The following is a 72,089-nucleotide window of genomic DNA, read 5'->3' as shown; positions in this document are numbered from 1 at the left end:
TCCAGAATGCAACAGTGTATTGATAGCATACTTTAATTCCCTCCCAAAAGCAAATTGTTCCCATCAGGCTCAAGAGAACTAAAACTCATAACCTTATATATTTGAACAGCTGCTGTAAGATCTGAAATTCTTTGCCTCATTAACTTTTGAGAATGTGCTATTCCAAAAGGAACGGCAAGGCAAGGAATGGGAAATATTTTCCAATGGTTACCTATATTGTGTCAGCTAGAATTTTCAGGACTTCCTGAGTACCTCCACTATGTACTTAGAAAAAAAAAAAAAAAACCTATGCAAGACAAACTTCACATTCCAAGTTTTCAGTGAGGGAATGCTAAGTTAGATTAAAAAATCTGAGACTTCATTAAACAAAACAAATGAGACATTTTGCAGATGCACAGTTTCAGAATATGTTTTGTGATTTGACAATACTTTTTTATTGACTAAAATATATTCAACATAGAAAAGGACATCAGGTTCCATGTATAAAACAATACTTATCTCCGTGTTTTATGGAACTTCTAAAGTCACAAGAATGTTCCTACATTTTTCTTTTTCAGAATCAAATAGTAACTGCAGTACTTCAAGTGCAGCCATTCATATTCACACTTCCAAGTATCACTAAAACTTCTGAAAATAGTCCAAGAAAAAGTAATAGTCTGAATAATGGTTAAAAGCACGATCAATTATAATGTTTAATGCAAAAAATCAGAATAACTTGAACTTTAAACTATAAGGCTCTATACTTAGTCTTCCAAGGAAAAAAACCCCACAATTATCTCATGTTCATGTTGAAAGAAATTCAGTTTTCTGAAGTAATTCCTGGTCGTCTAGTCTTCTTTAAGTTGCGTTTCTGAAATTATATAATTAACATTTGACAGCTGAAATCTGTCCATGACTCTTGGAATTAACCATTGTAATTGTTATTCTCCAGATAAAACTATGCAGATAAATTTCACTCTTCTCCAAATGTTGAAATATCTTGAACTCATTTGTGCAGTTTAGTAGATATTACATTATATGAGGAGAAAATTTCTAGTCATCAAGATGAGTAATTTTTCTATATAAGTCTGGTCTTATTTATAATGGCTTTTATTCTTTTAACTTCAATTGGACATGGCAAAATAAATTGTAAGCTACTGGTTAAAATTTTTGAAAGACCATTTCATCCTTAGTGAGGTTTTCTTTAAAAATTATTTTTAACTAAAAATGAAACAATCTTATTTGGTAAAAAGACACTTTCCATAAATGATCGTTTTATTTGAACAAAATCAAATATCTGTCTTGATTGTGTGTTCTAAATTATTAATTTTAAAATGTAAAAAGCTAAAATTTCTTATTCTAACCAAAAGAATATGCATTTAACTATGGATCAGCATTACTGATGTAATTGATCACAGAAAAACCTTATTCCTATGTTAAATATTTTACTCAGGGCATCAGCCTTAGCTTGTCAATGCACTATAAATGATAGCAGTTTTTAAATTGAAACAGCCAATTGTGTATCTTTGGCTATTCGGTAGAAGTTTAATCATAATTTTCATTTAGCCTCTTTAGCATTTGTTTACTTCTCTATTGTCTCAGTATCAATGTGTATAGAGATCTTCATTTCTGCCAGAGCAGTAATAACCCATAACGTGAATGCTACAGTTCAGAGGTTTTCTCTTTAGAATTACTGGAATGAAAAATGAAGAAGTTGGCATCTAATGCACTAGCTAGAGATTAAGTTATACATGCTACCATCAATCCACAATAATGATAATTTTGGAGGGAAATTCCTCCCATCTAACTTCAGTAATCTATTATGTAGATGGGTACAGCTTAGGTGATATCTTTAGGCTTCTGTCAGAGCTGCAGAAGAGGAATAGGCATATTTAGGTATATATCCACAATGTTGAATGTATGTGTGAGAATAAAATAGATGATACCTCATAAGTAATCCTTTCTCTTCATTAACGATAAAATGAGCCTTAGGTATCTATTTGAGGTTCATACATCTGTTATATTTCCGAAGTTCAAAAAAAATATGTTGCTTGCTAAATGTCAGTAAGACATTTTAAGAAATCAGCATAGCTTCAGAAAAATACCACTGGTAATATTCCATCTTCACTGTCTATTGATTCACTACTAAAATAATTCTGTTTATATTTCTGTTTCTTTCATTTCAATTTTTGTTAGTGCCAAGATTAAAATGAGACCTGGAGTTTTAGCATTCTTGCTCTAATTCCAGGAGAAAGTTTGAGGAGAAAGGGGATTTGCTGTGACTCCAGTGTTGCTTCAAACTGCAATTATAAATATCTCAATGTAGGTGTCTTCTTGTGAGTTTCACAGAACTTAAGTGAATCAAGGATTTCCATTTAAGTTGCCAAATATGTCCTTGGTTTCTAGGAGCTGTCCAAGAGAAAGTGGGTCTTCTATATTTCTTTTGCCCTGTCTTCAGCCCTGTGAAATGTCTCAGTCATTCTAATAAAGCTCAGATGACAACAGGTACCTAGAGGAATATGACTGTTTTGAGTCAAGATAAAGGCAGGGAGATTGCTTACCACTTACCATCAGAGGGAAACCAGACCTGACTTTGGAAAAATTAATGTAATTTATTGCTAATTGAGATGGGCAGTGAGAAGCAAAGACAAAAACACACCATCCTGCCATCCTCTTCTCCTTTTTTTTTCCGGGCTCAACTTCACTCTCACTCCTGACTCTTCTACCTTCCACCATATCAACAGCACTTGTTAATGTGGAATGGGAGCTGAAGTCAGGCTGTAAAAGTTCCTCTCTGCTACTCCTTTCTCCTCATACTTGTGCCGTTCCTGGTTGTCCACAGGCTGCAGTATATCTGTTCTTGTGTGGTCCTATCAACAGGTTGCAGGGGTATCTCCTTCCCTCCTTTTTCTCTCACCTTGCTGTCTGCAGTGCAGTGTGAGATAGCACCACTGTGAGATACACATTCCTCACTTGTTCTTCTGAAACTGCCACGTAGTATTTTTAAAAAGTTTTTAAAATATGGTTTAAAATATGTTTTCCTAAATACACTTCTCCCAAAGTCCCTCCACCTTGACTGTGGGGCTCAGACATGCCCTGAGATGGACTGTTCAGTGCCAGTGTCATGTCCCAGAGCAGGGCAGCCCAGACCACTCCTCACAGAGTTGCTTGATATCCCTGCTGCCAGCACCAGGGCATCGGATCTCTAAACATTAGAGGTGAAAAGCCAGTAGTATTTTGGTGTTTTTTGGAAAACTGTGATTTTGGAAGCCTGACTCACTATTATAGTAGTCAAAATATCCCTGTAATGTAGGTGATGCCTAATAAGCCTAAAAACCTATTGTTATGGACATCTGAGTGGAAATACTTTGGTATGCTACTCACAAGATTTCCCAATGCAATATTTTCAAATACATGCTGTACGCTTTTATCTGTTTAGATTTGTCTGAAAAGTGGTGACAACAGGTGGGGACAGCTTGTGAAACACATTGGAAGAATCATGGATTTGAAAAGTAGAGAAGAAGTATCAGGCAGAAAATTGTTAACATCATATGTTCCAAATTATTCTCCAAATTATTCTTTGCCTTAAGTAATTGAAGCTTCTGTGTTTGAATGAAGTGTCCTAGCATTTTAAGATTTTTTAGGAGTTGTGGAGGTTTCTTTTCTTTTTTTTTTCATGGAAGAGTGATATAATCATTTTTTACTGGAGCTGAAGCTTCAGGTAGGAGAATAAGCATGTATCCATCAACAATTAAAAAGTGTGGCACTTCTCTTTAACTATAGAAAAATTTAAGTGATTTCTTATTTCAGCAGAGAAATGTCCAAGTTTTCAGCACATATAAATTTGGCATATATGTGATATAAATATCACAGCTAACTATAAATGATGAACAACTAAAACATCCCCAGAAAGTGACTGGCTGAGATGTATTAAAGCAGCACTATATTGACCTTCTTAATGTCTGAACATCATGATAAAATGTTTGCAGCAAATGAGAAGGTAAGAGCGATGTATCGAAAATTCAATACATGAGAAATGAAAATGACAAAATGTTCCCAAAACAGGATGTGTAAATGCTGAAGTATAGGCAGAACTCAGGGGCAAATTTGCATTGAGTGGAAGTGATGTTGCCATTTTGACTGTGCGTGCTGTATAGCAGGTGATTACTTCATGGCAGAGAAGAATGATCCTTCTATCTCTCATCTCTCTTAGGTAGTTACATAGCTGTCATCACTTCAGTACATGAATGTAGTTTTCTCTTCCTTTATTTATACAACACATCATTTATCTACTTTATGTACACCATTTAGAACTACTTGCAGGAGGTCTCTGTGGCAACCTTTGGTTGCAGTTACATTCTGTCAAGTTAATTTCAGAAGTTATAAATCATCTAAGTTTCTCTTGCATTTTATCAAAACCCGTTCCCCTTAGGATACTAAGATGATCTTATAGAAAAATACTAGCTCAATATTCACTCATCTGAAGCTATCAATTGTAGCTTTCTTCAACAAAACAGAAAATTCTTAAATGGATAGTTAGAAGATGTAAAATTGTTGTCGTTGACAGATCTTTACTGTTTCATTTTGCAAGTGAGTCACATAAACAAAAATTATTACGTTAAGAATTTTAACATTTTTTACAATAAGAACTTTCAAAAGTCAGTCACAATTGTAATGCACTGATACAAAGGCAAAGAAAAAGGTAATAATAATCATAACCATTTTCTGTTTCTGAACTAATTTAGGTCATACTAGTCAGTCTTGACAAAAAAGTAACTACAATGTAGTATGATTTACCATGTATTAAAGGATTCCATGGTTTTAATGTTACACAATATTTTATGACCCTTTTTCAGATCCTATGTCAATTTCTTCCCCACTCCCCACCCCGGTGAAAGGCCACAGATTTCAAGAAAGTTTTATAACTTGTCAGAACCTAATGTACAGAATGTTCCATTTGAACATGAGGAAGAACTTCTTCACTGGGACGGTGATCACATGCTGGAACAGTGAAGTTGTGGAGCCTCCTTCACTGCAGATATTCAAGAACCATTTGGATTCAATCCCATGCCATGTGCTCTAGGATGACCCTGTTTGAGCAGAGATTTTGGATGAGGTGACCACTGCAGTCCCTTCTAACCTCATGCATTCCGTGATTCTGTGATTAAGAGAAAAATCATGACAATACCTAAGGCATCCCTTCTTAGGCACCACTCCTTACAGTTTCAATACTTTTAAAACTCAATGCCTCCAATTTTATTGTTATTTAATAAATTGCAATTATGCTTTCATTTGAGTGATCCCCTAAATTTTCCTACAATGGTATGAATCTTTATTTAACATAATTTTCTCATTCTTATTAAATTTTACTGCCTACTCATGTCAGGCAAAGTTACAGGATGGAGTAATTAAATTTTGCTTCACATTCAGGTTCTGTTGTTTATCTACCCAGGTAACAAAATAAAGTTGATCCAAGTGTGAACAGATAATTTGTCAACAACTAGAAGCAGCATTCTTTGTATAAATTAAAATGTTTGTTCAGTGATTTTTTAAAGCTTCTACTACTCTAGCAATTATTCCTCTCTTCAGCTTTGTTGAAACCATAGTAGCTATCATTGTTTCATCCAAGTTTCCTGCAAGATTTCTTTTCCTTTAATTACTAAACATTAGTTTATGCATTCTTTTAAGATCCTAGATCTTTAAACATTAATTATGTTTTTCCAATTAAAACAACCACAAGAGTATATATATATATATATATACATACACACCTATATTTGCATTGTTTGTATTTCTGACATTCAGTAAAACTCATGAATATTAAAAAAAACATAGAATTTGTCACCAGACTAATGAGCAAAAAAGACACCTCTTAAAATGTATTGTATTATTAAGAACACTAAGAACTACTTTTCCATTAAACCACAGTAATTTACAAAACCTAGGTATGCCGGACCCAGGAGGTGAACAGCCTTCTGTTTTCATGTATTGTGCCTTTCCACTATTAAACTGTACACAAATTTGCAGCTGCCAAGTGTCAGGTCATTGATTTTCCTTCCTACTAGGCAACAGCTGCTCTTCTCACTCTTCAGAAATCTTCCTCTCCAGATGACATTGGGAGTGTAAGAAGAGACTGCATTACTGATGAAATAAAGCCTTGGACTATTCCAAGAAAATGATCTAAACCTCCCCAAATTTTAGTAGAAATGTGTAAATGAATTGCAGAAGAGATTGGTGGGAACAAATGTGATACTTATCTGGAGTCAAATCATACAAATATCAATTTTGCCATATACTCTCTATTATACAAAAATTTACTTTGTTTGCTAGTAAAATAAAGTGAGACTCTTCAGCTGTTTTGCTTACTCTTTTATTAAATTATTAAACAATATTGCTGTCCCCTATGATATGAAATGATGATTTTATCAATGAAGCATTAAAAAAAAAAGTGAATGTTGACAACAGCTCTAACAAGTAGACCCTCTTGCATTTAAAAAAGCTATGTTATCTGGTCAAAATTTCTCTTTCATTTTCCATTTACATCAAAAATATAAAAGATAAATTTGGAAATTATTAGAAAATGAATTAAGAAGAGAATGGAACACATAGTCATGCAAACTGCATGATGCACATATAAATTTAACAATACATGCACTCCTGGTCACACTATTTGATAAAAGGCATGGGAAAATGAATACTCAAAGAGAGAGCAGCACAAGTATAAATCACAGAATAACAAAAGCACCCTGAATAGAATCTTTTCAAAGAAAGTTTTCATTTCTGTGGAACAGTTTCCATGTCTCTTATTTATCAGATCTGCACTACCCTTGGTGGAAAACGATCAAGTCAGAGTATGCTTAGACAAACAGGACATAGAGAAGTCCTTCAGTTCTCGTGGGATACACTCACAAGTACTGATGTAACTTCAGAGCTGCTTTCAGTAATGTTTTAGTAGTCATTCTGAGTGGAAGAGGTTCCCAAAGGTTGGAGAGAAAAAAAGTCACTTTTATCTTTATGGGGGCGAGAAAGAAGAATCAAGAACCTACAGATCAGTTAGCTACACTTTGATCCTCATAAAGCTAATGAAAGAACTAACTTGGAAGTTCCTTCCAGGCTCACAAAGGACAGGAATGTGATTGGGAGCAGTCAGCATGGATTCATCAAGGGGAATTCATGCTTGAGCAATGTGATAAACTTCAATGATGAAATGCCTGGCCTAGTAGATGCAGGGAGTGCAGTGGATATTGTCTAATTACTTAAATAAATCTTTTGACACTTTCATTCATAAGGTATTCATGGAAAAGTTAATGAAATATGGGGTGGCCAACCAGACCCTAAGGTGGAATGAAAGTTGTCTGAGTGACCAGAGCCAGAATGTGTCACAAAGATGTAGTTAAAGGTCAGTAACTTGAAGTGTGCCCCAGGGATCAATAGTCTGATGCTGTTCAAAAATTTCATTAATGCAAGAGTACTAGCTTGTTGTTGAACACTGAGAACTTAAAGAATATTGTTGGGGTTTGGTTTAGACTTTTTTCCCTATGAGAAAACTCCCAGAACTATAACGCATTTGTTACCAGTTAAAAAATCTTTCATTACCTTTCTGTGCAGGAATCCAACAATCAGTTTCACCTCAGTCAGTTTTAAACACCACTCAATTCTAGATTCAGTTTGCTCATTAAAATCAGCAGAGAGAAATACATATATCCCAGAGAGTAATTTCTTTAATCTGTTGAAAGTGTTTACATGAGGAGATGATCTGTATAGTGAAAGTGTTCCTTTCTCTTTACTGATTATGGAGAGAGGCAAAGGAATACAGTTCAGATGGCTGTACCAAGAAGCCCCTATCTCTGGTGAGGGAACATCAATCAAAATATCTAAGCACTTAAGTATTTTCTTTGGCAACTCATACAGATTCATTATTTACTATGCAATAAATAGGTTTCAAAAAAAGTAATTTTCATGAGCTAAAAATAAAATGTATAAAAATGAAAATATGTACGCTCTAGATTAACTGTCATTACTTTTACCATGCCATATGATACATATCACTCATAGGTTGTAAAAACAGCCAGAAGAATAAACAAAAATTTACTTCTCACGTGCATGTATTAGCATTAAAAATTATTAATGAGATAATGAATTTAATATGCCTTTTAAAATTTTTAGTTTCAATTTTGATATAGTCAGTTTTCAAAGTTTAAAAAAATCACAGTACAAAATTTTCAAATTAAAATTGCAACCCCAAGACTTATTATCCTCTAAAAGACTTTTAATTTCTACCAAAATGAGACATATATATATATATATTAAAAAAAAGCCAACAACCCATTAGGAATTAATATATTTTCATGATTGATGCGCAATACAGATTAATAAGCAGCAAATCTTCTGAAATTTGCTTGATCTGGGTTCAGATAAAAGTGGAAATTAGGAAAGGCAGATGAAATATACCCTTGAAAAAGAATAGTACATGTATCAGAAGAAATATTACATGAAAATTATTTGTAATTACCCCACACATTAAAACTAGTTCACAGATTGAAAGCTGTTTGAGGAACAGAAAATGAAGGAGAACTAAACACAGCAGTATGTAAAACATGGATATGCAGTGCAAAATTAACAGCTATTAAAGTTTGTAAGAGGCAGTAAGATGCTAATTAATATCTACAAATAATTTTAAAGTGGAAAACACTGCAAATTATAAATAGAGGCTAGAAAGAGAATATGTTGTCAGCTAATGAGAGGGAATATGTTGTCAGCTAACAAATTTAGTGTGCCTCCCCCCCGCCAAAAAAGGACAGACTATTTCAGACAGGTGGAATATATAATTTAAGGTGTTGTTTTAAGAAAGCAGTTAGACTGTAAAGCCCCAGAGGTACCACTGATTGAGAATTATTGTATTACCTTCAGATGGACAACAAATAAATAAATGAAAGACCCAGAACAGACTTGCTAGTGCTTAGTTACAGAAACAAAATTACAGAATCTAAGTTACCCTGTAGGAAAAGGATACAGTCCCATTCTCCGTATGTCTATTGTGACAGATCCAAATAAAATGCAGTTACGGGCAGTGAAGGATTTTTCTTAGTCCAAAATAGACATTTTGAGTTTTGCCTTCTGAGATGAGAAAGGCAGTATGGATTACCAGTAATTTGAGTGATAAATTTATAATTCATTCCAGGAAAGAAATCAATTATATATTTATCAAGATGAACTCTGGCTAGAGTATCAAACACAGGTTATGTTGGACAGTCATATATTTCTCTGAACTGAAAACAAAATGTAAATGTTATTCTTTATCCAAAACTCACTAAAAGAGAGGTAGGGACTAACTAAACCTGAGCCCTCAAACATCAACAGATCTCCCATCAATATAAAACTCGAAATCTCCAGAAGACACTGAAGTTTATATAATTCTGACATGGGCTTGACCTTTGTATTGAGCTCAGTCCCAAGTATCGAAATCTTTGTTCTATTCTTTCAAATTTCCAATTAATTAATGGTTACTTAACAATTACTTCTGGATCTAAACTGCATGTGTATCTGTACCCTGAATGAAACCATATTTAAAAAAAAAAAAAGAATCTCCAGAGAAAGATTCTAATAATGAGCGAGCAAATCAAGGGGACACTCAACAAGTATTTGGTTTACATATTTTACCTTCAGAAAAAAAAAAAAAAAAGAGCATCTCTTTTCTCCCATATTTCATGAGCAAATACATCTTTTTAGCTAGATCTGGCAATAAAGGGTTGTGCAAAAGCCCCACTGAGAGATGATTTCCCTAAGAAGTTTATTACATGCAGTTAGACTGCAAACTTAAACAGAAAAGCCATGTAAGACAAGACCACAATCTGACTCCTCTTCCTTCTCACTAAACTATCCATATTGAACACAGAGTTTTTAAAAGGTCCAGAAATCAGAGATATCAAGTGTCATTCTTATAAAATAAGAGAAGAATATTTTCCATGTACTTCAGTAGAATTTGGATTCTAATTCTGAAACAATTCCAGTTCTTATTAGACCATCTCAGGAAGGCTTAACTTCCATTCCTTATTTTCCACTTAAAAATTGTCACTTACATTATAGTCAGTTTAAATCCAGTGAGTGGACAAGAATATTTGTGTTTGAAGCCTTCCCTTAGCTTCTATCATTTGCAAAAGCATTCAAAGCTTAGATGAAAAAATTTTGCCCTTTTGGCTCAATGCTTCTTAAAAAAAAAAAAAAAAAAAAAAAAAGTAAGTTAAATGAAAAGTTGTAGTCCTCTACATAACCTCTCCAAATAGAAAGCAGTAATAGGTTTACTTGAGTGATACCCTGAAATAAATACATTCAGAGAGATCTCATTAGATACAGACTTTCTTTGCCTTTAGTCCAGTCATGTACCTATAATTTTCCTTCAAGGTCAAACTGTAGGATGTTCGATCTGAAGTAAAATCACGGCATTTCTTTCCACTAAATCCTGGTTTCCTGTAGCTCTGAAGTGCGATGTAAACACCATGAGCTACATCATACGTTCTGTGTTCATTTATGAGTCCAATTTAATGTCAGATTCTATCCTTGCAATGTTTAGCTTTAAGAATTTTACTGGTATTAGACAGTTGCCTGAGAGATTAGATGGTATCACATGGTAATAATGTGAAAAAAACAAAATCATTTTTAAATTAGGCTACTATAAATCTAGATAACAGATTTAGTAACGGCTAATACTATGATAAGAGAACTTAGGGCTATGTTGTAAATGTAATCTAAAACCATAATATATAGCATCAGCTAAAGTTGTTACTAAATTTTCTATACAGCTTCAGTGTCAATATTCTGCTAATGGAATGAGTAGATGCTTTCTAACCTTACAATTTCCCTGGAAAGATTTTCTTCAGTTATAGCCAGCTGTGAAACATCATTATTTGGAGCCACCTGAAAATGCTGCAAGCATTAGCCTCTGATAAAAGCCAAACCTGAAAATGTGTAATCTTTGAGTGTGATTAACATACCCTTACACAAGCTCTAGAAATCAGCAGTGATGTCAGCAAATGTATCTATTACATCTAAATAAGTGGAAACTCAGTGTTCAGACATGACCTATACCCATATTTTCATTACATTCCCTCAAGATTTATGAACATAGAGACAATTAAAAAGGATTTTTGAGTAGCTTACTTCTTTTCTACAAGAGAGCTTCTGAAACTTGAGAGAATAATATATCCCCTAACAAAACCCTATCTAGCTCTATATAAGGATACTAATTTAGGTTATGACTTGGTTTTGAATTGTATGTCACAACCATTTTGGAAGAACTTTGTTGTATTAATATAAGCAGAAATATTTAAATTTTGAGTTACTGTGTTAGAAATTACTAGTAGAAGATTTCTTCATTCACAAAGTTTTAAGTTAAAGCAATAGTGTCAGAACAGCATATTTACATTTAGTCTTGGTTGTCCCAAACCTTTCTCTGAAAATTTCAAAATTCCAATACTAAGAAATAAATATTGGAGGAAAAGGAAAACTGTTCATTGGTTCATATAGTCTGTGCATGGCATATACTGCTTTGAAGTCAAAATTCACACTGCAGTGTTTGAGAACCACTTTTATTTTAATCACATTGCATTGCAAATTGCTATAGATATATTTTAATATTATATTTTAACATAATATTAAAATTAAAAGCTCCACATATTATTATAGATAACATCTGTAGAGGGAAAAAAAGTCTAAGATTTACTTTTCTAGGAATTCCTTTCTTTTTCAGTTTTTAAGCTTGATTATGTTACACAAGCATATTTTTTAACATTCTAGATGTTCACTATCAAATTATATTATTTTTACAACCAAAAAGTGCTTACAATCTGTCTCCAAACCATGGAGTAATTTACAGAGATTCATGCTGGAAAAGGACTCATATTCTTGCCCAGCATGAATTCTCTTTCCAAGATACATTCAATTAATCATACGTTGCCTTTTTTTATACCCTTGAACTGAATATTTTCATCTTAACATGATTTGAAAATAGAGTTTTAGAGATTTCAGAGCAACAGATGCAGAATGTTTAATGTAGAATACTTTTTTTTTTTTTTTTTTGCATTCTTTGAACAGTTTTTCCAGAGATCTAGAAGCTTACAAGGATTAAAATCCTGTTTAAATTTAATTTAATTTCTGAAAGGTTTTGCTTCTCTGAAGATTTAGAATTAATCATAATAAATAATGAAAGAACACATAACCTTTAGTAATTAGAGTAGATTAAACAACATTTTTAATTAATAAGCATTACCTCATTATTAAATGCCATCATGGATGACTGTTTTATAGTCGTATTAACATTGATGGAAAACGTTAAAGTATCTAAATGTCAAGACATTTTCCTTAGGTTTCAACCATTCTTCCATTCTAATACATAACAAATTGGTCAAGCTACAGCACTTAAATAGCAGAAAGATTATTGAAGCACCAGCCTGATCCCATTCTAACCTATTGCTTACCGGGGTCAAATATTCCTGATGTTAAAAAAAGTTGCAAGGCTACTATTCAGCTATAAATAGCATATCTGAGATACTATAGATACTATAGCTGAGAACAGATTGTATAAATGCTTCTGGAGTATTCGTGCAGACAATTGTCATCTCCACTAAAAAAAAATCAGTTTACTATTAAAATTCAAATGAAATGTAATGTTATAGAAGCTACTCATAGTTACATTAAGTCTCTTGTAACTGTATGTTGAGGAGATATGAAATAATTTCTTCTTTCAAACCAAGAACAATTACTGTAAAAAAAAAAAGAAGACAATTTCCCTAAACTTTATAATTAGTCATATGATTCTCGATTTTTTATCTGATTGGTAACGTTCCTTAAATGTTCAAAAAAATAGATAGTACAACCTATCAACTGGATGTATTTTTTCATCCATTACATTCTGGCACAAAGCATAATCCACTCAGCTTTTAAAGATCCTTAAAATTATCATTTATGTAGACTTATTAATACAGGATATGATAATCACTTCAAAAGCCATTTCCTCCAGCCTGTCATTCTTTTCCAGGCAGCATCGTTATGACAGACTAGTATCCATCAAACCTCAGTGAACTTTAAGTAAATTAAATCTCCTATTGAGATTATCAGATTCTGGCACATCTCCAATTTAACAGAACCAAATGCATTTAAGGTAAAATGACACCACAAATAGATGCATTTAAAGAGCACATATATTTCTTGTCTACTATGAATAAGCTTACAGAAAGAATTTGATAAAGTATTCCTAGATATGAATATGATTTTTTTTTTTAAAGCTAAAAGTTTACAAATTTAAGGTGAAATGGTCAGAGCACCAGCCTGCCATTGTTCAAGCACTGTTTGGACAGGCATATGGTGTGACCCTTGGGGATGGTTCTGTGCAGGACAAGGAGTTGGACTTGATCATTGTGGGTCCCTTCCAACTCAGTGTATTCTGTGATTCTATGAGATCTGGGAATTTAACACAGTTGCAGTTCAGTATAGATATTTTTGACAGATTAAATGTTTCCTAGTGAAGATAAAAGTGTAGAACTTGAAGTGAAACAGACTCCATGTTTGGTATACAAAATTGCTCCTTTTTTGAAGTTATTTCATCTTTATATTTTAAGTAAATACAATAATAAAAGAGGAACTGGTTTGCTGGAAAGCATCCATACAAGTCTACTGAGTACCTGTATTCTCATAGAATGGAATTGTACCATTTATTTCACTATAAGACAAAGACATAGAATTTCAGCCTCATTAGGTTTTAGGATGTGGAAGTTGTTTTCCCTGCAATACATTAACTTTCTTTTTAACATGAGAATAAGAGACAAAATTGTCATAATCATTTACAAATGTTAAATAATACTTAGTTAATCTTTCTTGGTAATACATTGGAATAACACAAAACCCTGAGGGCAAAGTTAATACTTTGTTGATTATAGCATATAGTTGATTTTTCATAACAGTATGAAAAAATTTCTTAGTGTATAACTGTTCTAGTCTATATATAAATAAATATATGATAAACTAAGTTAAATCTGTTTGTGTTTCTATTCATAACACCTGTTCATTCGGATTCATGTGTCCTGTAGATTTTGTGACTATCACATTGCAATATTACTGTAAACTACATGAAATTTCACTGAGTTTCTAAGAGATTTATATATCTGTTTCAATATGGAGTAGCCTACCTACATATGCAACAAGAAACTTTATAACCTGAATGCTGTGACTGGTGCATGGGAGTGAAAGATAGATTGAAGAGATTTCAGAGACAGAATACAAACAAAAATTTGCTTGAGAACCAAGTGATAATGTCTGGATAGGAAAGGTAATTATTTTCTTTCCCTCAAGAAATGAGACCAGAATTTTATAATTATGTAATACTGTTAGTATTGTATATTACTTGAAGGTGGCTGTTCCAATCACTTGTGGATTTGAAACTAATCAACTTTGAGTATATCACTTACCCAATCAAATCCAGAATAATTTATTTACTAAAGATATGGGCTTCAAAGAGCAGAATGTAGCCTACTAACAATCCTTTCAAGTTTATTTGCTCTTGTCTTGGACCATGATGGTAAACAAAGAATATGAATCTAAATACTACAGAAATGAAGATCACATGAAAATTTCAAGGCATAACCATAAAGCAAATGAGGGAATATTTAGATTTTGGCAAAGAACTTAAGAAAATATTTGGAATATGCCAGAGAAACATAGGGTCGCCTGTGTGGAAGTGAAAGTGTTAAGGGAAAATGGCAAAGCTGCTGAAGGTATAGTCTGGAAGCAGCATATTTGCTCCTGTAATACCAAGTTTGTTTCTTTTATTTGTTCTTTTCCTTCACTGATTCAGTTGAAAAGTCAGTGACATAGAAGCTGCTTTGAAATTTGTTTAACTGAGAGTGAGCTGACCTAGACGAGTGCATGTGGGAGTCAAGCTCACACATGACATTTGAAAAGTACAGAATTAAATAAATGTCAGTCATCCATATATCATCAAGGAGCTCCTCAAAGCCAAGTTTAGAGTAACTCATATTACTCAATGCTCCTTTGAAAGGTTCCAGGACAATTAAATAGCTAGGAACTCACAATATGCCCCATAGTGTGAATTTCCGGATAAGGCTAGTCTGAGATGATTAGAAAAAACCTACTCCACAAAACATGGAAGAGGCATTGTGTGATGGTTTTGGTTTCTTTTTCTCTGCTGAGGTCAGGATTAAGACACAGGAATGTAGATTTCGAGTTTAGACTTGGATGTCTATTGTTTCTAATCTATTTGCAGACTCACGAGGCATGAGCTCTAACTAGCAAGTTAGAGAAATGAGGTAAAATGGAAAACCACTGACTCTTGCCAAGGTTGTTTAAAAGATAATTACCCAATAATGAGGTGATACCCATATTATTTTTACTTTTAACCCAATAATGACCACCCAAACTCATGAAGAAGAAGGAAGAAGGTGAAGAAGACAACACCCAAAATCCTCCATCTTGACTCACATGTATTACTCTGTACTAAAATCCCAAAATCTAAGTTTCCAGAATTCCAATAGGATTGGAATGAATATTTTCCCCCAGGTTTTTGTTCCTTTACCTTAAATACATCTAAAAAAATCTTGGCTCAAGCTTTCCTCTAATACTGTCTGGTAATCTAACACAAAAGACCAAACTATTAACTCTACATAAAAAAAAAAAAAAAAAAAAAAAAAAAAAAAAAAACAAAAAAAAAAAACTTATGGCAAGTCTTAAAAAGAGAACAGTGAGATAATTTCAAATCTAGGAGAAACATCTCTGCAACAATAAGAAAGTCACAATGTAAACTGCAACCTTTATCCTATTCATTCAATGTTTATTTGAAAACAATAATTAAATTGTCCTTTACAGTTTAATAGAAGCAACTAAAACCACCTCATTTACACCTTTACTTTTATGCTTTTCACATTTTTCTATCCAGTATGTTTTCTGATGCCCCACAGCAGAGAATTTGACTAAAATTCTTAAATACATTTTTAAATACATTTTTGAAGTTTTCCAATTCAGTGGTGATACATTTCTAAAGGGAAAAAAAAAGCAACACAAAACCACTTTCAGAGTCTACCTTATTCTCCAGTATTGATAGAATGTCTTAATATCATAGAGGTTATTATAGGAGATTTGTTTAAATTAGAATCCTTTCTCTTCACTACTTTTAAACATATGAATAGCTTATCTTGATGTAAAATCAATGAATGTTTCATTTCCACTTCTAATTACCTCTGGTCCTGCTTATAACAAATTCCCTTTAAAACAGACAACCTGACAATTTTTCTATATAAAGTCCTACAAAATCCTAGCAAAGTAGCAAGACAGGGATAAAAAAAAATTGTTCAGTGAAAAACTCAGTCATGCAGTGAATATTGTGTCTCTGTCCATGATCCTGCGTGACCGGAACTGTTTATCAAGCTATCCAGAGTGAGTGCAATCATTTGAGAAGTGGTAGCTGAATTGAATACATGAGGACTTCCAACTACAACTTTAATGCTCATCTATTACTGTCTGTTGACACAAAATTCTAATTAAAAACATAATTTTTTTTCCATTACATCTCCAATAATTTTAAATTATAACATACTTGAAAAACATTGCAATTTTTTTGCTTTCAATATAAAAAAATAAAAATTAGTACAAGTCAAGAGTTATATCACGGATTATAAATTTTTATTGAGGTTATGAATTCATTGCACCTTTTTTAACTTCTGGCTCTTTTGGATATATTACAAACCCTGCAGTAGTAAGACAGATTCTGTTTGATTAAACAAGTTGGGATTCATTTCTTTTAGACTTCGTCTTCTCATATTCCATCATGAAGGAACAGTCTCCGTCTATGCCCTATAGCTTATGGATTGCTTTTACTTCTGCCCTACTTTGAAGGGCAGTGGTGTGTCTTCCTAGCAAGATACAACCAGCTGGGTAAGCATATTGCAAGATTGGACCAAGGAATGCTAATGACTTCATTAAGTAGATTTCAGTGGTACCAAAGTCTATACAAGGGCTACAAAGCCATGAAAGGCTTGATGACACCAGAATGTCTGCATTTGAACATGGGATTTCCCTTTTCCTTGGGGCTTCCAGGCATTCCATTGCAATATGAATGGCCTATGTTCTCAAAAAAAACACAGTAGAAGCTGTAGTGCTAAATCAATGCCAAAGGTATGTCTATATTTAAGAACTATGTGGGGTTTTTTTTTCAGTTTTCCTCTTACAGAATTACTGTATTACCCCAGAAATAGTATCAAGAGGAAAAATGTCTGTACAAATATTTTGCAGCAAGAGAGTTATTATCTCACCTTGCTACATTCATAGCATATCCATAAGTACTGTGGCAAAATCTGGAAGCCAGGAAAGTGAATTTGTCTTTGCAGATTCCTCAAGTATCTACATTTACTTTACAGAACTGATAAGCCAAATGTTTTTCTTGCTTGGTCACCCTCATCAGAAACATAAAACTTAGCTGAGCTACATCCTGACCTTTATGTAGTTCAGAAGGGTGTGTCTTTTACTGTAGTTGCTGTATTGCTGTAGTGTATACCAATAATTTCAGAAAAGTATCCATGTAGAGGGACAGACAAGAAATCCACTTTTTTTACATAAATGTCTACATAAAACTAGATGTCTGAATTTACATTCTGTCACTGTTGTTGTAATCAGCACTCTCAGTGAGGTTTACCCTACCTGTTTGATCTTTTGAGTACCTCTGTAGAAACCAAAAACTGTATTGAATAAGGTCCTACCTTCAGTAAGAGGAAGTAGGATATCAAACCCACATATATATACCTATCATTTAAACACTCAGAGTAACGGTGAGATGAATCCCACCAGAAGTACTACAGGTATATGAAACCCTGCAAAAACTGGAGTAGGAAACTACAAAATAGGGTAGTAATTGTGATCAGCACAAGTATATGCTTATGGTAAGCTGACCGCCAGATACTTTTCTTGCATTTCTTGTTTTGATAAGTTCAGTGCTGATAATGATGGTAATGAGGAAAAATACAGCAATGAGAAATGAAAAAAAAAATCTTATCATGATTTAATTATAAAGCAAACCTCTTTGACAATCTTTGACAACAAGCACAGGACAAAAATGTAATAAGGACAAGAAATTGAAAGGAAAAGGTCTGAAGGGGGTTGAAATAAATGTATGACATGATAAATGAAGTTGCTTATCATATATAAAAGAAATTATCTCCAAACTGTGGGTGTTAAGCCTCTGGAGGATTATACTGCTTGTATATTGTTTAACTGCCTAAAGGGAAAGAATTTTCCTTTACATCTTGTAGTCAACTTGGCTGACCACCAGGCACTCACTAAGCCATTCTATCACTTCTTCTTCTTGACAGAAAAGAGGTAGAAAATTAGACTAAAGGCTCATGGGTCAAAAAAAGCAGAGGGAGAAAAACTTACCAATTACCATCATGGGCAAAGTGGATAACTTGGCAGGAAATTAATTTATTGCTAGTAGTTAGCAGAGTAAGATAGTGAGAAATAAAATCAACTAAAACCACCTTTCCCCCACCTCTCTTCTTCCTAGGTTGAACTTTATTCCTAGTTCTTCTGCCTCCTGCCCACAGGTAGCACAGAAGGATGGGGAATGGACTTCATCACATATTTTCTCTGCTGTTCCTTCTTCGTCACACTCTTCCCCTGCTCCAGTATGGTGACGCACAGGATACAGCCCTTCAGGAACTACTCCAGTTTTCCCTGGGCTGCAGTTCTCCACAAACAGCTCCAGCATGGGCTGCAGCCTTTCAGGAATAGACTAACCTATCATGGATCTTCCACAGGGTGACAAGTCCTGCCAGAAAACCTACTCTTGTAGGGGCTTCTCTCCACAGAGCACAGATCTTGAAGGCCCCCACTTCAGCACAGGGTCTCCACGGGCTGTAGATTCCTTGAGGGCACATCCATGTGTTCTAGAGTGGTCCTTCAAAAACTGTGGAAGAGCAACATGATTCAGCATAATCCTCTCCAAGGGCTGCAGACAAATCTTTGTTCTGGTGCATGAAGCTTCTACTCACCCTCCTTCTCTCATGTTGCATGTTTTTAAGGCTCTTTATTTCACACTTTCCTCAGTTCTCTTTCTCACAGTATTTTTTTAAATCCTTTTTAAATGTTTTCCCAGAGGTAACATCAGCATCATTGATCGGCTCAGATGTGTCCTTCAATAAGTCCACTGGAAGCAACTGGAATTGTCTGTGTCCAACACAGCAGCACCTGCACTACCAAAATCTTACCACAGTCACGCAATACACCTATGTGTGCATAGAACATAAACAAAGAACTGTTCCTCAGACATCAAAAGAGAAAACAGAATTAACCTTTGCTATGTTTTGCATTATATATTCCCAACAGAGCAGTGTTACAAATCTATGTCTGAAGAGGCTTGTGTTTAGTGAAGTTATCTCCTTTACTAGAAAGCACAAACAACTGGGAGGTTAGACATAGAACAAGAGATAAAGGACAGTGAGGGCTGTGCTAGTGTATTCAGTCCATCAGTCTGTAATTTTTCATGCTGTCAGAAAACGGGGTAGAAAATATGTGTATGTGCTGTTTTAGTGCCATTGAATCACTCTCCTTTAGTATTTGAGTTTTGGATCAGGACAATAGTTTTGAAGTGTACCTCCTAGTTGTCTTCCCACAGTGGACTGGTTTCAGCCGGGAAATTATTAAAATACTTTTGGCCAAAAATGAAATCCCTGCATGTATTCCAGGGGCACATGTAATGCACCCCAGTTTCTTAGCTCACCTCCTAGACCAAAGTAAGCTGGGCCAAATAAATGCCCCTGAAACACACAAAGTAATTGCCATTTTATCATCTTCATCTCTTGGCTCTATTACCTGATAAGATTGTATTTCACCACTTACTGATGTACTTGTGGTCCTCGTGGCCATGAATCACGTATCTGAAGATAAGTGATAACTATTAGCATTATTAAAATGAGAAATTATGTACAAACTTGTCATAAGAAATTCAGTAACTGCAGCATGTTGCCATAACTATTTATTTCTTACTCTCTGAACTATTAATATCATGCTATCTTAATCAACCAAAACAAGATTTGAGCTTTTATTTCCTTCCACAGAAGCATACAAAGAGGAAATCACACTTATAGAATTATTAACACAATTATTGTCTCAAGGAACAAATGAAAAATGATCATTTCAAATAGCAGTTTGTGTGAGAATATTACCTAAATTAATCACTATCTAGATTCATTTATTTCATAATTAGGAAGATCTTTTCTTCTGCATGAAAAAAGTGAGCCATTAATAGAACAGACATTCATAAAGTCAGATGGCTTTGTTCAAGCATGCAGCTTTGTAGATGTATAATCTTTATAAACATAATTCAATTTCTTGATTTAATAGAAAACAGCAAGATGAATGTAGAGGAAAAAATCCCACAGAATCACAGATAATTCAGGTTGGAAAAGAACCCTATGATCACCAAGTCCAATCATTAACCTGATGCTACCAAGTCCACCACTAAACAATGCATTTAAGTCCTACATCTATACATGTTTTAAATACCTCCAGGTAAAGGGACTCAGCTACTTCCCTGAGAAGCCTGTTCTAAGGCTTGGCCACCCTTTCAGTGAAGAAGTGAAATATACATATGCAGTATAAACCTCCCCTGGCACAACTTGAGACCTTTTCCTCTTGTCCTATTCAGACAGTTTATTTAGGCAGTGAAGAGTGAGCGGCCAGTTTCTCCAGGAGAATGCCATGTCAAAGGCTTTAAAGTACAGGTAGACAACATCCACAGCCTTTCCCTCATCCACTAGATGGGTCACCTTGTCATATATAGAGGTCAGGTTGGTCAAGCAGGGCCTGCCTTTCATAAATTGATGCTAGCTGCGGCTGATAACTTGGTTGTCCTATACATATCATGCAGAGACCATCAAACTTCAGAAGGTAGATCAGGTGAAGTGTTCAGGGTTATGAGTATCACTAGAAATAAGACACTTTATGTAGTCTGACTACATATGTCAGTTCTGAATTGCACATCATGTTACAAATTAAAATTTGATTAACTATCTGCCACGAGTATACTAGCATTGCATGGATTGAAAATTTTAGTTCGCTGAGTAATTTGGATTTGACTGTTGCTTATTACTTTTTGATTCAAGAAATAAAAGCAGAAATCAATAAGAAATGTTCAGAAACTTATGAGACTAGTATATAAAAGTTTTGTTCATAGAAGGAGAGATGTTCAGAATTTTTGAAAATGTTAATTATGTTTTTTTCAGGATGAGCAGTTTTCATTCTTTGTTACTTTTTGATACTTTCTATGTATGTTATTTCATATATTAATTTTAGTTTTATTTAAATATTAATGACAATACAAATTTTTTTAATTAAAAGAGAAAGAATCTCTGGAAAGGAAGCCTTAGCATCCTATTATTGTATATATATATGTATGTATATGTTTATATTTTTATGTTTTCTGGATTATGATCTATTAAACATTATATATTAAAGCCATACCGACAAAATTTCAAACATATAAAAATTTTAATATTATTATTTCACTGATCCTCTCTCACCTGAACACTCAATGACTTCTGAGTGTCCTCCAGAATGCTATTTTAAACCATGTGTCTTATCTCAATATGTAAAAATATAGAAAGTTAAATCTAGACAGTTGAAACAAACTCAACTTGAATTCCAATGCCATCTTTCTGTCTTGATTTCATGTGAAGTATATACTTTCCTATGAACATAGCTCAAAATGGGTTGCAGTATTTGAATCTTTATCTGTAGGATATCAACCTGTTCTGTGATAACTGGGAGTCAGTGAAATGCAGAATGTCACAAAAATGCTTTCTCATTTGCTTTGCTTCATCTCCTGTAAACACTGTGCATCTGACCTGCTGTCATCAAATAGAAAAATAAATTACTAGTGTTATGTTAGATCAGGTTTTGCTTGGCTTTTTAAAAATTGTTATAAATTTAATTTTGTCATATTCCTCGGTGGTGGTTTCTAAGAAGCTGAAACACTGCAAAGATTGTTTCTAAAAGCTACAATAATTGTGATATTTCTTCAGTTTTGGTTTCAGAAGAGGGTGCTGAATAAGTTTTAAGACAATCTTATATTCCATCACATTTTATTTGTTTTTACAGATTTGTCCCCTTTTTTTAAAGAGACAAGTGAAGAATGTTGGGAACTTTCATCACCATCAGGTCTGATGTTTCAGACTAATATTGATGGAGGAAATCATCTTCCCATTAATTCTTTCCAAGGTTATGACTTTAATCCATTTAAACAAATTACATTAAGTATCTGAGAAGAAATTGACACTCTCATCAGCTTTCACTCGTGGGGTTTTTTTTTGACATGGAGATGAAAACTAAAATTTGGCTATTTTCTTGATAAAAGTCCAGAAAGTTTGGATTGTTGTCTGAAACAGGGGAGAAAAGATTGCGAGAAATTAATTTCTATGTATGTCCCAACACTGAGAGGGCACGATCTGTTCTCATGGTGAATCTCTCTTCTTTTCCACTGCAATATACTTTCCATAAAATATACTTCTTCTGTAGCATGGGTCTAAATGTGCAAAGCAAAAGAATGATTTTGTTGTGTTCAGCAGTTGAATAATCCAGTCCTTCACCATTTTTCTTTTGCATTGATTGTGCAGCTTCCTTTGGAGTGACTCACTAGTCAGGGCTTTTATTAAGGGCTGCTGAATCATGAAGAGTGCTCACATTTGTTGATGAAGTGTGAGTAATAGTAAGACAAATTGCCTGGTGCATACTCAGTTGAACCTCTGTGACATTGTGCCGGCCAATTTTTTTGCTCATTTGCTCATAATTTTACCTTTATTTAAGGCTAGGCAAGAGCATAGCCTGAAACATACTAACAGAATTGTCTGTACCCACACTTTTTCAACCCCATGCATAAAAATTGGACTTACGCTTACCTTGCAATTAAAAAAATATATATATCAAAATTAAAAGAAATGTAAAAGGAAATGAAGGAAAAATTCAATCCATCCAAAATTCAGGTATCTATTTCTTCCTCTGCAATTAAAAAAAAAAAATTGAGAGCATAATCTATTAGATTTTTATATTCTCTACAGAAGTCTAATACCAGTGTCTCCTAGTGATTATGTGGTATAGTGGGCTTTTGGGGTTTTTTTAATAGCAGTTCTTATTATAAATTGCAATTGAGACCTGTAATTGTTAAATTCAAACTGCTTTGAAATATCCAGATATTTTTGTGTCTTTACACACACCAGAAAGAAGGGAATATAGGCTACCCAAAGCACCTGGGTCAGAAGATAAAGCAGAAATTAAGTAGGTGGTAGACATTTTAGCTGTGTTTTTTAAAAAGTCATGATCTAGAATCTGAGAACCTCATAGAATGCTTTTAAGCCTCTGCTTATGAACATTTCTAAACTTGTCACTCCATAAGCAAATCTCTTTTTTACTGGACAAGCCCAATTATAATGTATTAACTAGATGAAATTCCATTTACCAGTCCACTGTGGTTGGCATTTTGAAAGTGCTCGTAAGGACTAGCTGGCAATACAAAAGCTCCATAGCAGAATGCACATGTAATTTTCAAGTTCAGTTTGGGGAGACGAAACCTTCAGTAAGAGCTAAAAAAATAGATTGCAGCAGTCATTCGATATGTGGAAAATCTTATTCCTAACTAGGATCCTCATAGCCAAACCCTAGCCAAACCTTCATCTTCCACCAGTCAAAGAGTTCTCATGTGGGGCTACAGTTTGTTTCCCCTCTTCTCACTGAGAACAGAACTGAAAACTTCCTGGTGTGAGAAAGGGAGTGTTAAATCAAAGAATATGATTTCCTAAGACAGTTAGCAGGGAAGAGGTACACCTGGCTTTTATCGTCAGCCATAAATAAATTATATATGGTTTATGTTTAAACTACCTAATTTGAAAAAAATAACTGATGGCAAAAAAAAAAAAAAAAATTGCCACATTGGACATATGACAGCCATCCCAGACAAGATTTGTTTATATATTTGTATTACATTCATTCAGAAACAGTGCTCTAAACTCAGACAGACTGGTCAAAAATCACATGGATAATAACTGTCTTTGGAACAAGAACTGAGGAATCTTTTATTCTGAGGATTATTAGGCAATTAATATCTTTAGGAATAGTACCTTTGTGGTACCCCAATGAATAACCTAGAACTCATGCATTGAATTCCATAAATATTTCATAGTTGATTTATATATTCAATTTTAACCTACCTGAGTTAACCCCAAGGAGGTAGTGAGGATGAAGAACAAATTGGAAAAGCAAAAATGAAAACACAACTGGAATCTATTTGCTTGTGGATGTCTCTCGTTTTCCTTCAGGGACAATAGAAACATTTGCTTTCTCGGATCTGGAAAGAAACTAAGTCCAGTAAGTCTTTAAAGCTGTTATCTAAGAAAGGGACATTACCTATAAGGATTGGATAAGTCAAATTAGCCACCAAGATGTCTGATTGAGTGGATTCTGAGAGAGATTAATTTCTGGCAGAAAGGCTGAAATGCACACTGAGACAGACTGAGTAATATGACTGAAAAAATGCTATTTAAGAAAAAGATGAAGATTTAGATGCGTGAAAAAAATGCACAACAGCTTTTAAAAATATTTAAAGTGTTTGGAAGTAAATAAATAATGTTTTAGGCTATTTAAAGTAAATTTGAAAGGAAGTTCCTTTTTCTCTGCATTATTCTGACAGTGTGGAACCTCAGTAAAAGGAAAAAATAGTAATGTCAAATAGCTTCTTTCTTTGTCCTCTCCAGTGCAGGAAATTATGACTTCAGTATTATTACTATCAGTGTTACCTGTTTGCAAACGTAATGGTAGAATTATCATGGTATCTTAGAATGGCTGGGTTGGAAGGGACCTTAAAGACCATCTAGTTCCAGTTCCCCTTCTCTATACAGGGAGACCTCTCTGTAAACACCTTCAGAACCAATCCCAGCTGGCTTTGAACACGTCCAGGGGTAGGGTAGATGGGTACTTCAGAACTTGCTGATTTTGGGTTATTCATCCACCATGCACTTAACCTATCCGAAATTAAGTTCACATCTAACTCAGGTGTGACCTGAGTTCTTTACCCACCTTAGGTTTGTGCTGTCCTCCACTCACTATTTAAATTTATCGTTTATACTGTGAGTGTACCTTTCTTGCTTGATTAGTTTGTTTTGTGAACACTTGATTGTGAAAACCTTAGTTAATTGACTATGTAATTTAAACAACACACGAAAAAAAATCATGCAGTTTTGAACCTTACTGATTACACTAGAAGCTCAAATACACAAAACTCAAAATGAATTCACATTATGCAGACTTTCATAAGCAACTTGGATTCTCAAGAATAATTAATATATTTAATGGCCAGTTAGGCAAGGATATTCAAGGAAAACATATCCAAAACATTCAACAGTGACTATATAGCACAATGTAAAAAATGAAATATAGAGAAGTAAATGTGTTTTGACAGGCTAAATGATTTTACTCTTTCTTAAAAAAAACCCCCTGTTTTCTTCTTATTTATGACTTGCCTGAGGGAAAATATGTCCTTGTTGCATATTCCTTTTTAAACACCCTGTAAAGCCATTATGACACCTGCAGTAGAACAACTTGATTGGTTTATGCTCACAAAAATAGGACCATTGTTCTGTAAATTTTAGAGCTGCCAAACTGTCTATGCACACTACGCTGGAACTGCCTGTGAGCTTCTATTATTTTTCTTTAAATATTTTATGCCTATGACACAAATCCAATATTGCTTGCATGGCTGGATGATGTTTTCAGATTCCAAGGTCATTTGCTGTGACCGGGGATTATGAACCCCATAAAAATAAAACCCCAAAATTTTTGTAGCTCTGTTTCAAAGGCCTCTTTCTCCAACATAATCTGAAGATTCTGACATGAACAGGGAAAATGTCAACAAATTAATGAAATGGAAACAGTCAGATAATCCTGAATTCTTGCTCCCATTGGTAAAACTTTTAACTTTTCTGTCTGTCACATGGCTGTGAAAATCTAAAGGTCAGCAAATGACTGTTAGGCTTTCTATAAAGGACCCAAAAAAATCACCTGCTTCACATGCCAATTTTCATTTATTTTGCTCCAAGATAAGTTTTAATAAATCCTTAACACACAATCCCCTCCTATTCCAAATATTAAATAAATAGTTCAGTCTTATAAGATGCCAGTCATCAGAAAACAATTTTAACCCATGAACATGACTATAAATCTTGGCTTAATTTTCCATCTTCAAAACACAATTGAATATAGATTCTGAGACTCACTAAATGGTTGATATTACAAAGGACAGCTGGAGGTCATCTGGTCCCGCTGCCTGCTCAAAAACCTAAAACCCAGTAGGTAGGACCATGTTCAAATGGTCTTTGAATGTCTCCAAACACGGAGACTTTACAGCCTCTCTGGGCTGTCTATGTCAGGTCTCAGACATTGTTACAGTAGAAAATAAAGTTTCCTTTATATTTCTTAGGAAACTTGTGTGTTTCAGTTTGTGCCCATTGCCTTTTGTTCTGTTAGTGGGAACTACTCAAAAGATGCTGACTTCATCCTCCCTTCAAGTATTTATATACATTGATAAGATCTCCTCACAAGCCTTCTCTTCTTCTGGATGAACTTTCCTAGAGCTCTCAGCCTTTCTTCACAGGAAGGATGCTCCTGTCCCTTAATCATCTCTCTGTCCCTCAGTTGACTCCGAAGTATGTCCATGCCTCTCTTGTATTTACGGGCCCAGAATGGGACACAGTAGTCCACTGTGACCTCACTAGAGCTGAGTAGAGTGGAAGATTAGTCATCTCCCTTGACTAATGACAGTATTTTGTCTAATGCATCCCAGAATACCATCAGCCTTTTTGTCAAGGGCACAGCACTGGTCTTGTTCAGTCTACTGTCCATCAGAACTTCAAGTACAAATTTACTTTCTAGTTAATTGGTCTCCAACCTATACATATGCATGGGGCTGGTCCTTCCTGAGTGCAGGACTTCGCGCTTTCTCATGCTAACCTTGCAAGATTCCTGTTAGCCCATTTTTTCAGCCTGCTGAAGTTCTTCTGGACAGTCACAAGACCCTCTCCTGTGTGAGGCGTTCATCCTGTTTTGTGTCATTAACAAACTAGCTGAGGTTTCACTTTGCCCCATCATCCAACTTCCTAATGAAGATTTAAAACAGGATTTACCTTTGGGGTACACCTCTTGATTGGTGGTCTCCAACTAATCACCACTCTCTGGGCACAGCTAGTTTCCAATCCGCCATGAGGTTCAGCTTGTCCAGTCACTATTTCCTCAGCTTCTCCATGAAGACCGTGTCAAAAGTCTTTCTTAATTAAAGGTGGAAAATGATTAGTGTTGTTCCCTCCTCTATCAAGGTAGTCATTTCATGGTCAAAGGTTATCAGGCTGAAAGGTGTACTAAATTCTAAAGGAAATGCTTTTGCATATGGCTGCAGCAGGAGCAAAATCCTGGGGAAAGGGTCAGGGTTTTTGCTTTCCAAAACATTGCCAGTTCCAGCAGGGTCAGCAATGGACACAACTCCAGAGGTCTTGCTGGGGCCTTTGTAAAGTATATTTAAGAAAGGTCATAAAATACTGGATAGAAAGAAAGAGGAAAAAAAAAATCAACAAGGGGAACACCAAGATGGAGCAGGAGGTAGCTGCATGACAGGGTAAGCAAACCTTCCAAAGACACAGCAACTCATGTTTGAGCCCACAATGGAGCACCCCAAAGGGAGTAAGTCCTGTGGGGCACACATGTTGGAGCATAGGAAAAGAATGGGAAGGAAGGATATGCCAAAAGAGGAACTGCTACATGCTGACTGCAACCCCCACCAACCACCCGCCAGTGCCACCTGAAGTCACTGAGTCAACTGAGTGCAATCCATGATAATAGGATGCAGAGGAGAGGTGCTTGGAACAAAGTTGAGCCTTCTGTGTTATTTATCAAATCTATTCCTTAGGTATAAACAGGGATAAAAGGTGTAAATTCATTTTCCTTTTTCCTATGGTTTTCAGGGGGGTTTTTGGTTTGTTTGCTTTTTTGTTGTTTTTTTTTTGTTTGTTTGTTTTGGTTTGGTTTGGTTTAGTTTAGTTTTGGGTTTTTTTGTTCTTGATAGTTTTTTTTTTTTTTTTTTTTTGTTTGTTTGTTTTGGTGGGGGGGTTGGTTTTGTTTTGTTTTGTTTTTGTGTTTTTGCTTTTGTTTTTGTTTTTGTTTTTTTCCCCTCCGGAATTCAAATCAGTAATTATTTATTTTAATTTGCAATAAAAAGTGTTAATTTCTGCATGTTGCCTGTTTTGCGCACTACAGCAACTGGTAAGTGGTCTGCTTGTCTTAGTCTTCATTCCAGAGCTTTCTTGTTTCTATTTTTCTACTTGCTGCACCGCTTATTTTTTGCAATTAGCTAGCATACAGTGGTTATTTTTTGAACTGTTTTATGGAAATCTTGGAGCACTTTTTAAAAGATCAATGTGATTACTCCAAACTGCTTATCTCAGTGTGCATCACTACATTTACATAGTATGAGACTCAAGTACCATGATATAGTCTGTAATTGAAGTAATTGAACTCTATTTTTATACCACTTAATATATTTTTCTTCATAAATGAATCTTTATTAATCACCAGAAAAAAAAATTCAGTTTCTTAATCTCACTGATTTCAGGAATAATTTGTAGCTCAGATTTGTTGAATTATTACAATGTGTTCTTTTAGACAAAAATATGAACTAAAATACTTCACAGAATACATGCAAAGGCATGGTGTTGTACGTACTAAAGCTTAAAATATGGAACATAATTCTCTATCATGTAGCAGCAATGTAAATTATCATCTGATATATTTTCAGAAGTATCACCTTCAAAAAATGGTTAGCAATTTTAAGTAATTGGTCAGTTCTGATGGGGAATCCTAATGATATCATAAAACATGACAGAACGTTGTAGATGGTTATTTAATCACTATCATCTGCAGGTTAAATTTTATAGTGAAGGAGATGTGATAGAAGAGAGGAGCTAGAAACGGTAAGAGAGGAAGAGTACAATATCTCTATGCAGTCCCTCTGGAGACAGTTGAATGAAATAGGGTCCTCCAAGGAGAGTTAAATGTTATTTTATGCTTTTCTTTGTTTCATGACATTATTTATTTTAGAAGAAAACCAGGGTTATGTCTACATATTTTGGCCCAATTTTTCATTCAATCCACTAATTGTTCCCACTAACTGTGTTTCATTCATGGAAAAGTTTTGATGCATATGAATCCCTTCCTTTTAGAGGAAATGGAACTGCAAGTTCTTCTCTAAAATGTGCTGCTCACCTTAGTGACCTTTTAATCAATGACTGAATTTTTCAACATCTTTGGCCAAGCGTTTGAGAGATGTTCAGTTGTATAAATTAGACTACACCACTACACCTAGTATGACAAAAAAACACTAAAGTAAAAATTGTGTAGAAATGAGTAGCTTAGCAGTCATTTCATTTCATTCTTCTGGCTGTTTCTGTTGAGCCAAATTGATTGGTGCTATAAGATTTGCCTATGGTGGATATATTGATAGGCTAAAGGTACCATGTAATCCAAAAATTACACACCATAAGGGCTCATTTCCATGCTTCTAATCTTTTCCTTTAGCTACCACAACCCATAAAGTACTCTACTTTCCACGCTCTCCCCAAATATTCTGACAAAGTGGTCTAATTTTTCTTATTTGTCTAATCACTCAGCAGTTACCCTGTTAATATTTCTGCCAAGAATTTCCAGTAGAAACATATTTTTATGAACCATTATTTTCCTTTACTAGAGTCCTTTTCACCTACCATTTTAAAGACTCCTGCCATGGAGAATGGCTGCCTGCCATCTGTTTGCAGGCAGGAAGAAAGCATTTAATAATTCATAGGGTGGATGACAAATAACGTTTGACATTTTCCTCTGATTGCAATATACTTAAGAAAATATTTTGTCTGTAGAAAAGGTTCTATCATTTAATGGGTAGGAGAGTTTTACTTGTCACTCAAATAATCCAGAGGCAAGATGATCAGTGGAATAGCAGCTTTTCTAAAGCTGTTGTGGGGTTTTTTTAGCATCAACAGCCCTTTTAATTCTACCAGCAGCAAACATTTCAATTAATAACTCAATCAAACTTCACATAAATTAGAAGAAGCCTAATGATATGCTATGGTCAAGCTCAAATATACAGATATTCAGGACAATTAATAGTTCATTTTCATAAAAGGAGGAAAATAACTCTGATTTTTTTTCTTTTTTATTTAGCAGTAGACTTAAACAGAAAAAAATGACTAAGAAAACAAAGTCAAGTGAAAACAGTGTTTTTCAAATTCAAGCCTGTGGAAATGAACCAGGATATATCAATTTCAGTAATTTTTCAGATCTAGGCATAGTTCACATCTTCCAGTGGCTGTCAAATAATTGTGAAAATATAAAAAGCCTGATAAAACGAAAACAATCTTACTGGGATAAGAGGTGAGATTTAACGATAGGACATAATCAACCACATCCCATATTTGCCTGACTTATTAACTTTTTTTTCCTCCTACCATTAAAGTTCACTTTATAGATGTTTGTTTAGAAGTATTTCTCTGGATCTTCTGATGATCTGTGTTTCTTCAGTTAGCAAGAGGCAAACTGACTTGAAATAGGCACAGTAAATTGTACCAAGCTTCCTCTTTTGATTCTGAGTTCAGTACAAAAGTCACTTGTCTTTACAGAGAAAATAAATAATTTTCATGTTCACCATTACAAAATAAAATGCTTTGTATATAATTGTCCTTTATCTTTCCTGTCTTAAAGTATATATTCATATTATTTGAAATAAAATAAGAAAAAAAAAGGCAAATAGTATGCAAGTGGAAGCACAGTTACATCATATAGTAAGCTAGCATATAGAAAATTAGAAGTTCATTTGTTATATTTTATATTTGTAGATAGGGGAAGATCTGGGTTGTAGATAGGATAGGAGATAGTAATCAGCTAATAAATATATCAAAAAACTTCACAGAATATTTACTCTGAGTAAAAATGGGTAAGAGACGCACAGATTTTCAAAAAAAGCAGCAACTACTCAAAAATGACCAGAAGGACAAGATTTTAAGTTGTCAAACTCAACCATTACAAATGCTTTAAAACCTTTTATTTAAAGATTAGGTAAGATGTTTAGGCGCTTTCAGATGGATTGGCTGCTAAATGCTACCATAGTCTTTCACTCCCACTTCTATTAGTACCTTCTTAGTGATTTTTCTCAGAAGGTGAGGATAATCCAAAGTGGTTTCTGGGTGTTTTCTACATTCTCCTTACAAAAAAATTATTATGAGCTAAATACAGCTGATTTTCTTTAGACTTCCCTAAGATTATTTTTAATTTCTTGCTTAACATAGTTGAGCTATATTTTTTAGCCTTGTATTGAAATATTATTCAAAGAAGTTCTGAAATATTTTATTATTTCTGGCACAAAGACTGTTTAAATTGTGAAATTGTACATATAAGCAAAGTTATAAATAAATTAATACACTACTTTGTTTTTGAAATATGCCATTAAAAAATCTGTTGAAAAGAAATCATATTTATTTGCCTCTAATGTTTTCCAGACAATATCAGGATATCTGAATTTGTTACTTTTTAGTAGTGTTTCATTTAAACTTTTTTATTTATAATCTCACTATTTGGTATGTCCACTGAAAAACCTAAAAAATTCTTACTGCTTTTCAGTTTAAATCAGAATCTATTTCTATGGCACAATTTTGTCTGTGTTATCTAAATTATGTCAGCTGAGTTGCAGTGTTTATGACCATATAATCTATAATGACAATTGTTCACAGTAGGACAGCAGACATGAGCTTGCATAAAGACAGAGCAAATAGTAAGCCCAAAATTCATTTTTTTACTGCTGGATGGTTATGGGGAAAAATATTTAGTCATACATCAAAGTAAAGAGGTGTGGGGGGGGGGTTTGTTTTTTGGTGGTGGTGTTTTTTTTTTTGTTTGTTTGTTTGTTTGTTTGTTTGTTTGTTTTTAATGGAGGGTTAAGTGATATATCATCTTCCTGCTGGAAGAACTTTAAAATTACCAAAAGTCAATTGTCTTCCACATAGCTTGAAAAAGACAACTCACTAGACCAAAAAACAAAATCATTTCTATAAAAAAGGACAGATGAACATTTTTTTTCTCTTCTTTTTAGTTTTTGTTATTAATTTTAGCTGGGTAATGCAGAGAAATAAATTTAAGCAGAGGAACTGCAAATTTTCTCATTCTCTGCATCATCCAAGGCACTTCATTTTGAAGACAAAAAACAATTGCATTTTAGAAATACAAACTAGATGTTAAGTCTTCAAGATTTCCTTTCTTCAAAGTTTTTGAGGGCTTTTCTGTTCTTTGGGGGATTTGCCTTTCATTTTGTCGCAGCCTGCTCAGAATGCATTTCCAAAGCTGGAAATGTGATAACAAAGTTAACTGAATAGAATCCATTTTTGAAATCCCATTAACCAACCTTTGTTCCTTATATTCTTCACTGAAAGCATGTATTGTTTCTTATATTTTAATTGTATAATATTCCATTCAGTGGATTTGAATATTATTTCCTAACAGACTTTCTGTTTTATACACCTTAATTAAAACTTGAATTCCTAATGGTACCATTAATTCTAATTTTCATTGGGAAGTTTCAGATATGGGAATGACAGGCACATATTAAGTTTAGTTTCTTTCTAAAGAGGTAGATATAAAATCTGTTTTATTTACATTTAATGCAAAAGTGGTATTATAGTTTCCTTTACATTTCATGGGTTTCTATGTTGCCCAACAAATATGTATTTAAGTATCAAAAATATCCCAGGTTTCTGAGCACACAAAAAGTTAGTTTGAACTGACCTTGATTTCTTTTTTTTTTCTCAACCTCATCATCTGTATCAATCATACACTGTCATTTCTTTTTCCTTCCAGTCTTTGTATCCCAGTTCATCATATTTGCCCTGGCACTAATCACTACTAACCTATGGTTTTCTGGGATTGTAAATATTTTTTATGTTCTTTATAATGATACCTTTCCACCCTTCCTGTATATAAATTGTACTAATCTGTATTGACATCCCAGTTATAAGAATCTTCTCACCAGGTTTCAGTTATGCCTACAAGATCACAACCACCATCATTGAACAATCAATTTTTTTCAGATTTTTTGGCTTGTCTTTCTTTCTTCTAGAGCTGTGTAAAGGCACTCTAATACAGATGTCTTTTGCCCCTCAAATTTCATTATTTTGGAAAATGCATCTTCTGATTTATTACTGTGGTACTAAGGGTGCCAAAAGCCTAGCAGAACTCAGAGGACTAGATTTTTTTAACAGATAATATCTGACAGATAGTAAAATCTCCAGTTTTGTAATGTACCAAACAACCCCTACAAACTTTCTTGCTCCAGGGTTTAATCAGGTCCTAGCTACATCTTTTTAGAAATAAAATTTCCTTAACGTAGAAGTTCTTATTAAGGGATGTAAATCCCTATTGCTCCTAAAAAAAGTTGTGGAATATAAGGTGAGGTAATACCTTTGCACTTTTGAAGCTAAGATCTGTTTGGATCCCTAAGCAGGCACCTATTTTTATGGATTTTCACCTACAAGCTAAGTCCTATTCTGATGTTATGCAGTAAAATTAACTGACAACATTTTAAGTTATGTTTTGATCTGTAAATAAGAGAAATTTGACACAAATTTTTCTTCTGAAAAATATTTTTGGTGGCATTGTTGATGCTCCATGTGCAAGATTTTATGTTAAACATTAAACAATAGAAAGAAAAAAGCAAGATGGAAATCCAAATTCTGCATTAATAAGAGTTAATAAGAGTTACTTCCAAGCACCAAAATTGATTCTACTCGGTGATATGGATAAAGCTCGTTTCTTTATATTTACTCCTTTTTTTGTTTACAGGTTTCTTTTGTTTACAGGTTTCATTTGTTTCCTCAGATACAATATGGGAGCTAATTCAATCAAAAATGGGTATTTATATTCATATGCTGTCTCTCTCTGTCATTTTTGCTTCCACATAAGTAAACTATTTTCATATTTAGAGCTTCTATTCACTGTAGATATTTTGCCTCTTACTGTGGATGCCATTTTTGTCAAAAGTATTTTTTTACCTTAGAGTTGTGGTTTATTTCATAGTCAATTAAATTTCATAGTAGCCATTCAAACAAGCAAAAATTTTTTCTCTAAAATTTACTTCATTTACACTCTTTATTACATTTACACTCACTTAGTTTACAGACAAGTGTCAGAGATAACCGTAAAATATTTTTAGTATAAACCTAGGCTTATTCTTTGAGTGTTTGGATGTTTCTACATTAGTCCTAAATGTCTCAAAATTCTGAACCAGAATTTTCAATTTAATATACATTTGTGCTGGTAAATTACTAGGGGTTTATGCTACGTACAGATAAGAGGATCTATTTTCTCCTTCCATTATAAGGTAGCTACAAAACTGTCTTGCACATCTTTCTGCTGAATAGACAGTGGTGTGTGGTCATTCATCATCCTGTATTAGATTGAAGTCAGGCTACCCTTTTTCATTTTCCAAATGTTGTATTGGTCACCCATTCCTAAACAGAGACAAAAGACCAAATCTTAAACATACTCTATGTATACATAGAAAATAAGTGAACAGATATGATAAAAAGTCTGCGAGAATTTTGAAAGTCATCCATGGATACAGACTGTGAAAAACCAGGATAACTCAGGCAAAATACTGAGCATAGGGAGATGTTATGGTAGCTAAGCTGCTAATTTTGTTAGTTTTAGATAGTTATCAAAGGCAAAAGGCGATGGAACAGATGAAATGCATATATTAATGGGTAGGTTAAATTGATAATGATAATGATGATAATAATAATAAATAAATCCAAAGTGCACAAAGTGATGACATTTCTGCAGTACTTTAGGCATGATAAAACTTCAAACTATGTGTCTACAACTCTGAATATATAGATATCCATACAGACACACTTGCCTACCTTCTCACTTGGATTAATCCTGCTGATAAATTACCAAACGCAAATTGACTCTTATAGAAAATAATTACTGAGGGTAATGCCTCCCTGTGGCCTAGGTTTAGGATATCACTAAGAAACTTCCTGTCATGGTTTAGCCTTCACACTGTTTCCCATTATTGCTCTTCCATGTGAGTGGTGATGAAGATATATTGTGTAGTCCAAGGGCAAACAAAAGACACTTCAGTGCCTTGGGAGGGTTGATAAGGCAATCTGGAGAACAAGTAATTTTTTCCTCTCTCTCTTTCTAGTTGCATGCAATGACATATGAAGAAACAGATTAACTCAATAACTCCATGGTTGGTGTCACCCCCACAGTTTTGGGGTTTTTCAGGAATGGGATGGTACCAGGCCTGCTGACATTCCATTGGATTCACCTTTCTGAAAGGGTGAATGGGTCTTTGACAGAGCTTTAAACAAGACTTGAAGTGGGAAGTGGATAATATCAGTTTTGTCAGTGATAAATACAAATTAAGACATTAACCAAAATGGCTTTGCTTTCTTTTGCTACACTTACACTTAAATATCTTACGGTATTTACAACAGAGTAAGTTTTATCATTTTTTATTTATTTTTTAAGGCACCTGCCAAATATAGTGGGAAATATCTACTAATTTGAATTTTTTTTTTTACCCTTCATACACAGTGAAGGGTAAAGAATTCTTTGTGTTTCCAGTGCTGGAAATTAGAAAAATATGGTGATTTCCATATTGTGATATATGTTTGTTCATCGAGCTCCTATAGGTAGCAGAAGGCTGAAATTTTCTTTGCTCCAGTTAGCAATACCAGAACTGGTTTACGTGTTTATGCCCACTGATATTTTGCAGGTGACGATATTAGTGATGGTATGGGAAAAAAAGCTAATATAAATTTGAGTTCTTTCTTGAAATTAATTAAATTTTAAAAATAAATAAATAAATAATAAGTTGCTAGCACCTCCAAGAAAGCTACAGCAAACTATTGACTGTTTTAGGTATCACCTTATATCCCTTTGTAAAAATCTACAATCTGTCAGAAATGAAATAATAACCTCTTCCTCTGAGAGAAAACAATTTTTTCCTGTTTCGTTTTCTTGCCATTCAACATTTTCGTCTGGAATTGTCTGTGCTTAATTAATTTTGCCGTCGTTCTTAGGATTATAATCTTTAATCTAATCTGCATTTTGCTTTGCTGAGTTCAAATCATATAGAGAAGAGTTCAAGCATTGAAAATAATACATTTTCATAAAATACTTAAATCTTTTCAGCACAAAGAACTCGGCATCACTTTTTTAAAAATAATTCTGATCAGGTCTACTAAAAAGCATTAAAAAATTAACTGCTTCTGCCAAGAAAGCAAATAATAAGATTAAAATACTTTCTTCTCTTTTACTACCTGTAAAAAGCTTTGTGCATACCCATCAGAGATAATCATCATTCACTAATTTCAGTTGCATTGTATTCTAGTTAATTTCAGGCATTAAAATAAGGAAATATCAGAGAATCAAAATCATAGAACAATCCAGCTGCAAACACCTCTGGGGGTCTCTAACCTAAACTATTGCTCCTAACAGACTTAACTCTGAGGTCACACAAACAGCTCTGGGCTTGATTTAGTTGGATTTTGACAATCTCTAAGGATAGAAACTGTATATCCTCTCCCAGGTGCCTGTTTCACTGCTTGACTCTCTTCATTGATGCATTAAGGGCATGGGAATTTAGAAGAAAATAAATGCTCTTGCAGTCCAGCTGATCCTGAGAGATCAGAGGGTCTGGGTGTGGCTGATCTTAATTTCTGATTATAGCCACTTTAACACTACAAGTCTGGTGGAGTTCAAAACGACTTGCATGATAGTGGATGCACAAATAATGCAATTTACCAATCCAGCCCTATAGGTCTGGTCACATTCAATAAAGGCTTTGCACAATCCAGTCTCACAAACACTTGAAGCCACAGGAAGGCAGGTTCAAGATTACTAATGATAAATGCACTAACTACAGAGAGTTAATAAGTGTTGTGACAGGAAGTATTGCAAGAGAGATTCTAACAACTGTGTGTATGTTTAAATGAATATTCCTGGATGTGCTCTGATGTAGTTGGAGGTGCAAAACTCATCTAATGGGATTCCTTCAGGGGAGAAGAGACACAGTCCATTGACTGATCCTGAATCGACAGGGATGTTTTTTCCCATTTATGCTTTCTGCCTTGACGCACTCCTTTTATTCTATAAATTTTGGCACATCCCAATGTGTCTGAGCAATCACATGTTATAGGTGGGGTTTAGTGACTTTGGTCACATGTGCATTAAACATCCCATGCTCTCCTTCCTTTGCATCCCAAGGGTTTGTGTAAGTTAATATTGTGAATATGTACTAGTTAGAAAAGAGTAAGTCAGCTCTCCATTATCAATCCCGGATACAGGTGTTCCTTCTAATCTCACAGAAATTCGACATCTATGCTTTACTGACTTAGAACACCGGTCCTATTTAAAATTGAATTCTATTATCAATATATTATCAATGTTTATTATCAATTCACAAAAACACAAAGGGAAGAATAGTTAGTGTGGGGTGGTTACAGAAGAGGATTACCTGTAAAATCCCACAGATTTAACTGAATATAGTCCTGCCATAAAGTATTGCAGGAAGTAAAGGTTCTGGATGATGAGAATAGAGATATGATACACAGAAAGTTGAATACTGACATTACTTGTCATGGAGATAGTGGGGGAGGTTAGTTTCGTTCCTTACTATCTGTTGAGGGGACTTACTTTTCAACTATTTCTTGTCAGGAATCATCTTTCAGAAGACATTCCAACCCTTCAGAGTCATGGAATTTTAATGGTTGACTGTCCCTTGAGTTTTATTTCCCAGCAATATCTGTAATTCAAGGTAATGCACAGATGTAGTTCCCAAATAACATTCAGGTGTATAAAGTCACTAAAATATTTCAGTAGCATGCTTTATCATTTTAAGCCATCCAGAATCCTTATAGGCTTTTATAATTGTTTGTTCATGCGCACTTTGGACAGCCATTGGTTAAGGAAGAAAATAAGCTGTTTGGGTATCTTAAAAAAGCAATGGAAGGTAATATAGAGAACATTATTTTAATACTGCTTTACATTTTTTAAAGCAGCTAAGCACCACATTTAACTTTGCAAATGCTTATGCATTCTGCATAGCTACTAGTTAAAATAGTAAATATGATACCTTTTTCCTGTAGAAAGCAATAGCGCAAGTACATTGCATTTTGTATGCTGTCATGCCACCTAATCCATGAAAGTAAATAACTGCTTATATTTATCCATGGTTTTTATTCACTGAAGCAACTCGGAATCTCATTCACCTTTCTTTACCCCTGAAGCACTACTTGTGAATTATTGCTCTTTGGCACAAGAGATATCAGAATTAAAGTATACAATCCTCCTTTAAATATTTTAAGTATTTTATAAACACGTTTTTCAGCTAAAGGAGGGAGGTAAAGCATGTTGCTTCATGTACTTTCATTTAGGTGTTTGCACAATTCTAGTCTTGAACAGAATTTCTGGGATAGTAGGTTGGTAGCAACATTGGCTGCAGTGAAGCTAAGATAGTAAAATTCAGAATGCTGAGAGATGAGAGAAGGGATCACTGCAAAAAGCAAGATCATAACCCTGTGCTTCGAGAAAAAAGTTTTCCCCAGTTCAGAGGTTAGTTTGCAAGTATTAGGGAGCAACAAGTGTTGTCTGCCCAACAAGGGAAGTTGAGTCAAAAGAATTGGGTGATTAAAAGGCAGATGCAAGAAGTGACCACACCAAGGAGGACCCAGGGTGGAGAGTGGCAAATCAGGGTCAGGATCAGAGCCAGAGGGAGTAGTCAAAGTCAAACATAATTCAGTGGTCACTCAACTAGATTTGAGTTCTGCATGAACAATTCTAGACTTATTTGAACCGATTTGGATGGGCATAGTCTGTTTTGAGTTTGAACAGAAGAAAATCCTTATTTTAGAGCAATGATTTATGATATCTGAACATAAATTTTATGATACTCTAGCTGTTAGAAAGTACAAAACACATAACTATCTATTAGCAGGAAGGTGAGATTTTATCTCAAAATTAATTGGAATAGAAGTAAGAGAACAGTTTCTTCTTATTATTTTCTGATTATTTTGTGATGACAATGAACACATTGCAAGAGTTTCAGTCTAATGCAGGGAATAAGTACTTTATATACTGGAGCCATAAGCCATGTCACTTTGGATGAAGGGCACAGGTTTTTTTTCCTCCCCAGCCACAGCTGACTAGTCTTTATCCTCAAGTCTGGATCTTGCTTGTAGCAGTGAATGCTTCAAACTGCTTGTTTACTGACAGGGTGCTGAAGGATGCCGAAATAATTGAAATGAACTTTGCTTTTTGGATCAACAGCTAAGGAGGCCAGAAGACATAAAAGTGACACTTTGGAGGCAGAGAAACTTTCTTTGAATACGTATTAGAAGCCAGTATTGCTTATATAAGTGTAACTACAGTGCAGATTTTGAACTACATTTTTTATATGAAAATAATGAAAGAATAGAAATATAACTACAAAATCAGACATATTTTGTATGCATATTTGTTTTTTTGTTTATTTTACCAGCTTGGCTAGTGTTATTTTCTCCAAAAATTGTGCCAGTCTGTAGTATTTATCATGCACTAAATGTTCTCCTAGGAGAAAAGAAAACAAATAAACAAGCAAAGAAAATTGTATTTTACATTATAAGGTGGGTTTGCAAATGTCTGTTTCTAGTTTACAGATATATGAGGATCTGATATTAAACTATTTAATACTTCTTAAAATACTGAGGGGTTTTGTTTGGTTTGTTTTGTTTGTCAGGGATAAGCAAAAGCTGACGTGTAGAAAAGAGGAGAATGAGAGAGTTATACCAAATAGCAGAAAACCTTGTTCTATTATTATTTCAAATTAAAAGGACACATATTCCCCATGTAAAAACAAATAAATAAATAGTAAAATACATAGTCAATATTACCCACTAATCTGATACTCTTTTTCAGTGTAATTACTTTTGATTTAATACAGGCAAAAATTCATCTTGCATAGTCTACTTCTACTTTGGAGGAGCAACAGGCTTCTGATCTGGATATTGGGTGGACAAAAATATTATGATTAATATCATAGAAGAAAGTTCTACAATGAACATTCTGACTGTCATTAAACCAGATGATAAACCTAAAGTCAGCTTAGTTTCTAAAGTATTTACGCTTCCAGGGTCAGCTTTGTTCTTAGGTAAGTACAGAAACCAGGCAAGAGAGAAAGCCTGACCCCTAAATACTTACCATAGTGCTTTATTTATCCATTTATTTTGTTCTCAACAGAAGAACATGTAGAAATATTTAAAAAAACAAACTTTGAGGACTAAGTGTTCATATATAGTAAACAGTTCATATTACAACATCAAAAATGACAGTTTGTAGGCTTATAGGCCCAAAAATCTTTTATCTTTATTATTTTGTCTTTTATTGAGCAGTATGAACTGTGTCACTGAAAAAATCATATTCAAGGTAACTACTCTAACTGCTACTTAGAGACAATTGGAAAAAAGCTATTTCAACTTCCTCTTGCTCTTAATGTCCTTAGTCCAAGGTTAAAAGCAGAAATATCTAAATTAAATTAAAAAAAAAAAAAACCCCTCTTATATTTACCTCCTATTTAGTTTTTGCAGAATACATCAAGTGACAATGTAATACCACACCATATATCATAACAGACAAGAATTAATTTTATTAATTAGTAGCTCATTCCACACACTTCTCAAACACGTAAGTTTTTGCAAAGAATAGAAAATAGTTTTGCAATAAGACTTAGAGCCTTATAACTGGGTAGGAGCTTTGTTAATATAGTAAAGAAATTTCAAGATGCTATTTTCAGATAAGCTCTTTACTTATAATTAAGTGATAAAGGCAATAATCACATGGCTAATAAGTGTCATGTTATGTATTACATATACTTCAGGTCAAATTAGTGTAGCAAGACACTTTAATCCAGGAAAATTAAATTACTCACATTGTATGATTAAAAAAAAGCCTAAAATAACTGTGTCTTAAAAGGCAGAATAATTTTTGAAAGGAATTTTATGTTATCCATTCAAGGTAACTATATGTATTCCTAATTATATATCAATGTCATACATCAAAGCCAAACTTAAGGAAAATTCATAACATAATTCGTAAAAGAAACAGATAAATTCTAGATTGAGTAAAACTGTCCAAGACTGACTCAATGATTCAATACTTACATGTCTCTAATTCCATGGATAGTTAACATGCAGCTTTTTTTTTATTTCCTGGATTGTGTGGAAGTACTGAGTTTCTTTACAGAAATCATATTCTACTTTTACATCACTCATAAAAGTTCATTGATTACTGATGACTGATTCCTAGTATTTATGCCTCAAACTAGTAATTTTCTTCCAACGTATGTTTGACAAGACTGCTACATCTGCCCTTGGAGATAAAAATTTTGGAGATTTGTTTTCCACAGATCCTCTGAGTGGACGGTTGTGTCTTTAAGCACAATAGCTGAGAATTGGCAGTATAAATAGCAAATAATATTGGTCTTAAAAGGGTGTCTGCACACATTTTAAGTTTGCAGGAGAAATTTTCAGCAGAATTTAATTGTATAAATCTCAGTACCTTACAGACTGTGCTATTGCCAAAATCTGGTCAATACTAACATTGCTCTATACAACTAAAGGCTTGAAAAGAGTATTTTAAAATATCAGACACGTTTGCATTAGAAATTGACACTGAAAATACAATATGCATTCATACTCCCATGTGGACTTCATACATGAAGAGCTAAAACTGAAAGGAATTGCAGAAGGTATTTTCAGCTAAATGGCTCATTCTGTGGACAAACTTTAACTTTCTTGAATAACAAATAAATCATACGGGACAAGTGCTGCCTGGTATTGTAATTTAATTGTGCCCCAAAGAGCAGTAGCACTAACTTGTCTCAGGCCAAGAGTCTGTGTTTACTATGAAGGCTCCATAAAATGACAGTCATGCTGACTTTGGGACATGTATCAGTTTTGATGAGGCTAGTAATTTCTGATTTGAATAAATCAATGTTAAGCACACATATTTACAAGAAATTTATAAATTTTAATCAAACTCTTTTATCCACAATACAGAGATAGAAAAATGCATGGTATAAAATTGTATGCAGATGAAAGTAATACATTTAGATAGCTCATACTGACTTCTTGATAAGGTAAAATTAATGGTATCAGGTTTTTCAGCAGTACAAATACATTTTCTCTTCTGTAAAATTTAACTTTGAACCACTAATATAAATATAATAAGATAGCATATGTAATCTAAAAACATTTTGCAGATATGGATATTTCTTTTCAGCTATAAAAAAATCAGTGAACAGCTGATAGCTTGAGTATTACTCACTGCATCACTTCAGATAAACCGTCTCCCTTGAGTTGTTTTGTTGGTTTGGGTTTGGGTTTTTTTTGTTTGCTTGCTTACTTGGTTTTTTTATGTATTCAGAAAATTAGAAATTATTAGGCAGTGTCTTATGAAATAAGAAAGATCACAAATTACTGTAGCCCTGGTCACAGCATTACAACTCAGTATTAAATTAGTGAGTTATGAAAAAATACCACATACACACACTCTGTATCTTTTCATTTACACTTTCACAAATTAGGAAATCAATTCAATTGTTAAAGTTTAGATATTTATATTACTGAGCACCTATGAGTATAAAGTTGAAAGAATTCACTTCCTCATTATTCATAATAGCTATTTGTGGATCACAAATTATTATATCAGCAATGCTAAGTTATAGGGAGAATGATTTCCTAACGAGTCTGTTACTTGACGTACAGGCTTCTACGAACTTTCTCATTTTGGATTCAGATAGTGTAAGAGCCACATCAGGTTTGCCAGCCTTTGCACATTTTCATTGCATGTAGTACAGTGCAATAGATTATAACATAATGCTTCTCAGATGCCTTTTATTCATTTGGCTTATGTCTGGGTTGGCTTGCAAACCACATTTCTGAAAAACAAAATTAAGAATATTAATACATTGTGATGTTAAAAGATGATAAACATAACTTTATGAATACATTTCATTCTGTGTTACATATATGTTACTATTTCCTATTGAGGCAAGGCATCCATTTTCAGATGTATCCAGAAGTTTAGGTTTATCTGTTGATACTCAAAGCCCTCAAATTATGTTAAAAAAAAGGGGAAGGGAAGAGAAAAGAGAAAAGAGAAAAGAGAAAAGAGAAAAGAGAAAAGAGAAAAGAGAAAAGAGAAAAGAGAAAAGAGAAATATTATAGCAGGGAAAAAAAAAAAAAGACAGAGTATGGATCAATGTACAAATAGTCTTCTTAGGTACCTCATCTTATTGAAATAGCAACTTGAATTAATAGGCTATTTACTCAGCCTGAACATTATTTCAGCTTCTTCTATTTTTATATCACTATCTGGGTGTGCCATAGTTTACTTCTTCCTAGCACATAACTCCATTATTTTATTATAAGAAAAGCAGAAATTGTCCAGAATGTTATTAAAACCTGAACCACCATTTCTGTGATATTCTCTTTCTAATAAGACAGCAGTGGCTTTAGTCAGTGCATTAGTGTAATTGTTTGGAGTATTACATGTAATTTTCCAAGTTCTATTTCTGTAACTGTTTATATCAGTATGGCATTTGATACAGAGCGCCAGCAGTAACATTTCAAGCAGAAGAGCTTGAATGTCATATTCTTGGAGTTCAGAATTTTATTTTCCATCCAGGAGTTTAAAACTCTGGCATATTTCTCCTGGACTTCAATTGTTTTTCTGAAAATATATTTTCCTCTATGTACCACTGAATGCTAAAGTGCTAAAAGCACTCTATTTCAAGAAATATGGGTCTCATTCTACTTTAACTAGCTTGCCAAGACAGACAAAATAACATGAGCCTTCAGTTGAAAAAGAAATATAAACTCAGCATTAAATAATCAATCTGTTAATGCTCTACATCTATCCTATGCAGTTTACACTGATGGTAAAGATCCAGGTGGTATTTGGTGCTGCCTAATTAAATTGCTAATGGCTTTTCTAAATTTATTAATTCAGCAGCATAGATGAAATATTAAAAAAAACCTCAGCAAAAACAGTTGTAGAGGAACTCTAATAATTTCCCTGAGTTCAATATGGCTTATAAACTATTTACCACTGCTCAGAGATCCTACATTCTCTATATACAAACTCTTAAGGGAATGGAGAAGTAGGGATAGGTAAATGTGGAACACTTCATCCCAGTGGGATGAAGTGTTCATCTCATAAGGGAATTGCTAAAGATTCAAAAGAAAATATTTTATTTTCAGTAGACATAACACAGCTATTTGATGGGACAGCTGAGCCAGGAAGTGCAGTATGGTGCCTAGAAGTCTATATTTGTTCTATGCCATAACTATGGGGATATCTTCAATGTGAAATTCGTTGTTACTGTAACAAAAAGCACATAAAAATGACCAGAAATTATTGCTCAGCTCCAATGCTTGGTAGGAGAAAATATCTGAAGGTATATTTCTATGATTGTCCTGCCATAGTAGTGTTCCCAGTCCACTTTGAAGATGTTTTCCAACCAGAAAATAACCTGTCTTGTTTGCTTTCATGTGACATCTAGTAGTCCACAGATTAGAGGCAGCAAAGGACTTAGATGGTTTGAAGGATGTGTGGTGTTGTGGTCACATCCTCTGTTCTGTGCTTGCCACTGTCCTTGGAGAGGGTGTGTCTCTTCTCAGTCTTTATTGGTGTGGTTCTAAGAGTAATGCCGTCAAAAAACACATTATAAACCACTGAAACAGTGAGAAAGATGAGCAATAACATTCCTGTGCAGTAACAGAATCACAGAATCATAGAATCATGGCTTGGGTTGAAAAGAGATCTTGAAAGTTCATCTTGTTTCAACCTCCCTGCCATGGACAGAGACACTTTCAATTAGACCAAGTTGGGCAGAGTCCCATTCAGCCTAGCTTTGAACACCTCCAGGGATGGGGCATCCACAACTTCCTTGGGCAACCTTTTCCAGTATCTTGCCACTGTCACAGCAAAGACTTTTTTCTAATGTCTAATCTAAATCTACCCACTGTCACTTTGAACCCACCCATTCACTTTTTTCCTGTCACTACATGTTACTGTAATTAGTCTTCCCACATCATTTCTGCAAGTTCCCATCAGGTACTGGAAGGCTGCAATTAGGTTATCCCAAAACCTTCCCTTTTCCAGGCCGAACAATCCAAATTCTCTCAGCTTTTCCTCATAGGAGAGGTGCTGCAGCCCTCCAATCATTTTTGTGGCCCTCTCCACTCCAAAAGGTCCATGTCCTTCCTGTGCAGGGACCCCAGGGCTGGATGCAGCCCTGCAGGTGGGGTCTCACCAGGGCAGAGCAGAGGGGCAGAATCCCCTCCCTGGCCCTGCTGCCCACGCTGCTTTGGATGCAGCCCAGGACGTTTGGCTCTCTGGGCTGGGATTGCACATGGCTGGGTCATGCCCAGCCTCTCATCCCCTCAGTGAGTCATACAGGATTCACCTGGGCATGGATAATAAATACAGGGTGATAGGTGATGTCATGGCTCTACCGGAATGTGCAGACACTTAACGTCTAGATGAGCCAACAGCAAAAGCCAGTAGCAAAAATGCTTTTCGGATGTGGTTGAGAGTTGTTCTATGCCTTGGGTCCACCAAAGATTGCAATTAGAGAAAAGCAGACCTTACAGGGCAGTAGCGTGCCCTGCATGTCACTGGATTGATGTGGGCCTACCTATATGATGTTATTGGGAATTTTCAAAGTATTCAGCACTGACCTATTTTTTCTTAAGCTGTCATTTTGCCATCACAGAATTACAGCTGGACTTTCAGAACTAGTTCAGAACTAATTTGTTCTGATAAGCCTCACCTTCAATATTTAACATTTTAACAACAAGGTTATTTGAGAGAATGAAATAGTTTACCTAAAGCTGCGGTCTTTGTGGACATATGCCATTAATCAAAATTCTTTTGCAAGCAATCATCAAGAAAATGCTGTCGGCATACCAAGAAATGTTAAACTACCTGAACAGTTTGAATAAAATATATTTAAATGAGAGCAAACAAAGAAGGCTTAAAATCATGAGTAATCTCAAATTACTTAAAAGGCCTAAAGGGCATTTATGAATTGAAATAGCTGCAGAGCTACCTAGTGGACCAGTTCTAAACTGTGAAACTGACGTAATTTTAAAATGTGCTTTCAAAATTTTCAAAAAAAAATAAACCAGTTTGGCTCTTTTTAAACCCAAATATTTTAATAAAACATGTTATTAGAAACCAATTAACAAAAGACATCAGCTTTGGGGGCTGAAGACCATTTTTCTGGGGAGATTGTATCACCTAATTATAGACTTTACTATAAGTATGTACAGTTATCATTCCTAAATCTTTCTGAGCTTTAGCAATTTGTCCCATGGCATCATTTTTTTCTAGGACCTCATGGTGAACTGACAGGCCAGTAACTAAGCCACTCACTCATTTTCCCTGCTCCCCATTGGGATGGCGGAGAGAACAGAAAGAATATAAGCATAGAAACTTATGAATAAAGATATAGACTGTTTAACAAGTGAAGGAAAGACATTTCTGCCTTCTTTGGATATCTCCCAGATCAGAAAACTATAGAAAAATAGATGATTGTGAAGGAAAAAAAAGTGAGGAAATGATTCTAAAGAAATCAAAACAAAACCCCCCAAACTAAATTACTTTTAAAATATAGCAAACCAGCAGAAAGGGCAGTCTCATTAGCATTGCAACCTACCAGGAATTATCATACTACATTCAACTCATGGCAAAAGGGAAAAAAAGCTGGTAGAGGTTATAAAGATATTTTCCTCAACTGTACTTTTCCTGTGCTGTGGGTAATGTGCACTGAGGATTAGGAAGTAGAAGTATTACATTGCTCCATTCCACAGATGCATAGGATAAGTTTGGGTTTGGTTTTGTTTTGATGTGATGGAGATGAAAATGAAAATTCAAAAGTGAATTCTGGCAACGACTTCAGTGAATTCAGGATATCAACTCAAGAATGTATTGAGCCCCTGTCCTGAACTTTGTCTACTTCAAAGAGGTGAAAGAGAGCAGCTAAAAGAGAAGGTCTTGCTGCATAATACTGCTAACAAAGGTGTCAAAAGTACTGCTTTGTAATAGGAGTCACCAGCTCAAAATACCTTGGTTTTGCAAATAATTTAAAATATATTATATGCATGTATGTATGTGTGTAGACAGAAAAATGTCAATGTAAAAATAAAACAATCATCTTTTAATTTTTTTCTCACATTTATATTAATTCCCCAGAAATTCACCTCTTTTTTTTTCCTGAAATTTGATATTTCTAAATACCTGAAGAATTCTTTTTCATTAGTTTTTCTTATTTTCATTTAGAAACTTTAAAGTCTATTGATTATACAATGGCACAAGAGAATTCTCAAACCAGTATATTTTTAGTATAAAATATCCTCCACAACAATTTCTCTGTGCAGTAATAGCACTTTGACAGAGCTATGCAAACTTTAAATCCCAAAAATGTAAGCACAAAATAACACTATAAACTGCAATTTTAAGGAAAAGAAACTGTAATTCTAAGGAAAAATGTTTAAATTGATCACATGTGATAAAACTATGAAAGAATTGATTGTTCAGAAAAAGTTATTTTTATAAAACTAACATAACTTGAAAACTCGTATGCATGCTGTAAAGAACACTGTATGGTACTCGTATGGAATTGGGAAGCTCTGAGAAATTCTTTTATTTTGTAGTATAAAAGTTCTACTTCACTGCAATCTGTGAAGTTATTTTTTAAATGTATATTTATTTCAAAGTTCAAGCTTAACTGTTGGTCCTTGTGCATCTCAGCTGACCACAAAGAATGTGGTCCAAATAGCAAAAGAACTGTAATGTTACTTGTCCAGATGTTATTTATGGGGCATAAAAGGAAGTCAAAGAAAAAACTAAGGAAACTTAAATCATCATGGGGGAAATATTTCAATATCTGTGTTCAGTAAGACAGGTTTACTGCAGTCAGGAGAGATGCAGGGGCATAGAACATTAGATTTCATAAGTTTCACCACTCTTGAAGCAAGACCATAATTGTTTTTAGGATGATGCATACAGTGTTCGAATTAAGCCAAACTTCTATACATATGTATTTTAATCATATTAAACTACAAGTCCAAATTCTTTTCTTGAATTGCTATTATTTGTTAAATTAGTTTACCAAAAATCTAAGTCAAAACCTTGTGTTCATAGGTTTCCAAAAGCAATTAAGTGTTGAACCTTTTGTGTGCTTAGTGTAAGGATGTTAAAGAGTGTGTCAAACAGTCAGAAGTAATATAATCTAATTTACAGTTAACTCAGTTTTAAATTATCAGGGGACTGGATTATTTGCAGGAATTTGTCTTAGTTTATTGCAAGTGTACAGTGTAGAGCTGAAATATCAAAGTAGAAGTTGGCTGTAAGTGCTGGTGTAGTACTTTCTTTGTCTTAATGTCTATTAGTTCACAAGATAGTGATGGCAAAGTGATTGATACAAAACCAAACAAAAACAATCCCCAAACCAAACCAGCTTTCTTTTTAAACTAAGAATGGTTAAGTCCATGACAGCCAAGTAGGTAAGTAGGTGAAACCAAAATCTTGAAAGCAGATGAGGATTTGCTCTAAGATAAGCATGTTAAAAGGTATGGCAATCACAGTTTTCAGTATTTCATTATTATTTCCTTGATTCAGGATGAATGCTGAGAAAAAAATTATTTTAAAAAGTAATTTATGTACATAATGTATGGAATTCACATATACCTAGATGTGTGCACATGTGTATATGTAATGGTTTGATGATGAATATGTATATAGATAACATTTTTTTAAATACCTGCTGTGAGGAAAAGTATCATGTTTAGATCAGGATGAACTAAATACATTAACTACTGTTCAATAATTGTATCAGTGTCAATGACTTCTGAAGTGCAGTATTGTCTATGCGTAAGAACAGTTAATAATGCAAAGTACTGAAAAGTTGCAGACCAGTGTCTCTCTCTGCTTCCTCTTTTCTTGCCCATTGGTATTTCAGACTTCAGAGTTGGGGAGGAGGCAGGAGCTGAGCGTGGTCACCCTGGTTGTGTAAGCTCAGGGGCATCCCTGGAGGTCTTCCACAGTCAGGTGCCCCCAAGGCTGTAGGCCTCTGCTCCATGTGGGTGTGGAGGAGAATGGATAAGCTTTATGAAGTGGGGACCATTTTCCAGATTATTTGATCTTTACTTGTCAGCAGAGTGCTTCAAGATGTTGTTTGTTGATGGGTGTAGTGAGTCAATGTGCAAACATTCTCGTATTAATGTAGTACTGCTGTTCCTGCCTTTTACATGTGGGTGTTTTTTTTACAAAATACCTTCCTAACTGTGCTTTAACCAGTGGAAACTTTGTCCCTAAAAACTGCTTAGCAACATACCTCAGGCCTCCAATATCAGCCTGATTACTCAAGTGATGTCAGCTCAACAGTCAAAGACAGGGAAAAAGTTAAATGAGGTGAATTCCATCCTAGCATTCTTCTCCTGTTTTTGTTAAGAGCTCTAAGGTTTCTTTCATTCTGTACAGGTTCACTTTGAAAAATGGTTTGCTTGAGAGTATGTTGTGTACCCTCTTTCACTCTTCAAGCTAGTGAGATCATCACTTTGCAGAGTTTGTCAAACTGACTGCAGCTCCCTGTAAAAGGTCAATGTCGCCGTGTCTAGAGTAAATGAGATATTTCTTCTCCTTGTAATAATTTCTATTCTTTTTATAACACAGCACTGTATTACTGCTGTCATCCATACTGAAACTTTGAAAGTCAAGGTTTCAGACCACAGATGCTGGGTTGTATTTTTATGATCTGATATATATTTTGTACTCTTGTCCTACTTTTTATATCCTAGTCAAAAACTATGATTTTTTTTATGCTTCTAGAAACTAATTTTGGGTTCCCATTAGTTTTCAATAGTAGGGATAAACAAATTCTCTTTTTTTAAAGCAAAAACCTGTCTGTCTAAATGGAAAATACACAGTATTATATTCAAGTTAAATACTTCATATTTTATTCAAAGGCACATCTGACTTTAAGTGTGTGATTATAGCAAAGATGCAAATAGTGAGTCATAGATTATCCCAAGTTCAAAGGGACCTACAAGGATCATTGAGCCCAATTCCTGAATCAACAGAGGACAACCAAAAAATTACACCAAATATCTAATAGTTGTCCAAATGCTTATTGAACACTGACAGGCTTTGGATAATGACCACATCCCTGAGGATCTTGTGCCTGACTACCACCCAGTAATGTAAATATTGTAAATTCTCAGAGTGACTAGATGAATATATGTCCCCTAAAAGTATCCACTCTCCTTTGCAGTGTTTGAATAATTACAAATATATATCATATCAGACTTTTTCCTTGTGTTTCAGAATTGGTAAAAATCAATCCGTGGTAATTCATGCTTCACAATTTTAATTTTGTATACACTTTGTTCCTTTAATAAACCATCTTTTTAAGATGTATTTAGATAATGTTACAGAACATAGATAAGTATTGTGGAATTCTAATCTATGTATTCTAATCCATATTTATTATGCTCACTCTTCTATTGGAAACAACATTATGTATAAAGTATGGTTTTCAAAAACCATTCTTAAATATCACTTTAGTTATTGTAGTTTGAATTAAACTAAGTCACCTAGCCTGTCTCACTGTACACTTACATTAAATAATTTCCAATCTATTTTTAAAAAATTGCATGTTTTCTGACCTGAAATGATCTCACTTAGAATGGCTTCCTAAGACCACCGACAAGCCCATGGTAGCTGCAGCTTTGAAAAATTACTACATCATTGTATGTAGAAAGTAGTCTGAAATTCTGCTTTTTATGTAAATTTCCAGCAAATGAGAAGAGCTGTCAAAACTGAGAATTTATTTATTTATTTTTCTGATTTTATATTAAAATCAGATTGACTGGACAATTTTATTTATGCTACTTGAAGGAAGCATATCTGAGGTTATTCAAAAATATCATAAAAATACACTGGGGAGTGCCACATAATGATAAATTAACTGACAATAAGGGAACTGCTTCCTTTGTATTTTGTTTTATTTTAAATAAATAGTGTCACTCAATAAATGTTCCTTTACATCTCCTCTATTCTTTTATATATGTAAATAAACAAGACTGTATTATATGTGTTCAGCTTCAAAGAGTAATTAATATACAAGATTTTTTTGGAAACTACTTAGTTTCTGGAAGCCAGTTATTCTAGGAGAAAAGAATACAGGTGACCTTGCTCCGATAAGTAACAACTGTGTTAATTACCCAATACAGCCTCACCCCTGATGAGTCACAGCTACAGCCAATAAAGAGAAGTGTGATGAACAGGAGTGGGTTAGCTGGTGAGGGGAGAATCATGAAGGAGGAGGAACCTTGAGGAAGTGGGAATGAGAAGATCATGATGAAGAAGGATCCTGAGGAGAGAGAATCACAGCTGCAAGGTCAGTCTGGGTCAGCAGTCAGAGCCTGTTGCTGAAACCTGCAGCCATAGTCTAGCCAGGTAAAAGCCTGCAGTCAGAGTTTGCAAACCAGTATCTGCAGTCTTAGTTTAGCAGGAAATAACCAGCAGTCAGAGGCTGCAAGGGAAGCCTACAGTAGGAGCTTGCTGCAGCCAGAGTCAGTGAATAGTTGAAGTCAGGATGGCCAAGTTGTAAAGAGGAATAAACCGGGACCCTTTCCAGGCTGTGATAAAAAGGAAGTCTGTGCCTTGGCTCATTTCTACCCTCTGACAAGAGGGCTGCTGCAACAAGTTATCACACATCTGTAAGTTAATGACTCACTAAATGTGATAACCACTTATGTCAGCTTTCGATAATATAGGCACGCATATCTTCTGATGAAGGAACAGCAATTTTTAGGCAAAGAGTAGAAATTGTTTTTCTCTCTCTCTGTAAGTAAATTTGTTGTATATATATGCTAGACATGTTATATTTTATGGACAAATGTTTCTTCCAATCAATGAAGAATGTGGTGAGTGACACGTGCATCAACTTGTGACCGCAATATATGACTTATATTTCATACAGAGATAACAGAAGTCTCTGATCCTTGTTGTCTTGCAATTATTCCAATTGACTTTTAAAAAAGCAGAAAATATGTGAGAAGTGAAGAATTGTGTCTTCATGAATCAAGTCTGTATCAAAACCCTTGCCTTAAAAATGTGACTTATAGCATTAGAGTAAGAGTCTGGGGGATTTTCCCCTTCTTCTTAATGATGGAAAACCATAAAGCATGGTATTATGGAATTTTAGAAATTTATTTTATGCTGCAGAGAGTATACTAAATTAGAGATCCTCGCTCAGTAAGTTTTTATTTATATCAGTCTTATATGCTGATGCTATTGCTGTGGGTTTTTTCTTTTTTTCTCCTGCAACAGGCTGCTGGCAAAATGAAAATTAAGAAGTATCCTGACATTGACCTTTAAAAAAACAAATTGTGTTGTTAGGAGGAAATATCTAAAATAACACTGTTAGAATGAAATAACATTTAAAATACTGTTCATGATACAGTAATAGACCTGAAACCATAAGCTCATGAAGAATCACTGCATTTTCAGGCTTTTCTCATGAAGGCAGTGTATTACTCAAGGTATGGGTATGTCAAAGTTTATAGATGTAAAATCATTTCATCATCTTTTGTAGTTCTGGCTTCCATGTTCTAAGAAGGACATAGGATAGATAGAGAAAGGACATAACATAACGACAAAAGAAGACGTTGCTTTGTGAGGAAGTGCTGTAAAGGACCATACTCTTCAATTCAGAGAGGAAAAAAAATGAAGACGATTATGACAGAGGTTTACAAACTCATTGAGAGCCTTGATTAGCTGTTCTCGAACAAAATTGGAAGCATTTTGTTACAGTACTAAGAATTTGCTTTGAATAAATATGACAGAGTGCTTTACACAGTGGGAATGAACTACTAGTAGTCTGCTGCTACAGGACTCTACAAAAGCGGGCAGTACCCTAAATTAAAAAAAAAAATAAATTGATCAGGCAATCCATTGGACAACAAGTTCATGAGGAGATCACAAAAAGATTAGTCAAAGTCCAAAACAGATGTACTGGGAGCATGAGGTGAATCTACTTCAGAAAGTGATCAAGCTGAACAGTGTATCTTACTACCATAGTCAGATGCTCCAGTCTGGGCTGAAGGGAGCATTAGTTTGGCCCAGCAGGGCTTTTCTTCTGTTCTTCCAGCCTCTCCTGGACACCTGGGAGTTTCCAATTCTTCATAGAAAATACCTATAATTATTTTTCACAATTTAAAAAATAGCACAATAGAGAAAATCGGTGGAGTTACAGACAATCCTAACAGTGTCTATTGCCTTTCATTTATCTTCCAGATCAATTTAATACTTTTAGTAATTAAAGGGGTTCGTATGTTTGTTTCCTTTTTATTTTGAAGTATACTGCCTCTTCTCAATATGGGTCATGGCATCACCACAGGCAACAAAAGTTGCAGAATAATAATGTCTTCCTGCTGTTAAATAAAGGATGAGAGATTCCTACACTGAGTTTGAACAGAAACTTCTGAGAGCTCCTGATCATCTGGCAACTAGTGCCAAACACCTACACATGGAAAAAAAGCATACGACTATGTTTTACAGAGATCTAGATAACAGTTCCAAGGTGATTAGAGAAGTCTTTCTTCAGAATTAGAAATTCAAAGCAAGGAAAAATATTTGAATTTACAAAACATGAATTTAGATTGAATTAATCTGAAGTCAAATTTCTAATAAATTACTTCAACCCAGAAAACTCATATCAGTAGATTCAAACACATAGCTAGCTGAGTTTGTGCTTCCTTTAAAGCTTTCTTTTTTTCAGTAGCAGTAATTTCAAAACAGAAAAAAACCACTTGAATTCACATAATAGATACATCAAATTAAGCAATAACTACTTCTTTAGAAACTTGTCTTCATAACTTAAATTAGTTGTTAATCTTGAGTATGTTTGGTTTTGTTTTTATTTTTCCAAGAACATGTTTATAAATGTTTAAAACATCTGATCTTAACCCTTCTCAAAACATATTTTTTTTAGAGAAAAACATTTGTACAAACCATACAGGTGGTAGGATACATATTTTAAAAAATCAGAAAATAAATACAAAAATATAAAGTATTGGGGCAAGCACTCCAGTGGAAGCCATGTAATAACTATATCTTTTAGGAAGAAACATTTTATAACTTTTAGGCAGAAAGAAACAACCAAGGACTTTGACCATCAAAATTGTGTGATGATTGTCTACATGGTGAAGTATACTTACTGACAGTGTAGAATATTTTTAAAGACTAATGGTTTTTGTATGCCATATTGATGATGAATATTGTGTATGAGTGCATTATTTGTTAAAATATATTGTTAATGAATGTAGCAGTGTGGGTTTAAGACTTGAAACCAGCCTGATTTATCAGTCATTTAACCTGATCTCTCACAATCTCTGTATTTTGTTGCGATAATGAAGTAGGACTATGAAAATTTTGTGTTCATAAAACTATCTCTGAATCACTTACTAATGCCTTTGTCCACTTTAGCATTTTGATTCAGAGTATGATTTTTTTTTTTTTTTAGATTGAATGTACAGATCATCTCTATTTACTGAATTTTCTGTGTTTTCCTTGAAGTTTTACATCTCCTGCGACTAGATGATTTTTGGGAGCCAACTAAGGGACAAGCGCTTAGTAAGGTGCATACTGTATGTTTGAACAGCTAGTCAGCCCAAAGAGATGCTTGCAGGCATCTTTGAACCATAGGTGTGCTGAGGACATTTGGTTCAGGGAACCAGATGATGTTGATAAGAAGTAAAAATCTGAACCATAAAGTCAGCACAAAACACATGAATTCACTGACATTCCTATTCCAATTCCATCTTACTTAAACAATATGTAATATGTACCTAAATTGCAAGCTAATATTATAGAACTTTCAATGATAAATATACATAATATACCACTAGTCTTAATTTTCATTTCCTAAATGAAAATAATTTATTCTTCTATGTACATTTTTAAATTTTCAGCAAGCACACGGTCATTGTGAAAGTACCTCTGAATTGAAAACCAATAATGCAGGTTTAACAGAGTTAACAACTTTTGTTGTTTAAGGTAGATGGAAAAAGACTTGTGAACATTGCATGCACAGAAATAGAAAAACAATCCATTGTTTTCACTAAAGCTGCAATATGAAGCTGGGTTCTGCTATCTAGCACAAAGCAAAACAAATGAAAAATGTGGAGATCTCTGTGTTGAATGTGGCATTTCGGTGTTTTTGTTTGTTTGTGGTTTTTTTTTTGTTTGGTTTTTTTTTTTTTTTTTTTTGGGGGGGGGGATGTTTAGCTACTTTTTTTTGAACTACTGTTTCACCTAGAAAAGCAAGAGAGTAAATGGGTTATAATTGTGAGGAAAAATAACCTGGAGACTTTGATTCTTTTGGCTTGTCCTAGACTTTTCTACAGCAGTGGGACAGGACCAGAAAACCATGTGCTGTGCAAATTCCCTACATGTGTGTTAAGTGAATGTATTTTAAACAGACTTTTTTTTTGTTAAAAAGTACATGCTGGAATATTCCACTGAATTTTAAGGGTCAAGAATTCACCAGTGCACAAAAATACTGTTTCAGTGATATGAATCAAACTCCATGCTGTAACTCCCTGAAACTGAAATGTCAAAGCAGGCAATATGTAATGAATCCAAGAAACACATTAATATATAGAAATCAGCAGAGAATTGCATATCTTAGCATCTGAGAGAGCAGATGTCATGGTCTGATGTAGAAACATCAAATTGAGCTGCTTTGATTTAAAAAAAAACAAAACAAAAAACTTTTGAAATTAACACATAGAATAGGACAGAGTAGAGAGACTTGATATTCACCGAACATCTGCTTTATCTGTGTCATTCAGGTGACTCATATACCTGCAATATCCCTGGGGATGCCAAGTTGTTAAAACCAGCTTCTACTACAAGATTGGTGCCAGTAGAAAATGTGCATAAATTTGCCTTCAGTGAAGTGTCATTTCAGTGTATTTCTTTTGTGAAACCCTAACACAAAGTTACAATCCATCTCCTTTACATTCTTTTTTAAATTAACCCATAACCACTGCTATCCTAGATACAATATAATTTTTAAATACTGGCTATGTTTAGAAAATCTCCACTCTTGGGCAGATATGCCAATCATATAAAGTAAAGATATAACCTGGATTGTTTGAGTTACTCGTAAATGGTTCAGCCCTGTGATGAGCTACATGTAGCATATTTGAATACCCTTCTTCAGGCATCCACAGTGCCACCTGATACATTCAGCCTTTTCCCAAATTTCCCTGCTGCATGTTTTAAAAGGTGACATAAAAGTATGGTCAGAAACCGGTTGACTCAAAAAATAATAGTCAGTGATTGATTTCTTGCATTTGTTGCCTCAGGGTTTTGAAACTGGTTTCATTATCAGCAACCAATACAGAGCACTTTGTGTTGTCCGAGTTAAGAGAATAATGACAACTTCTTTAGATTATTGGGGGTTCATCTTGTGTATTTTCAACGATCTTTTTGGTTTTCTCTGTTCCAAAAGGGGAAATATCTCCAATCCTTATGGCTTCCTCTTTCACACTTCTCATATGGACAGTGATGGATTTAGCAATCACTTGTATGGGAATGATTGTTTAGTTTGTCTGCCTGCTTGATTTCTGAATGTCTAAATATCCTTCAATACTAACTGAAGGAATCATAAACTTTTATCAAGCTGCATAATAATTAGTCCTATGAAGAAAATTATATATGTCTTGAATATACATTTGTAAAACTAGATAGCACTGGCTATGAATCAGCAGACTGTTTTTGTAGAGCCTTTTCTGTGAATTAAGCCTCATTAAAGCTTTTGGAAATAAATAAGATTTTATCAGTATATTTCAAATAATCTAATCTTTGAATAAAGCAAATAGAGTTTTTTAATTGTAGAAATATACTTTAGTACAAAATTCTTACTTTGAAATTACAGTTTTTCATTAAGCAACAGTTACCTCCTATTATTTATTAGATCTTCTCTGTCATGACAGAAATAAATATAATCACAGAGATACAGAAAATAGCTTTCCAGTAAAATTCTGGTGTCACCAAAGTGAATGACAAAATGCCCATTAACTTCAATAGATTCAAGAAAAGCCTTTACACAGGTTTATTGGCAGTTAGTTATTAGTTACATAACTGTATCTCTGCACTCAGGTTAAATAATGAATCTTCTCAAAGCAGGCCAAAAAGTTATACAAAAAAAAAGAAAAAAAAGGAATGGCATTTTGTGTATGTCGTTTATATAAGAGCAGAAGGTCCATAGAACAGAAAAGAAATAAATAAGAAGTGTGCCATTTCCTGACACAGAAAGAGATATCTCGATGACAGAGAAAGTTGTTTCACTAAAATCTCACCTACCAAAGAAAGTAAGACACAGTAAGAAAGTCATTTCTAACTTGACTCATAAGGAAAAGTGTGAGAATAATTCATATTGTAAAACAATACCAAAAAGCGAGGCTTAGATGTGGAGAAAAGAAATAGTGTCATGTAATTCATCTTTCCTATGTTATCAGAAACTGGAATTTATTGTGTTCTTGTAAATATACCAAAGAAACACTTTATCCTTGTTTTTCCTAATAGTGAAAGCACACAGCTAGATTCCTTTGACCTACAAGTACAGTCCAAAGAACTATCACAGTTTTGAATCTAGGCAATATAAATTTATAAATATGATGATTTTTCCCATTGAGATAATTTTCACATGGTCATTTTGCATAAAGCAAATCACAGCTCCCAAGACAGTACTCCTGCAGAACTCTGATGATGTACAGAACAAAGAAATGTTATATATAGATAGGTTTTACAAAGTAAACATAGTCTGCAATTATTTTATTGACATTTATCCCTCAGAGAACAAATAAAGAAACTTAACAAATTGTTTAAGGCTATATCTCACCTTGGTGAGTCTCTCTTTTGTTGGTTTATTTTTTTATTAATGTGATGTTTTGTGAAAACAAGTATTACAAACTATTAACCTATGACCATAGCTGGAGAAATGAGACTTCACTAAGAAATTTAACACTTATTAAGTACTCTTTGTATGAAAACTCTCCCACCTATCACCCCTTGGCAGTTGTGTTTTGGAAGACCAGAAACTTAGAGCCAGTGTTTCCTAAAGTAATTCAATTAAATTAATTCTTGAATATACCTGAGAAAAAAGAGAATGATTCAGTTCTTCCATTCCTTTATTCTTTGTTTATAGCAGTAACTGTATATATCTGACAAGGTTGTGACCCTAATCCCTTCTTCTAAGAACACATGTATAATTTTATCTTCAAAATATTTTTCTCTACTGTAAACACAAGTAATGCAGACAACCTTACTTGAAATTCTGGCTCAGCTTCCCAGTAACCAGAAAGGTGCATAATAATGATGGTTGGCACTACTTTGTGTATGTAACTCTGAATTCAAAAATTTAAGATAATTCTTAATCTATTGATGTATGATTGGTAATAATTACTCATAAAATGTTAAAATATCTAAGCACCTACTCCATGTTTTAGAAACCTTATATTACAGACATGCAATTATTTATTTCATCTTGCACTAACAACTTCAGATAATTTAAATGTATGTAATTAAATCTTTCAGAAATATGTTTACAGTTTACAAATCTTAATATATACAAGACATTAATACTTTTAAATTTACTTCAAAGGAAATAATAATTCTCTTACTATGTCATAGCATGTACTAATTGTTGGTGGGGTGTTTCTCCTGTGAAGACTCAGCTCTGTCATGAAACAAGCACTGGCTAGATAATTTTAGTGCTACCAAAGCAAGCATTTCATAATGACCACTATCTTTTCACTTTCCTACTTGTTTAGGCTCACCACAGTGAAAGAAAAGGCAGAAGATGATTTCTCCAATTTATTATTGCATTTGTCTGGAGGCAATTTTCTGACTGAAATGACACAAAATCCACTGGGAAACAAGAGCTATGGACCTTATAAATATGCAGCCATCAGTTCTATGATCAAGCTTTTGACTCTGTTGCTATGGCTGTCATAATAAGATGGAATGTCATGGGAGAAAAATAAAAAGGGTTTTTGTTTGAAATTCTTCGGTGCATTCCTAGCACCCACAAAATTGCTGCCTATTGTAGGCACCACAGAGTCTAAAAAATTACTACACACACTTTTGACAGCTGCTGGCAGCTGAGATGGTAGCTGTTATTCCCTTCAGCATGTCAGTATTTTAAAAAATCATTACAGCTGCCTATTCTTCAGTTTATTATGTTAATGTGGACGATTTGGGCAATTGTTTTTCTTTTGCTGCCTATCAGAATCTTCTTGTATACTTTAACTTCTCACTTTTTCCATTTACTCTTTATCAAACAAAAAAACCAGAAGAAATTTATGGGAGGAATGACATAAAAATTGTTTTTCTGGACAGAACACTGTCAGTATTATTTTCTGCTACCTGGAGGCTTTTCATTTCTACATTTCCATGTATCCAATTACAATTTCTGTAACTCAAGAGCCTCAGATTCTGCTTGCAATGTGCTGCAGCTGGCACACTGCTCCTCCTCCTCCTCAAGTGTGACAGGGTTTTGCAGGTAGACACTGTTATCATTCTGATTTAACAGGAGTATGAGGTGGTAAAAAAAAGTCAATCAGTCAAAAAATGGCTGAGAGTACTTATATGGCCTTTTGCACTTCATTTTCTGATCCAGCTGGGCAGGACTACAGCTGACTACAGAAATATATTTTATCTGCTCTGTTGGGTGTCAGTAGATTAAACAGTGAACCCCAATCAGGCTGGAAATAGATTCGTGCTCAGTATGAATAGACAGCTGTGTGGAGGTTGGTAACTAGGGCTATGTTTCACTGCATGGAGCTCAGGAAGAACTAAATAAGAATTGGCTCAGTCCTAGCGAAGAAGTATTTTGTTACTGCTGTTACTGTGTACGTGATCCAAGAAGCAAGTGAGTATGGATGAAGACCACATTGAAAGAATATCTTAGGGAAATACAATATATTCAATTTTCTACTAGTTAGTAAGAGGCAGAAGTTGACAAAGAGGTCCTGAAGTCAACAAGCAATACTGTAAGTTCCGCAGAATGTGTGAGTCCATGAGCAAAAAATTCAAATGTGTCAGTCTGAGAGCTCCCTAGACCCCCAGAAGCTCACCTGTACATAAATAATAATCTTTCTAGCTCCTGCAGGTGCTGAACTTCACAGACTCAATAACAGCAGCTGGGTCCTGATTTTCCAGCTGGCCTGAAAGAGCACTAGTTCTCTATTTGTTTTCACTTGAATTGTTCCCTGCAGGAAACTTAGATTTTTTTCCCCCCTCTCCCTACATACACTGTTTTTGAAACAGAAGTCTACTTCTATTCCCAGAAGTGGAATCCATAATTATAGAAAGGGCATTATAATTTCAGATTTGAGCAACTCAGTCTGCATATTTGTGTATTCAAGAAATCTATCCAAACAAAAAGCATAAATTCATTAGTATGGTTTTACTTGGTACCAAGGGTTAAACCTCATCTTTGATTAGCTGATAGTTCCTTTTTATCTCTCAGATCAAGAGAAAAAGGTTGAAGGTGGGAAAAAACGGCTAAGATTTTTATTCTTCTCAAACCTTCCTTGTGTATACTGAGTAGCAGTTGAACAAAGGCAGAAGCTATACTGAGAATAGTAATACAGTCTGCAAAAGCCATTCACCAAGGAAGAAGCTGATAAAACAGAAGTGACAAGCCAAAGGGAACAAAGTATTATCTGACTTGCATATTCAAATGTAAATATGCAAATTTTAGAAGTCTGGTTCAATTCTGCTATGAACCACCCTTCAGCATGTGAACTTGGAATTATGATAAACTTTGAAAACTCCATTTGTTCTTTTTCTCATTGCACATTCCTTAAATACAAATATTGCTCTAATTTATCTCTTTCCTTTACATACCTATGTTAATGGAATTTTGTCCTGTGTCTTGGGTCCAGCTTATTTTTTCCTATTTAATTTTCTTTTTTTTTTTTTTTCTTTGCACAGAGTCTTGAATTCCCCAGTCTCCCCACACAATAATTTTTACTATTATTTTTTCTTTTCTGGCTTAGTGAAAAAGCACTAAGAACACTCAGGAAACTTCAGTTCCAGTAGCATTACCCAAAAGAGAGCTGGCACTGCCTTCATAATTTTTTGGAGAGCTTTCCTTACCTTCCATGAACATAATGCAGCATAAATACTTCAAATGCTTGAGGTGGCTGAAAGGCACATTTTCAGCTCATTAGAGAAGCAAAAATTCGAAGAAGAGGTACTGTCATAGATTTTTTTGAGAAAATCCAAATTAGCTGCTTCTACCTCATCTGATTTATTAAAGAACAAGAGCAACAAAAGAAGAGAGGAAAAAAAAATTCCAGAAATGCAACTTCTGTGAAACAAAAGAGTTATTGAGTGTCTAATTAGTTACCAGAGGCTTTTATAAATTTTTCTGACTTCCTGTGCTGTACCTTTTTTCCTATGATACCGCCAACCTGTTCAGCTCCTACACTGATCTTTTGAATTGTGCAGCTTATAATCAGAGGTATAACATGAAAGATAAGTCAGCTGGGAAACAACAAACATAATCACCAGTAGCATGCAAGTCAGCAGTTTTTCATTATTGAAATTTTTTTTTCAAAAACTCAAGACTTCTATTAAGTGACTTTAATAAAAGTTTGAATTGAGACTTAAAACCAAAACTGATCCATTTTGACAAGTTTTCAAAAGAAACTCTGAGGAAAATTTGTAAGTTACCTCCTTAAAACTTCTTTGACTTATTTTAAGTGGGTTTTTTTTGTTGTTTTTGATTTGTTTTGGGTTTTTTTTTTTTTTTTTTTTTTTTTTTTTCTTCTTCTCACTTCCCATCAGCAGAACAAATGGAGGAAATTGGATTTAAGACTCATGTGTTGAGGTAGGGAGAGGAAGATCACTTACCAGTTATGTTCATGGGCAAAACAGAAGCAACTTGAAGAAGATTAATATAATTTATTTCCAATTAATATCAGTGTACATGGTGAGAAATAAACCCTAAACTTCCCCCCACCTTGCTTCTTCCCAGGCTCACTGTCTCACCTTGGCTCTTTTGCTTCCTTCCCCTGACCAGTGCAGAAGGGATGAGGAATGGGGGCTGCAGTCAGTCCATAACACAGTTTTCTCTCTTTCCCCTTCCTCCTCACACTGTTCTCCTGTTCCAGTGTGGGTTTCCTCCCACAGGATACAGTCCTTCAGGAACAGGCTGCTGCAGCCTGAATCCCCGGCAGGCCACAGTTCTTGGCACAAAATCTTCTCTAGCACTGACTCCCCTCCACAGACCACAGTTCCAGCCAGGAGCTTGCTTCTGCATGGTCTTTCCACAGGCTATAGTGTCCTTCAGGGCACATCCACCTGCTGCAGCACGGGGTCCTCCATGGGCTGCAGTGTGGATATCTGCTCCACCATGGCCCTCCACGGACTGCATCCCTACCCAATATGGGACTACAACCTGTAGAGAGGCATAGACTAGCTAAAACATCCATCTGACTACGTAGCATTAAACAATGTATAAAATTAAATGCCTTAGAAATAAAGCCTGAATTTTGGGCTTGGATTAATTAATATAGTTTAAATTTCTGCTCCTGTTACATAAATAACTGTCGGGATCTCAATCTTAAGCCTCATCTAATTTATCAGTATTATGCAGTGAGGAGAATACGGTGTGAATACAGGTAGAAAATACAGTGTGAATACAAATGGAAAAAGATCATTGAAATTCATTTGTATTATTAGGCATCAAGACTACAGCAGCATCAGTGCCAAGAGTGGACTCCTCATAAAAATAAAATTTTTTTAAGTATCTTAGGAAGCCAAGTAAAGTTCAAGCTGTCATGTTATTTTCAACTGCTATCTCAAACATGGCTTCCCAAGAGATAGAAGCTTATTCCAGTCTGTGAATCAGGTGTGCCTCTGAAGATGAGCCCAAAGAACATAAACCTCTAGCTGTGGCTTTTCAGTTTCTCTTTTGTCAGACTTTTTTAAACTGAAATTTTGCAGAGATTTTAATTTCTTTCCCTGGAAGTTATAGGTTTATAAATAGAAGAATCTGATTTTCTCAGGCAATCTCTTTATTATCCTTGTCCCTTGGTCTCCTTTGAGTAATATCTGATACCCTCTGACACATGAGGGAGGCCAAGGAGGATCTCCATCCTTTTTTGGATGTGGGGGAGGGGGGGGAAGGGGCAGGAACAAAAAGACAAAGGATGAGAAAAAGGCTGAGGAACTTAATACTTTTTTACCTCACTTTTTAAGAACAAGACCAAGACCAGTTGTTGTCAAGGTACCCACTCCCTGAGCTGGAAGACAGACAGGGAAGAGAAGGGTGCCCTGTAATGCAGGAGGAAATTATCAGAGAACTCTCCTAATATCGTCCCTTCAGGTGCTTACTGACATTGATGTGGTCACTTCTCAATAAGTTTCTTCTCAAGGCTGAAAAGGCCCAGCTCCCTCAGCCTTTCCTCATAGGAGAGATGTTCCAATTCTTTAAATATCTTTGTTGCCCTCTGCTGGATCTGCTCCAGGAGCTCCATGTCTCTTTTCCACTGAAGAGTCCAGAATTGGACACAGCACATCAGGCCTGAGTTTAGGGGTGGGATCACCTAATTTTTGGGCCACTCACTGCAAGAAGAACATTGAGGTGGTGGAGTGTGTCCAGAGAAGAGTGACAGAGCTGAAGCACAATGAGGAGCAGCTGAGGGAGCTGAGGTTTTTCCGTCTGGATCAGAGGAGGCCCTGGGGTGACATCGCTCTCCACAACTACCTGAGAGGAGGCTGTAGTGAGGTGAGTGTTTGTCCTTTCTGCCAATTAAGAACAGAATGAGAGGAAATAGCTTCAAGTTGCACCATAGGAGTATTGCATTAGAAATTAGAAAATATTTTTTCATGGAAAGGGTAAAGTGAAGTATTGGAACAGACTGACCAGAGAAATGGTGGAGTCCAAAACCCATTGTACTTGAGGATGGTGGTGGTGTTAGGTTGACGGTTGGATTTGATGATCTTAAAGGTCTTTTCCAACATTAATGATTCTATGCAACTATTATTATACATATATTTAAACTCAAAGTGTTTAAACTCAAAACACTGGCAGCACTACATTGTTACCTCATTGATAGGTTAGTGTTTTTTATAACTGATGAATTTGTAGTGTGACTTTGGGTAACAAGTAAGAATATTTACAAGTGCAAAGAACTCCTGGAATGGAGTTCTTTGGATAGTTCTTAGGTAAAGGGAACCTGAACTTGAAACAGTTTTCATTCATACTGACTTTGGGAGAAGAATTTACAATTAAATAGCCCCCCAAGTTATGCTCAGTCTTTCTTCTGGAAATGGCTAGGAGTGATGGTACAAAACAGATACAGGGATAAAATTAACAGGTAAATGCATGGTCAGGAAATGATACTTTGGCTTACCTTCCAGCACTCTTACTTACTACTTACCTGAGACATTAATGGAAAAAGAAAGCAATTTATTTCCTAGACAAAGATACTTTTTTTAATCTTTATTCCCTTTTTTGTCTTTTGTTTTTGAATCTCAATGAGAAGTAAACTGACAAGTCTGTGCTCATTCACTTGTCAATTAATTAAATATGTTAAGACCTTTCATCTTAATTCTAAGTTGAGACAGAACAGGAATGTTCTGTATATCACCATACAGAAGAGAGGAAAGATTGTTTGTTGTAGGTATGGCAAAAGATCAGTGCATTCAGTGTATAATTTAATGCTCATAGGAAATAAGTTTATTCTTTATAATAGAAAGGTCTACTGTTTCAGCTTTGTTAATGATGAAAAGTCACAAAAGAGATAGAATCTCAAATGAGAGAGAGCTCTAAAAGAGGACAAAAATCCTGATATACATTTAATTGGGATATCAGAAAATAAAATTCATTCCCAGTGGAGAAAATTATTCACATGTCTTGTAGAAAAGTTTGCATGAAAAGAGAGCTATGTATCTATGCCATAGTGACTAACTGCTTCAATAATTTTCCTTTTCCTTTTTTTTTTACATATTTTGCAGCTGATTATAGTTGCAATCTAAAAATAATATAAAAATCATTATTTCCTTTTTACCATTTCAGCACAAATACTGCATAAAATATCTTTTCCCAAGCATAAGGAATTAAAGATCACAGTTGCCTGTCTCAAGCACTGTTAAGGAGAAAGAAGAAATTTGCCATGAGATAAGCGCAGAAGGGAGTGACAGGATGGTGCTAACTCCAGACCTGGCAGAGGAGAGATCTGGTTAGCACATCCTGGGTAGCGCATTCAGACAAAAAAAAAAAAAAAAAATCATGCTGGAAAACCATGTAAAGAACCAACTGCTCATACACATATCACTGGTCATACAAGGACCACCCCAAGTTATGGGACAGATGATGTCTGAGACCAACAAGCAAGGAAGCTCCCCCATATATGCTTCCCTGGACACCTGGAACTTGTACTGGAAGACAAGCTGCAACAGCTGGGAACTTGAGACAAGATAAAGGTGTTACAATTGTCGAGGTGTTATCTCAGACATAGCTGGAGGTTAACAAAGCCAGGGGAGAAGAATGGACCACTGATAAGGGACACAAAAAATGCAGATTTTATGGGCCACAAGCAAAGCTAAGTCAGGAACTACGATGAAATCAACTCTGAGTGGATGAAAACCTATCCAGCATGGGGAGATCACAACTACGGACTCAAGAGTCACCAGCCAAAGAAATGCACCAACTCAATGAGGGAGAAAAAATGAGAATGGGACTAATGAGCATTAGAAGTGAGGGAATCATTTAACCAATAGACTAAGCAAGCTGTGTGCTCAATTAACATTAATTCCATTAATGTATAAATAGTAAAAAAAATTTGAATTACCTCAGCTACCTAGAAGCCCAAGGAGAAGGATCTACTTGACACTGATGGTGGTGGCTGTCTTCTGCTTAAACTCTTTGTACCTTTTCTATTTCTTCCTGTCTTTCTGCCTCACATTCATTGTAAAATAAATTCTGGACTATTGACTTTGGCATTTGGTCTAGTTTGATTTAATTTGGGCTGAGACATCTCTCAGTAATTGTAACACTAAGTGGTTAAGTTTTGGTAGTTTTTGATGTAACAGGTGGTATTAATTTAATATTAGACTAAACAAATTAAACTACCCTACTAGTAACTTATCAAACTCAGCTAGCCCTCCTAGTTTTTCTTCCTGAGGATTAAGAAAAAAGACCTTACTAACATGTAATTCATAATATCCTCAAAAGATTTCAAAATTATATCAAAAATTTGCAGATGTCTCCAATATCTACATAATCTAAATCTTTGTCTAAATCTTTGAGATGTATCATACGTCCCTAATCCTTGCACACATAATATAATATAAAATAAAACAAAATATGAGAAGCATGTTATCTAACTCATCTGACCAAATATCAACACATATTTTAGGCTTAAATAAACCGTATTTTTTTCTCTTCTCCAACAAGGAAGGCAGCCTAGTTTTACTAGATATAAGGCATCCTCATTTGGTCAGTGTTAATATCACATGACTATTTTTATTTGTAAGAATCAAGATGTTAATAAAACAGCTTATTGGAAGAAAATTAGGGTGTTTAGGGGTTTTTTTGTTGTTATTTTATTTTTTTGTTTATTTATTTATTTATTTACGTGGATTCTTAGCTTCATTCACTGAATTTCCATTGTTATCCTTCTGGAGTCAATGCAGCACATAATTCTGCGGCTTCTATCATAATAGTAATCTATCAGAAGCAAAAGAGTGATGTAGTGATTAAAAAGTTCCAAAGAAAGAAAGAAAGAAAGAAAGAAAAAGGTATTTTACACTCTTCCCACCCCCCTCTACACAGAGACCTCAGAGAGGTCATTATTTTAGCTTTCTAGGTTCATTTTCCCCCCTAATATCCTTGTCAGATAAGTAGATTTTGCTCTTTTCTAATTTCTTCACAGGTAAAATATCTTTTAAATTTCTTTACTGAGTATGGAAGAACCAGACAATACATAAATCAGCCAGATCCTTGACTAAAATTCTACAGATCAGTCTTCACAGAAATGAAAGACAAAGAATGTTCCATGGCTAATTTTATTTAGCCTCACAAGAGTCCTGGCTCAGATAATAATCATAACAATATTCCCCAGCCTTGCTAGGGATTATGAGGGAATTTTTTTTTCTTTGTACTCTTTTTTTTTTTTTTTTTTTTTTTTTTTTTTTTTTTTTCAGAGAGGTCATTTAAAGCACAGCTAATCAATTTATCTAAGATCCTTTTGAGTCAGAAAGTAAATAATGTAGCACCCTCATCCCAATAAATCTTTATCATGCCAGTTACTGGATTCTTCCTTCCCTTGGGTATCATTTGTTTTGTTGCAGCAATTTTTTGCCTTAATATTTCATCACATGCCTTGTTTTTGCACATTTATTAAAAAGATTTTTATTAGAATGAAAGTTAGAAACCTATCTGCAACTAAATTAGCAAATATTTAATTGGTTGTTAACCTCACTTCCTACTGCTGTTCAAAATAGACTTTATTCATTTATACACTTTAAACATTTTTAATTATCATGTCTGTATTCCCCATGATTTTTTTCTATTTCCATTTCTTAAAAATACGTTCAAACACATAAAATCTTATATTTCTCTCAATCCTTTCTTGCTATTTACAAGTCTATTAGAAAAGCTACTTGCTTTCTGAAATCTGTATCTATTAAAACATTTTTTTCCCATATAGTTGTTTGTGGACATAGATATTGTTTGGAGTTTTGGGATAGGATCTTTTATTAGTGGAAAATAGTTCTCTCTGTTTTCACATCGTCCAGTTCCTTTGGCCTTGGTATCTAGTTGCAGTTGTCTTTCCAGTAGAAACTATTTCTTAAAGATATTCAGGTCTTTTAGCAGAATGGAATTCTGATAGTCATTGCAGGCTAAGTCAAAATAATAAAACCAAATTATTCTTCAGTATTTTTTATATTTTCATCCTAAATATCTCAACAGCACGCAGTTTATCTTCCTAAATAAAATAAAATTAATATATTTTAGCTAGAGATGAAAAATTAAAATGTAGATTTGCATGGTATTATTAAATATGGCCCTGCAGCATTACAGTCATAGCAAATTTTGAAACCAGCTCTTGTGAGCATTCACATGAGGCCATCTGTTTGTGAAAAGGAAATTTTCTTTGTAAATGCAAGGTGACAGCTGGAGGTGAGTTGCCCTTTGACAGGTTGAAGATAATCGTGTTTTGAGAGCAAGCAGATATGCCTCTAATCAAACACCATTAATATGTTTATCTCAATATGGTCTACATAAAATTGGGAATAGAAAATACATTGTATACATCTTATCTATTGGTAAAATACCATCTTAAGACCCCACCTGCCATCATCTCACTCTCTTTGTCAGTCTATCAATTCATTTCAACCAGGATAATAAGTCCTTGAAATAATATATATATTTTAGTATGGTATAAATCACTTAAATTACTATTACAAAACCTCCTTGCTTGGAAACAAAGCCATGCTTTTTCACAGTGGAAGCTGACAATATGATCAGCATGTAAGAAATAGACATCTAGTCTTAATAAGGCTTAGACAAACTTAATTAAAAGAACTTGTTTTCAGGACTGCCATCTTCTCTTTCATGTTGCCCATAGAAACCAAATGCCAGAAATATTTCCACTAAAGCAGACCAGGCAGGAGCCTGAAAAGCTTTTCAAAGCCTAGTAAAATGACTTAATGCGGACCTCTGCAAAGTACATGCAATGGAATTTTTTTACTACCATTTTTTCCTGGATTTGCATCATAGTATCCCACATGTTGTGAACTAATTTATAAAGGTGCCCTTTTCACAGTACACTAATGTGCAGTTCTTACTATTAAAGTATTGCAAAACCAGGAACATGTAACTATAGGTTACTGATACTACCAAATCATACATGTGATATCCCGTCTATCTCTTTAATGTATCAACTGTATCGCCTTTCAAAACTTTCAAGAGAACATCCTAAGTTTTGGGGGTTGAATTTTTTGGCTTTCATTATGACCTGTCATTAGACATTATGAAAACTTCTCTTTTAGTCAAATGTAATGCAAAGAAAGCCACTATAAAGACAGTAAAGTTGTTCAAACGATAAAACACATAGAAATATTTAGGTCAAACAGAGTATTTAAGAGTAATTATGATAATCTCAGGACTGTTATAACTTTTCAATTGACTTAAATTTCTCCCTAAAATAGCAATTACTGTGGCCATTATATTTCACCAATTATGTCAGAAACTACTCCTATAAAATAAATAAAGAGCAAATAGAAAAATATTTAAAAAATATAGAGAATATTAAAATGGAATATTTGAAATATGAAGGAGAAATATTTCTAAGCTACTTGATTCCTGGTTGTTCAGGAAGGACATCATGTTTTAGACCTCACAATCATTGCTAAAAAATTTTATTCAGGTTGGAGCCATCACAAATTACAGAACAGAAGGTCTTTCTTGTTATCAGCCTGCTTACTCTTAAAAAAAAAAAAAAAAGTCAATGGACAGACTATGATTGATTTTGGATAAAATCAGATAAATAAATAGAGTGTATAGTCAAAAGAACATCTGGTCCAGCCTTTCATAGGAAACAAGTTCCAGTTTGGTTTTTCCTTTTGTTTGGGGTTTTTTGGTTTTGTTTGTGTTTTTTGATTTTTTTTTTTTTTTTGTTATTTTGTTTTCTTTTTGTTGGGCTTTTTGTGGTTTTAGTGGGGTTTTTTAGGTTTTTTGTGGTTGTTTTGTTTTGTTTTGTTTTGTTTTTGTTTTTGTTTTGTTCTTTTTCCTAAAACTTCTACAACTCTCTCAGTTTTATGTTCCAGGGTCTGTTGTTGGACATGTACATAATACATATGTATTATTTGTATAGATCACACCTGCTTAACAGCTCTATAAATTCCACTGGTTTTTTTTTAGTGACCCACAAGTAAGAACCTAATGTCACAATATGCCTTAAAGTTATTGACAGCAACTACATGAACTGGCAGTTTTCTCAGAGGACATATATAGGATCTGTATTGTCTTTTAATGGAAGCTACTAGAGAGGCAAAGCAACCAAGGTGCCCTCAAGTGGCAATTGGTACCTTCTGTGTGCACAATTGAATCAGATCTATTAAGTGTATTGTTGTTTCTCCTTTGACTATAGTCAGACTTTAGTCACAGAGCTCACTTAAAAAGCCAGAGATTTAGACGAGGTCTGTATGTAGACAGTTGTGTGCACCTGAGAGCTGAATCCCAAATTCAAAGACAGATGTCTGGAATCTGGAATATACTCCTATTCTAGCCATCTGATTTCCCAATTACTTTCTATTTTGCTTGAAAATAATATTCTTTTTAAAGTAAAGGTGAGTATAAATTCTGCCAGTAATCTTGCACCTTGGAAAGCAGTGACAGAAAATATGGGACTTCTGGTTTCCTCTTAGAAGTAAATAATTGCACTTCCTAAATATCTCTTTCTGAAGTAAGTTCTCATTGCTTCAGTTAAACCCGATTTCAGAATGATTTCTGAAACAAAGAATGAGACAGCTTGAAATAAACATGAAGAAGAAATTTAAGCATTTCCAGTCTCTGTTGGGTGAGGTGGCATTGTGGCATGCAGTACTCAGGGTGACAAGGCAGGGACCACACCTTGACTGTGAGCACGAGCCCAAGAAGTGCTTTCCCAGCAGTACATTTGGCAGCAAGGTGCACTCAAAGTCAGGGCACCCTCATCTCCCACAAAAGGCTGAGCATGGAGGGACTCCCCCACTGCTGAGCAATGGTGTACTGGTAACCTTCATGACCTGCATCTTTGTGTGAATGAGTGTGTGTGTGTGTGTGTGTGTGTGTGTGTTTGTGTGTGTGTGTGTGACAGAAATACAGAGAGAAGGTCGTTGGCTACAGAAGGGTGTTTAGAAATATGTGTTTATTGATTTTTTAAGATGTCTAGTACAGTGGTTTATCTCCTGTATTGTTTTTATTGATTTTGACTGTGTATTCACAAATCGCTTGTTAATTACTTGTCACCAATAAATCAATAAGTCACTTAGATCATGATTTTATTTAAATTACCTGAACTCAGAAATTTTTACTTGTGTAAAATATTCTGAGGTTCAGATCTTTGTTATGGATTCCTGGAAAACCTATTTAAGTTTTTGCCGCTAAAAATGTTTTTTTTTTTTTTTTTTTTTATTTCACAGGATGCAAACATCAATATTGTCTGTCATGTCAGACCCCAATATTTCAAAGTGAAACTCTCAACATTTCTGAGAACATGTTCCACAGGTCTGTGCTTCAATATAGTTAAAAAAGAATGCTATTAATTACAGACTCTATTTAATAGCTTGCCCAATGGCATGCTACCCAGCCTGCAAACAATCCAGAAAGTGTCATAAATTATAGCTCTATTTGCACCTCTTGGAAAACATCGTGGCATTTTAAATAATATTATGCACCTTCATTTGGACAACTCACCAAGCTCTTTATCAACACTTAAAGTAGGGCAATTTACACACAATGAGAAAGATTCCTGCAAAATGAGAGCTCTCAGCTGGATACCGATTCATGTAAAGAATTACTAAAAATTGATTCAAAATATGTTGTAGAAATACCAGGAACAAAATCTGCACAACCAAACCAATGTGTGGAAAAAGCCTTCAACTGATGTTGAGAAAGGAGCAATAAAACTGGAAGATTGTGACAAACACTGAATGAATTGTACATAATGTTTTTCTTCCTGTAGGGATGTACTTCATAAGGTAAATTTTGAAAAAGAAAACTTTTTTTTAAATGTGATAAAATTTGATTTAAATTTGAAGGTTCAAAAATCACAGAAATATGTAATACCCCTCAA

This window comes from Chamaea fasciata, unplaced genomic scaffold (genome assembly GCF_029207755.1).
Source record: "Chamaea fasciata isolate MVZ Bird 193981 ecotype frontalis unplaced genomic scaffold, bChaFas1.0.hap1 SCAF_2, whole genome shotgun sequence".
Taxonomy (NCBI): domain Eukaryota; kingdom Metazoa; phylum Chordata; class Aves; order Passeriformes; family Sylviidae; genus Chamaea; species Chamaea fasciata.
Note: the sequence above shows the minus strand (reverse complement) of the source record.